This window comes from Rhipicephalus microplus, chromosome 6, assembly GCF_043290135.1.
Source record: "Rhipicephalus microplus isolate Deutch F79 chromosome 6, USDA_Rmic, whole genome shotgun sequence".
NCBI lineage: Eukaryota > Metazoa > Arthropoda > Arachnida > Ixodida > Ixodidae > Rhipicephalus > Rhipicephalus microplus.
This window is the reverse complement of record NC_134705.1, coordinates 130,724,344-130,796,432: the sequence shown is the minus strand read 5'-3', so window position 1 is coordinate 130,796,432 and position 72,089 is coordinate 130,724,344. Positions and strand designations below refer to the sequence as shown.

Below are 72,089 nucleotides of genomic sequence, written 5' to 3'. Positions count from 1 at the left end.
ATGCCTTTCAACACTTGTTTGCGCCCCAGAAAAACTTGCTCTCTTCTTGTCGCTTAAACCTTTTCATCGCTCACAGCGTAGTCCTCAATTTAAGATAACCTCTCTATGAGCGTCCAGCCTTTTGCTGCGCAGGTATGAAGCAGAACAGCTTGCGCTGTCTTTACGGTAGCTTGCGGGAAACACAGATAGCCAGTCAAAGTATTTAACATAGACAAAGCGCCTCGCCTAATAGTGTTGAACTGGCTTGCTTTGTCTGAAGACTGAGATTCCTAAAATACAAAGTAAAAACCTTCATAGAAAAAGCAAAGCAACCGAGAAAGCAGGAATGAAAAAGACATGATAGTGAACGCCTGACTGAAAATGGGTCTAATAAAGACAGCGTATTCGATACAAGACATCGCAATGTATTTGATATTCTGCCGTGGCTAAAACCGCACATCCTAAGGTGTATTTCTTTGAGCTAAAAGCTCGCTACAAGTAACCGCTATGTTTGAGCTTTCTTTGTAAAGAAGAAAACATGCTTAAAGCTACATAGCAACTATGTGTCATAGAATGACTAAGATTAGTTTGTGCGTCTGTTAGAGCCGATGAGTGTTTGCTCTATACTTCGCCTGCTTTGTTTGCGCACTCGTTTGTTTGTTCGTTCGTTCACTTGCTAGCGTGTTTACTGGTTCGTTTGCTTATTTGTTTGATTTTTGTGTGTTTGTTGATTTGCCTGTTTGTTTGCTTTCTGGCGAGATAATTTTTCCAAACACTGTTTGCCTAAGGAAGAAGCAGTAACAGGCATTACTTAGGTATTCAAAAGAAGAAAAATATATTTGGTACGTTGTTGCAAATTACCTCAATGCTCCCCGTTAAATATGAGCCAGGGTGCCACATGCTCGAAATAAAACCGCCCTGAAAGAGCAGCACATACGTCAGGCTGCTGCATTTAGTTTTGTACATACACGACAACAGGCATAGACAATATAGTATTCTTCGTATCACCGCATGCGTAACAAAATTTGCATCTGTAAGATAGGCAGCGTCAGAGCTTTATCCACATAAAACCTTAGCAAAGTACGTGCTCGTTCTCCGCTCTTCTGCATCACGTTTTCCCGGCCAAAATAATGCGGGCGTCGCGTTGCACACAATCTGTCCTCTTACCCGAGCTTACCAAATGCACCGCACGTTGCACTGAACACAAGCGGATAACAACAGCACACTCGCATACATGATGGTAGAATGGGGTGAGTATATACGAGAATGTGCGATATGTTTTACGACTTTTCACGTGCGGTATATGCGAGCTCTGAATATGTCAGACACAATATGTCACAGTCGTCCCGTGCTTTTTTAGTACCGTGTTGTTTTTTTCATCATGCTACTGAAAGAGTCATATCGTTGAGGGCTGCAGTTCATCATGCATGGAATCACGCCGGGAAGTTCCCCGTATAAAACGCCGTTGACCGGACTCTGGCAAAAATATAACGGTACAAATAAAAAAAAACATAAAAATATCACAGATTTACCGCAAAGGCGAAGCAATGAACGGGATAGCAAGAAATTAGAAGGTCATGTTTTAATCGAATAAAGGCGCGCACACAGACACGGACACTAGAACAACGAAATGCGCACAACATAAGCGGCACTCGCAACAAAAGTTCATTTGAAAGAAAGATAGGCACACATCTATCACTTTCCTCTCGCGTCTCCTAATGGGAAACGCCTCTATCAGCTCTTTGGTTGTCTGCTCTGGGTGTTTATAATAAACAATAGAGTCCCAAAAAAGGGGGGCACTTGCTTTTCTTGCAACGGGAATCACACAAGTCTAATTATCACACAAAATTACATTTATCTTTTTGATCTTTATGACTCTTGTTGCTTTTCGTCGGCGTTTCCATGCACTGCTTCGCAGCTGAGAAACAGCAGCAAAACTGCGACTGAAATAAAGAGTTAAGCGCACTGTTGCATGTTACTTGTTATCGCTCTGCTGACTCGACACACCGACGACGTGTGTTGAGATGCCTCTTCTTCGCGACCTCGAATAAATTACCGCCCGCCGCGCATTCATTCACAGACAAGCGACTGCAATGCCACAAAAAGAGTGCGACCTTCACCGCACATCATGCTGCGGAAAACTGCCGGGAATAACAGTTACGAATGTGCTTGCGATGTGTGTGTGTGTGTGTGTGTTTTTAGTCTTTCAGATTCTTTCGGGCGGATCTTTTTAGATTAGCTGCTCGTCAAAAGCATCACACTCGGCAAAAGCGTAGCTACTATAGATACAGTCGCAGGTACCATAGCAACTTAGATATTTGAGTAAAAAACACTTTTATTCGGCCTTAAATGAAGTTTCAGTAATTGGTAAGGTGTTAATGAGTTGAAAACAGGAAGTGTTGTTTTCTGCATTAAATGAAAGGCCTAAGTCCAGCAAGGGCCACCTATAGGTGCCCAGCCAACTCTGCTGTGACTTGGCCTTGCTGCAATCTGGGAGATGTCTTTAATGGAGAACAATTCTTCGCTCTATAAATGCATATCCTCAACAAAGGGAGCTGCTTCCTTCATGGGTAATTCTGACGCGTAACGCACGCAGGCATTCAGGTACATATGCGCCATCGAAATCGAATGGGCGCCAAGCAGCGTCTTGCATGTATAGCAGGGAGTGGGTAAGGGCAGTTTGGAAGATGTCACGATAAGGCGGAAGGAAAGCAGAAGAAAAGGCTTTCGGTGAAAGTGGACACTATAGTGGGACAATGCATGGTCGGGCTCAACATCAGTTTTAACTCGCTGGCTCAGGTCAAAGGGAACACAAGCATGAACCCCGACAAATGTTAAGCTGTCTCAAAAAGTGCCTCTGACAGAGTTTTTTTTTTGCATCAGTTGTTTTTTTTTTCATGCAAGTGCAGATTATCACTCTTGGCGCCATTTTGAGCCCAGACAACGTTTTTCAGCCCATATTGAGGGTGACTACAGTATAGCTTAACACATCAACGGGGAAAAGAAGTGAGGGGGAGGTGGAGTGATGGGAGTTTCTGTACGCAGGAAATGAGGACAGAGCAACGTATAGAGAGATAAAGAGATGGGAAAGAAACGAGAACAAAGACGGTGTAGAAAGAGGCAAATAAACTAAGAATAGAGACAAAAAAGAATAACAAATAAGAACATAAAAAAAGAACTCGTACGCTCGTGATGTGGTGGCGCTTTCTTCTCAGCTCCACCGTTTACTAAGGTCACACCAGCGTGGAAGTGTCTCTAACAAAAGTTTCTTTTGTGACTGACGATGTTTTGTCACTGATGTCACTTCGTTTACCCACAAAAAATACAAAAAGCCGGCACTTGTAACACACGTTACAGACGTGATGCACCTAATGCAATGTTCATTTATTAGATTAGGATGTTTCAACAAAATGTTATTTTACGGCGTTCAAGGTGCCTCATGCCACTTAAAACGAAGTTGATAGCTTGGTCGAGAAAAGGAATTTTGAGAGTGATAGAGAGATATTCCATTTAAAAACAACATGCAGTCTTGAACAATGTTATTGTTCGCGAATTCGGAGCTTAATGTTTCGTTTAGACTATAACAAGCTCCACGAGGAAGGTTGTCGATTCGACAAGCAACACGACACGTTTTTCCGCGGCTTTTTATTTCATTCGTCCTTATTCAAACCATAGGGGTGCATGGAGTGAACTTGTTGGTAGTAGGTCCTTTTTTATGCTTAGGTGTATAGTACAGCAAACGACATGAACATCAGAAAGAGACGTACGTTAACACGCAGCACTGACTTGCCACACGACGATTTGCTTTCGTTTGCGAGCTGTATTAGTACCACTCACCGTTACGGACACTGAAACCTAGTGCAAGCCCATGGAGCCCAAAATCGTAAACATGTATAGGTATGTTACAAGTTGGCACTGTTTGTCATCGTACGTTTCCTTCTAGGCCCATGTCCTTTGCTACAGCTACAGTGATGCTTAGAAAATTACTGGTGCGAATCGCTGCACACGTTGCATCGTGTCGCTAGGCAAGGAAGCCTCTATATGACTCGAAAAATAGGCATGATAATTACCCCAGCGCTGCTTCTCTAGATCCGAGCTTTGCATACGTTAATTGCACACCAATTAGCTAGTGTCGCATAGAATCCCTCATGCTCATATTTTTGTATATATTGTTTTTTTTCATCCGTGGTAGTAAACATGTTACCGTGACCACCTTAGGAGGGAGCGCACAATTCCATGTAAGGACTAATGGAGCGTGTCATAGAAGGAGTAGTACGTCTAATTACGTAATTCAGCACAATAAGACACACCCAGCAACGATAGTTCAACAATGTCACGCGAGTAACGTTTCCCAATCGTGAACTATAGTCCTAACTGCTAAAGCCCGTAAGTTTCCTTTGTATATATTCCCCGGTCAGTCGGAATGTTTTGTTCCGGCTTCTAATAGCTTTTATTACCTCGTAGGCCTTCAGATGCGTGTTTTCAAATCGTGCAACAGTCATCGTCACCGGGTGCGGCTGAGAGATAGACCAAAGCAGCGCTGTCGTCGTCTCGCGAAAGACAAACACAAGATAAATGTAGTATTTCTTGGTTTATGAGAGACTGTAGTGCCCACCGCTATAACCGCGAGTTACGCTCTTAATCTCCCGTTACTAATTTAATCGCACGCCCTATAGCAGCCAAAAAAATATACGACAGGCCTGCGCAGAAGGCGCAGCACAGTCACAGCGAAAGCTAGAAAGCGGTCTTTCAGAGCATTTTCCCTAACACTCATTAGGTAACTGCTGCAAGCACACTTGCTTGATGCCCACTACGGCTTTAATATTAAAAATTTTAGGGTAGTGGGCTGGCATTCGCTACGCTATTTTTCGTCAGTCTTCTGAAAAGCGTAGTGGTGGTGGTGGAAAAACTTTATTGTCTGGCAAATTAGTGGCCCGGGCTCAGGTCTCCTATGTCAGGACGTCAAGGCCTTGCCTCTCCGCCGCTTCACGGACCTGCTGGACTGCCCAGAGTTGGTCGGCGAACTTGGAGCTCCGCAAAGCGGCTACCAACCTCGCCGAAAGAACATCGGGCATAAAACGCTTCGCTTTAGCCTCGCATTCCCAGAGCATGTCTGTTAGCGTAGTTGTGTCTGTCTGGCAGACCTTACAGATGTTGGTGCAATAGATCTCGGGGTATATTCGGTGACATATCGGGAGATTAGGGTAAGTGCTCGTTTGCATCTGTCGCCAGGTGACTGCTTGGGATCTGCACAAATTGTCATGAGGCGGAGGATAGCATCGGCGGGCCAAGTAAAACGACTTGGTTAGGTCATTGTATCTCGTAAGTCGATCCCAGTCTACATAATCTTCAAGAAGGCCATCGCCTCCTGCACGGTTTGTTGCGTCGCGTGTGGCGGAGTGCGCTACCTTGTTAAGGTTGGGAAAGGGCGGGCAGACTTCGCCCATGCGGGTGGGGATCCAGATCAAAGTAGCCTGGGAAATCTGGCCGGCATGCACCAGTACGTGAAGGGCTTCAGCCGAAATCCGACCCTTAACGAAATTCCGCACTGCTGAGCGTGAGTCATTGAGCACAGTTTGAGTTTCAGGGTCAGTTATAGCCAGCGCAATGGCCATTTCTTCAGCACTCTCCGGCTGTCGGGTCTTGATACAAGCTGCGTGCGTTGTCGTTTTGTCGGTGTTAATCACAACGATAGCAAACCGCCGCCCGTCCGCATAGCACATGGCGTCAGTGAAACGCATGTTTTTATCGTAGCAATACGTTTTCAGTAGAACTGTAGCCCTGGCTATTCTGTGACCTGGGTTGTAAATCGGGTTCATGTTTCTTGGATTCGGGGCAACGTGTATCTTCTCGCTCTAATTTGCTTTGGTATGTCCACCTTGTCACCGCTGTCAATGATGTGCGATGCCCAACTCGTGTAATATATGTCTTCCCGTGTTGGTGAGAGTTAGTCTTTCGAGGTGTGAGATTCGATGTGCTTTCGCCATTTCCTCCAAAGTGTTATGGATCCCCAGTTAGAGTAAACTCTCAGTGCTGGTAGAATCTGGTAGGCCAAGAGCGACTTTTTATGCCTTGCGGATGATGATATCAATCTTGTTCCGCTAAACTATTGTATCCGATAAACTATTGCTAGGGATTTTGTGCCAGCTGCTCATGCAGTGGCTGACGACGATGTGGAATTATGGCTCAAGTGAGTATGCGCCACAGTTAATAGCTGAACAAAAAATTACCAGATCCTACGTACAGTGGGAATAGATTATATGTGAAGCACGGACCAGAAATGTTGATATGTCACTTTAAAATGAGCAGAACGTTACGAGGTGGAGGTAAATGATGTCGTACATGACTTCCCTGTCATGATTATCATGTTCGGATGTGTCGTTTACCTTCGTAATGTATTGACGTCACGTGATACCAAATTTATATCTAGCTAAAGGGCCGCGAGCATGCTATGGCCATCGTACCTTGTCAGGTTCTTGCACGACACGAGTGTCAGGTTTATCATGCTTGCACCAGTCATATTCATGCTTGCACCAGTCATATTCACCAGGCAATATCGTCATCAATTGATGTCACGTACCACTAAATTTCGTATATGTGGAGCTAGCAAAACGGCCGCGAGTGAAGGACCCAATATACTCCTATGTTGCGTTGACACGCGCGCACGCTGGTCACAGCGACGCTACGTAAGCAAAACGCGAGCACTCTATAGTCTGACGGCAGGCGTGACCAGCGTCCGTCGGTGCGGCCCGACGGCAACCAGCGCGAAATGTGACACGCTGCATTTCGCACCGAGGCGTTACCCAGACAACACTGCGTCTCCCTCTTTTCTTGACGGAGGGACGCCGGACGCGCTGAAACGCGCATGCGTCGAGACAACGCACCGCGGCGCGCCCCTGCGAGTATTTGGCAAAACCGGTGCCTGGCGTGGCAACGCCAGCGTGACGAGACGAAAGGAACGCCGGCGAGCACGCGCACCGCGCCACGTCAAAATGTATTGGGGCTTTGACTGTGGCATGTTGTCATATTCTTACATGACCCGCATCGTATGATTATCATGTTTGCACCAGTAACATGCCTTCTTCAACCATTGGCATCACGTAATACAAAATTTGGCATACGTGAAGCCAGCGAAATGGCCGCGAGCGGATCATCAGTGTGGCATGCAGTCATGTTGTTACATGACACGCATGTCGTGATTATCATGTTGGAATCTGTCATTTACTATGTCATCCGTTTGCGTCACGTAGTACCGAGTACGGTCCATGTGAAGCTATCGAAGCGGCCGTGAGCGCATCACGAGCGTAGAATAAGTAGTCATGTTGTTACGTGACACGCATCTTATGCTTATCGCGTTTGCACCAGTATCATGCCTTCCTCATCCATAATCCCGCCCCGTAATACAAAATTTCGTATAAGTGAATTGTAAATTAAGGGTTCCGAAAATCGGTCTGGTATGCTCATCACGTGGAACCCCTGAAATTATGCGCACAGCTTTTTTTCTGTAATCTATATATTCGGCCTAAGTTCTTTTCCGTTGTGGTGCCCCATACCAAAAATCAGTTACCTAAGGTAAATAAAAAACGCCCAACTTCACGGAAGGCGCAGCGCAGTCACAGCAAAAGCTAGAAGAGCGGCCTTTCAGAGCCTTTTCAAAACACTCATTGGGTAACTACTGCAAGCACACTTGCTTGATACCCACTAGGGCATGAATAATAAACTTCACGATAGTATTTATTTATTTATTTATTTATTTATTTATTTATTTATTTATTTATTTATTTATTTATTTATTTATTTATTTATTTATTTATTGTACCCTATGGGCTTTACAGCATTGCAGAGGGGAGCGGGCACTGACGAACAATGTTAAAGAAAAGAATACATAGACAAGACACTAGAACATTATTAAACACTGGAAAGCAACTATTATGAACTACAACTATGTTATACAGCCAGTAGATTTTACAAAAAAACTAACAACAAAATCAAACGTTTACATTTCCAACACCGAGTATGTTATCGAGCGATTTTTTAAAACTGCAAGGCGAGGTGATGGATGCAACTGATTGTGGGAGGTGGTTCCAATCCTTGCAAGTTTTAGGCAGGAATGAGTGGGAATATGTTGATGTCTTGAAGCGAGGAACAGCAACTTTCTGCGCATGGTCAGTACGAGCTGAAATGTATGACGGTGGGGTTATTAAAAGTGAACGCAGAAGGGAGTTGTTGTAAATTTTGTGGAAGAGTACGAGACGGGATATCTTACGCCGTAGGCCGGCATTCGCTATTCTAGTTTTCGTCATTCATCTGAGAAGCCTGGTATCCGCTAAACAAGTGCGAGGAACTTAGTGCCGATTGTCCATGCAGTGGCTGAGGACGAATGAGGAATTATGCCTGAAGTGGGTGTGTGCCACCGTTAATAGGGGAACAAGAACAAGCTTTTGTAATGGCTTGAAGCATTGGACGGCCCACTAGTTATGCTAATCGCATTGTGCGGCGACTGGTCGTTCTTTCGTTGTTTTAAAACGCTTTACAAGTCGTAATAAAGCGATTGCTTTACCGACATCAACCCGGCTTAAGGCAAGTTTGCCAGCATTTCACAAGCACCAGCGTAGCTCAGTAGTTGAATACTGGACTAGCAACCAGAGGGCCCGGGTTTCGACCCCCACGGTGCCTTTAGTCTAGGTTTTTTTTTTTTCTAATTTCACGCGACCGGGTTGCGGACGCAGGCGGTGGCAGCGGTGGACAACTGGTCGTGACCCTAGTTGTAATCTCATAACAGCTTCCGCTGTAAAATAGATAACTATGGAGTAACCGTTAAATTTTTGCGTATACGTTATAGGACACCCACAGTATGCAAAAGTTTAGTGTGGATAAGATCAGCTTCTTCGTGTTCCGTGGTATGTTTTCATCGAAAGTTACTTCTGGCCTTTTCACCAGAGGCTCAATATTGATAGATTCAGAGCCAATTCTTAAGGCCAAACTGCAGTTTACGGGCTTGGTATGAATGCACCCTGTTCTGCTCTTTCTTCAAGCCCCCATCTCATGTGTGCGCATTGAATTATTTCCAAAATTATTCCCCCTTGTGATTTAAGAACTCCTAGAGCATATGTACCGCAGGAAGGGGGAAGACCCGCAATTCGTCACTGGTTCACTTAAAATGAGAACGCAAAGCTGGCAAACACTAATTACGATTTATAGGCACACAAAACTAATTTAAGAAAGAGACTTGACGGAACCATCGGGATAAGCCCAGTGGCACACACCGGGGCCGCACGTTTGGCCATCGGTGCCTCCAAAAATCTGTACGGAATGCTCAGGCAGTGATTTCTTTTTTTTTTTCCTCTATCACCGACAAGCTCGGGCCCGACAGGCTTGCTTCACTTTAAATGCTTGTGTCCTTCGGAAGTGCAATGCCGGTCTCTGTCTCGAAGCGTTAACGGGACGGACGCCCTTCATCACGTTGTATGAGAGACTAGTAATTAAATCACAGTCTCTGGATCGATGGTTGTACGTCCCGTCCTTCCCTTCGTGGACTAATGTTTTGTTTGCCAATGGCTCTTACTCCGTCTATTACTCCTTCGATTACTGTTTTTACTCCGTTATTTTTTTTTTGTCTACCATTAAGATTTCTCGATGTTACTTTTACGCCTTCTTCTGTTTGTAAATGCTATGGGATTCGTTTTAGACGCTTCGCTATGTCCAAAAAAAAAAAGCAGCTAGTTAGTCTCTGCGTGGCTTATGCAGAAATGAATTGGAGAGAAGTCCTGTTTATCAAATATAATTGCCGAACTAAGCGGCGACACATCATTGCCCGAATATGCGTACACAGCTCTTCATACTAATTAGCCTATGACCAAATAAGCTTTTCAAAATATTGCGGCGGGTGCATCGATACTGCTTTGGCATAAATCAGAATTGTGTGTGCGCCCTAATGCAGTGAGTTCGTGAAAGATTATTGTTTATCATTGTTAATTATTGCCAGTTGTGCATGGACACGTGTTTCTCGTTTTTGTTACTATGCAGCGCTTATTTCTGTGATCATGGTAATTGTGTTTCAAGTGCAGACCATTATTTATTGTTAAGTCACCAAACCGGTGCACTAATCTTTGAATGTGCGCTTAGTTAACGCAGTCATAGCAAAGAACGAATAAAACATGTTTTGTAGGCTTTGTTTTATTGCTTCTATGTGCGCCTATGTTAACTAGGCGCTGATTTGTCGACACCAACTAGCCCACAACGTAACTCTTTTCAACTCTAACGAACGTTTCTGCAACGTGTGGACGTTTCGCGCGAACCTGTATGCAGTGGAATTTTTTCTTTAGCACCGACATTTAAAATGTAGTATTTGGTATGTTATGAAAATACCCGTTCATCTCTAGATTTATGGCGATTGAGATTACTGACAATTTGACAATGAAAATTATCATGTAACGGCAGAATTGTTGCCGGAGACACACATACGCATCATCTTCTACTAAATTCAAATATAAATAAAAGTGGGATTGTGTGACTACAAATGAAGTATTAACATTCATTCTATCAACTTTATGTGTCAATTTTGCTGATTCTGTCTAGCATGTGCATTGCATTCTAAAAGAATATATATATATATATATATATATATATATATATATATATATATATATATATATATATATATATATATATATATATATATATATATATATATATATATATATATATATATATATATATATATATATATATATATATATATATATATATATATATATATATATATATATATATATATATATATATATATATATATATATATATATATATATATATATATATATATATATATATATATATACTTTTCTTTCCTTGAGCTATAAGAAAGGAACAAAAAATACGCAATATCGAACAAAAAATACCCGCCCCATGTCTAACAGTTCCTGTCGTCTTACGCGCCGAAACCTATAAATGATTAAGCCTTTGTTCTGATCTTCTGGGGTCTCAAATTTTGACCATTGTTGGTTGTTTACGCCTAAACCTAAGTACACGGGTGTTGTTGCTTACTTCATCGCCACGAAACACAGCCGCTGTTGACGGCGATATTAGTGACATCTGACCTGTTGACAAAGATTGGTCGGAAGTAGTCCACTTTTATCACTCCACCTGGTCTAGTTCATGGAATGTACTACCACCTCTACAGACAATATATGAACACACTTGTTTAATGAACAATTTAGGTGCTACACGTGTTTATGCTCGAATGGATGACGTGGTCCTTTTGCCAGCCCCTTCCATGACGCACATCGTGCTTCTGTCGAGCAGTCTACCTGTATTACGATGAGTCCAGATTCTGCTGAATGCCACTAAATGTCACAATCCCTTCAGGGGAGCTACTGAAGTCCGACCACAACTCCGAAGGGCGTCAAGATCGGCTGCCTTCGGCGCTCTATCCTTGATGTTTGTAGTTTCCCGTTTGTATGCTCCCAGTACCACTACTTTGCGAAAGAATTATCTCCCTCCCGCATACGAGCAAGATAGCTTTCTCAAAAATACCAGGAGGCACCACTTCATTGCTTTCACCTAGTCATCTCTTCTGAAAAAAGGAGGGCAACTGTTCTGAAACGAAACAAGAGTGTATTGTCCTTGCCTGGACGTTTTCAATGCACTCTTTACTTCTATAGGTAGCTTTTCTTTGTTGTCACTGGCCAAGAGGTTTTCAGTTCACTTCTGTCACTGAAAGAACTTACTATGTGGTTTAGACGTTGGGCGGTATACCCTCAGGTGTTCTCATACTCAATTGAGCACAAACCTGGCGACATTCATCTAGATGCTGATAGATTCTCTCCATGCTGTCGGTCAACCTGACACCGTATGTATTGGACCATTATCTACACGTCTAAATTCTTTCGCATTGGTGACGTATGGCCCTATACAGTGTTGTGGTCACTTATTGACCTTTTTATATATGTGCTTAATACCGGCCATGGTAACTCAGCAGATAAAGCGTCCCGCAGGTGAGCACTAAGACTGGGGTTTCATTCCCGGCCTTAGCAGTCGCAGTTCGGGGGGTGGGGGAGCGAAAGAACAAGGATGTACTCATATTTAGATACACATATAAGAACTCAATGCGGTCAGTATTATTTCGCAGACTCTCACTATGGTGTACCCCATACCAATAGCCTGGTTTTTGGCATGTCCAACTCGCTAACTATAATTAGTTTGCGCCCAACGCACGCAAAACCACATGTTCGTTACCCCTGACGTCCCACCACCCCGTCACAAAATATCTGCTTTTCAGCGTTCAGCATTACGAGCTTTCGTATATCTATTGTCAAGCTACTGCAACTAGGACCTCGCGTCAGGTGGTGGGATGTTAGCATGCAATTCAGAGCTCAGGCCGCAGCCTAATATTCGTCCTTCTGTGTGCTATATATTTGGCTATGAAACTATAGGTTACCATTAGACAACCAGCTTCTTTTCCTGACGGCTGCCTAGCTAATACGCTCGTGATGCCTTCGCTCTTGTCGACCACGCCCGTCCAGATCACCTTGGCCGACCAACCAGAAATATGTTTTTGAGCGGTATCATAAAGACGCTGGAATATCATGAAGCAAATAAACCACAGGAACAGATGGTACCAGAACAGGACAATACTCTGAAAAGCAGCACATAACAATGGTGGCACAGTACCAGCATCGTCTTGAGCACTTTTCGCCGGTTTGTACCCTTCCATTTGGTTGCGTTGTTTTCTTGTTGAGCGTGTAACAATTCACCCAAGCCTTATTTCTCAGTATTTTTTTTCTTTTTTTACGGATTGCTCAGAAAAACTTTGGTATATTTGTCCTTTGTGTGTAATGAGCCATGTCGTGGGCCCAACTTACCAGATCGTTACCGATAGGCCTAGAGTTGTACCACCACACTCAATCTCTACCATCATCTTTTTCTCGAGCATGTTAACCACCTCCGAAATGGTGCTTCAACCTGCGAATGCAATGCGATGAGGTTTATTAAAACACCAAAACAACTTTCATCGACTTCACGAAGACAATGAAGAAGAAGGTGAGGTCCTGCGGACGAACTCTGCTTTATTTCGTCAGCATCGAGACTTTGGTATAAAAGTGTAAATGCTTCTTGTTAGTGGTCACGTCATCCGTTTCTTTACGTAACAACATTAAATCAATCTGTCAATGTCGCTCACGCTTGAAGAGGTTGTAACGTCTAGCTTCCGTACTTTGTCTCCTGCAATTTTACAGTTGTGAATAAGTTTCGTAGTTGAACAAATATTTCCAGACGGCAGCTTCTCCCGTGATAAACAGTTGGAGTCCTCACTTCGTTCAGCAGACAAAAACATGAAACATTTAGTGGGTTTTGCATAGCAGAAGCGTTCTTTAAAATTATTACAAGTAGGAAGATGTAATGCATCTAAGAATATTGGCGCCATACGGGACGGCTTTATGCTCTCCCATAGCCTAGGTGCTCTAAAAAGTTAACTTTTTCTGAACACACTGCTATCAAAATCAGACACGAGGCGTGGTCTTTGACGTGGTGCCTATCACGAGCACAGAAACAACACATGCCTTCTAGCACTAATGTTCATTCCTTCGATGATGACGATGTATACTGCAGCCTTTTAAAAAAAACTGGCATGGCTACTGACAAAGCAACACATTTCGTTTAGGCGCATTTCGGTTCTGCGAATAAGCAGCAAAACATGACGTGGCTCATCAACATTTATGGCAGCTACTAGGCACACTTTACGCGCAGTAGTCTGATTCAGCCGGCCGTGGTTCCGTGCTGACCCTCGCCGCTCCGCGTAAGGAGAGAGCGCGAGCATATTGTCTTCGCCGATGACCTTGGCTCACGAGTACTTTCCGTCGCATGAGTTGATATGGCGCTTCTGTATGGGGTACCAGGTATTCGCGTGGCACTCATTGTGAAACTCGCGCGCGAGAGGACATCTTTCCAAAAGCTTTGTGTGCATAGGATTTTGTAGTTTATAAACGCGTTGCCCTGTGCATGTGAGCCCTGCCAGTGCATTTGTTTTGCTGATTCGCGCTTCGCGATTCAGTGCTCGTATACCTCGACGCTGCTTGTGACTCCTTGTACGCGGCAGCGGCCTTGTTGCTGGCTGTGCCTCGAAGTGAGCAAGTGTTGTTTCGTCCCGAATTTCAAGTCGTCGGACTTGTACGAGGCATGTATGTGTCGCTTTTCAAGTCTCCGCGCGAACCACAGCGTGGGGTTAAGGGGTGACGAGCGATTCCGAGAGCTGACAGCCTTGCTGTGGGTGCGCGAAGCATTTCACGGAAGAAGCGTTCTCTGCCACACACAGGCGCGTAGCCCCGTGGGTATACGGCCCTAGCTGCATATCATGCAGAATACAAGGAAAACGGTGCTGTTGCACGCATCAAAGAAACCTACACTCACTTCGGATGCCGTACCTGTCGTTTTACCAGGCTGCACAAAATACCTGACCGTGCAGCACCAAATCATGAAAGCTCTTCGAGAACGGCAGGCACTACTGCCGATTTCTGGGAAGCAAGCGGCGGGCACCAAAAGGTTCAACTGCATCTGAAGTGGCTGACACGACCAATGAAAGTACGCCAAATCTATTGCGCGTGGACACGGTGACTGCACAGCATGGCGATAATGAATCAACAAGCACACATGCAAAATGCAGTGCTTCGACTTCAGCAGCTGTAGGCTTCCTCCGCGTGATGAGGAGGATTTTCCTCAATACGACACTGATAGTGTGGGCTCATGTGCTAGACCTCCTCGGTCCCTCATCGCACCGGAAAAGCGATTTCTTCTTTTAAATTCAGATGCAACCGTTTTGAGATGCCTCATCTCTGGCTATTTAAACCAACAAACATTAAGTCTTGTAGAAAAACCAAACAGAAGTTATTATGCATGCTAGTTATTGTATGCAGCCTTGTTTGTTTTACGTTAACTACATTCACGTAATTATAATTAGCATGCCATACTTGATGTCGCCAAGTCAGACCTTCTCGTTTTTGGATGTCTCTATCACTTCATCGTCGCCGTCTTGCAACATTGCGGGCGCAATTCCGGCCATGGTACGGGCGACACAAGACCACTTATTTGGGCGAAGGCCTTGATATCCTTACGTGCTTCATAAAACGCAAATTATGAAGCACGGGATTCCACGTCTGCAGCGTGAGGGTCAAACTGCACAAAATATACGGCTTTAAGTAGTGCGCTTACTCTCACTGTATAATAAGCACTGCATCAAGTTGAAGTCAGTGCGATTTAAACGATAGCGCCAGGTATGGCCGTCGGCACTGGCCTGACAGTCCCGACATGGGTTTGGCACAGGTTAACGCAGGGTCGATCCCCGAGACCAATTAAGTTCTTCCCGCCATACGATGCTGCTTACACTATCAAAGGCCGAAATAGGGTCATCTGCATGCCGCTAACAGCAACGCTGGTAAGGGTAGCGTGCCTTTTGAAGTTCTTATTCGAACGCGTTTAAGTTTCGTGATACATTGGTTCAATGTTTTCTGACAAAGTTTTTCGTTCATTTTGCTACGTAATCACAACGCCACAGCGATATCAGTGCACGCAAACACACACGCACACACACGCAGGCACATATGCACAATTCAGTCGTTCATTTTGCTACGTAATCACAACGCCACAGCGATATCAGTGCACGCAAACACACACGCACACACACGCAGGCACATATGCACAATTCAGGCACATATGCGCAAACTAACGCGCCCCGCCGCTGTGGTCTAGTGGCTAAGGTACTCGGCTGCTGACCCGCAGGCCGCGGGATTGAATCTCGGCTGCGGCGGCTCCATTTCCGATGGAGGCGGAAATGTTCTAGGCCCGTGTGCTCACATTTGGGTGCACGTTAAAGAAACCCAGGTGGTCGAAATTTCCGGAGCCCTCCACTACGGCGTCTCTCATGATAATATGGTGGTTTTGGTACTTTAAACCCCACATATCAATAAATCAATTAATATCAAGTTAACGCACGCAGACTATTGTTTTTCTAATAGCTAGCATTCCTTCGCCCTCGGGATGCTATCCTTATTGCAAACACCAGAAATTTTCTCTCACAGAGTGGGCTGCTTTTTTTTTGTTCTGAACCAAAGATGACGACGCCGATGCCGCGGACACCAGAATTTCAGCGAAATGAGCTCTTCAATTCTGTCACGTCAAATGCCACTGCTCTCCGGGCCAATGTTTGCTGCTGTCGGAGCGTTTATATCACCAAAACACTGTTAGCGAATAAGGTGCATATACGATTAGAAAATCAGTTTTGTTATAGCAGAGTCATAGTGTATAAATTTATATCATCCATGTACATGTGTATATCGAGTGTAATAAACAAGTGAGTCTCTGTAGCAATAACCTTCTACATGCGGATCGGAGTCGCTCTCCAGTGAGGGTCTTGACCCACTCTGCGTGAGCGCCATCTGTCGCATGAAATGTAAATAGCCCAGGCGCGGTGGTGGGCGCAGTGTCATCACCTGACTTATTATTACACTGTGGGCGTGACCTGCTTGGCACCACTCTAACATCTGCGGTGAGGGAAACGCATTGCAGCGCGTTCGTACGTGCGGCGTTACACTCATGATTCAAAGAGCTGCTTCGCATATAGTATCCATAATGACGCGCGATTTCCTAGAAAGATCCTTTTTGTACTGAAGTAGACTGAAGGTGGTACGCATTCATGCAGAGGTAAATTGCTGCATGTTAAACAGAATGGATTTGCAAGCTTGTTCAGTGCTACTATAGAGGTCTGACAGAAAACATGAGGCCTAGTTAGAAATACAGAACATTAGACCTGGCAAGGAGGAACATCGCTTCTGGTTTACGGCTATGTATGACTTTGTTTCGCAAAAAACACTATCTATGGACCGCTATTGCTCCTCAGCATAAATCACGCTTGTCAATTGGACGAGTTTATCTTATTGTCTCGTCAGCTCACTTCGTGCCACTCTCGGCCAATCGTCGCCTGTCGAAATCGCGAAAAATTTGCCGTAGTCCAAAGTAGCTAAAGCCCGATACATTTCTTTGTTTTGTCATTTTGATCTCATCTGTGTACGAAGGATTTAGCTCATGATAGAGCCCAATCTTTGAATCTACCTTTACATATTATTCTGTCAATGGGTTCCTTAGGTGTTTTTCCAATTCTCAATCATTTCCGTGTGGCTTTGTTGTCAGCTAGGAGGTGGTTAGCGTCGTTTGAGCGGCGTCTTCCCCAGTATGATAGCAATTCCGACTTCAATTTCCGTAGTTTAGCGCGTTTACATATCCTAAATAGCACAGTAGTAAGTCTGCGGGAGAGACACGTGACCTGTGCAGTAACGTCACGTGGGACGTCCTTCGTGAAGCAGAATGTTTCTGACCGTGGCAATGGTGGCAAACAAGTGAGATCTGCCGAGTGGGATGGCGTGGGTAACACGTCCACCCCCCCCCCCCCTCGGCTGTCGACAATGCCTGGTGCTTAAGCAGTGCCAGGAAGAGGATTTCTTTTTCAAGAGCATTTTGACGCATACAGCGTTATGCCGCCATACGTGACGTTTGTGCTCTGGTCTAATCACTGGCCTTAATGTCAAGGTGGCTGGAAGTTTCACTGCTATGCTGTTTAAAATACGAAGACTCGCTTTAATTCTTTAGTTTTCTTATCAACCATACCAGAAAAAATCCGTTCGTCACTTTCTCGTTCTTTTCTCATATATATCCATGCCATTTCTACGAATGTCTCCTCTTCCATCTACCGGAAACACTTCAGCAAAATTGTTGTAAACAACTTTTATTGCTACAGCATACAAGTGAACATAGTGCTTGCTGGTGTGACAAAATTTGAGAGCAACTCTTCCAGACAACCAGTTATCACTTGTTAATAGCACAGAGCATGGTTGGTTCCCCGAATATTCCAAGTATACAATACGAACTACTTGGTCCTATATTTATGAGAAACTCTTTCAAGCTCCACCCTTAGAACGTAAACAGCCCCCATGAAACGTGTACATGATGAATGAGACAATAGTGCTCCTTTTGTCTTGCTCTTATCTCCCGGCCGGTGTTATTTGTGGCTTCTATATCTTTGTCGATTACCAGCCAGCCCAATGAGCCAATTGTAATGCTCGGTCATTTAGTCAAAAATCTTTCGATAAATATCTGAGGAGCTCAAACGATTCCATCGTAATGCGTAAAAGTGGATTACCGTTTGTTTTATACTGCAATATCTAAATTATACTGCAAGTCTTCATAAACTTCATTAGTGCATTGGACAGCTAGAATTGGTGAGCTCTCGCGTAAGTGATTTTTTACACTGAAGTCGGAAGTGACCAATTTGCACCTTCATGTGAGAAGAACCAATAAGAAGCCGTAACGTACGCTGATTGAGGCTACAAAATTATTATGAACTTCATAATTCGAGCGTTCGAACGCATGTGCTTTGTTCAGAATTGTGGTTCCTTTTGTCAGACGCACAATACCATTTCCTGTTACCTCTGTAATTCTTTCATTTACAGTAGCCACGGGGCTCGACATCCTTCAACTCTGTCATCAGGGTCTGAGATTCGCTTCAGTGTCCGAAATTGAAACGCTGTCCTTTTTAATGTATATTATTTATTTATTTATTTATTTATTTATTTATTTATTTATTTATTCAATACTGCCAGCCACCCTTTGGCAGCCAGGGCAGGAGTGGTACAGTGCAGAGTTTAAACACAAAGTTTACACGCGACCAGTAACACGGTCCGCGGTACACAGGGAAGCAATAATACAGTAAGCTTACAGATTGTCACGACACACAAGCGCACGCAATCAGTAACACGGCCCACGATTCGCAAAGCAGCAGTAATTCTCGTTCAAATAGCTACATGAATATACAATAAAACCGTAGATTTGCACCCGTAGATAATTTTTTTACAGAAGTATCGACCAACAGGAAATGCCGCTGAAGCCAATGTTTCGACAAGTCGCTTGTCTTCCCCAGGGTAAAAAACTTTCTTGCTCGTTTTATCGTGCGTTATCGAGGTTGGAAGTGAGGATATAAGGCATGAAAAAACATACTCCTGGGACAGGTGCTTGCTGCACCGACGAGCACAGGTCGTCTGATTCAAGCATTGCTTTCAACAGTATTATCTGCTGAGAAGTTTACATTCCTTCAAACGTGCATCTTTCTCTTGACATCCGTCTCTTTTGAACTTTGTTAATTATTGTGCGGTATTGGAATAATTACAAAAAACATGCACTGCGTAACATGAATTAGGTGTAAACTTGACGTCTCGACCCCCATACTGTAGCTTTTCTAATGCAATAAGGAAAAAAAATCACAATTCAGCACAACGGTCACGCTTACGTACTGCTGAACCATCAAGTTTATAAGAATTATGTCGCCTCTATTGGCATGAATTCTCACTTGTTGAATTTTTCATCAAGGAACAGTTTTATATTACTTTGGAACGTTAAACCCCCCATATCAATGAATCAGTCGGTTTTATATTACTTTCGAAATCAATGCAAAAACATCACTTACGCGAAAGCCCACAGATTACAGCTGTCAGTTACTCCTAGTAAACTTTATGAAGCCTTACGGTATACTTTTTATATTAAAGTTTATGACAGACAGTCCTCAAGTTGTACGCGTTGGGAGGGAATCATTCAAGCTCCTGTCAGATACTCATCAAAATAATCGTTCTCTAAACGACCTAGGATTACTATTGAAATGACATAGTAAAGCTTATGGGTGCTTTGTTTACACAACTGCACAACGTCCAACACACAAGTATTTTTCACGGATGTTAAAGATTTGAGAATCTCAGCATACATGCTAAGTTGAAAAGTCGAGCAATTTGTTGGGATTCAAGTGCAGTATTCTAACATGCACACTGAAAAGCCTCTGAATCATGGGTTACGTAATAAAACTTTGTTTGGCGATAGTTATTTGTACGATGAACTTTGTTGGGCAGGCATTGTAAATATTTTGAGTAACCCAGTTGAGTATGCGGATCTTTTTCATTTCACAGAATTTCGACTAGTAACATGTGTATGCTTTAAAAAACAGCCTTATAAAAGTACTGCTTAAGAAAGTCACATATCAAATAAATTGCTCCAATAAAGAATTGTTTATGCAATCAAGAGGAAATATTTTGGATCATTCTATCATTTTTGCTAACTTTTGCGTAGTTAAGTCTGGCAACTAGTTCACGTTTTTATGAGTTATATATCCATTAGTGAAATACGATATGCTTCGCCCACGAGACGCAAGACGGAGTTCTTTATTGAAGTTCATCAAGCTTTCTCTAGCGAGTGCGATCATATTCTCTTGCTGCTAGTAAATAATATTTTTTTTCCGTTTCACTAAATCATATTTGCACACTGCGCCTGCCGTGTTCTTACACTCGCTGCCCTCTGAAGGTGGTTTATTCGAAAGCTAACTTTCTGAAAACAGCAATCCTTCATTCGAACGAATTCATTTGAACACTCACATTTTGAATCTTTAATTGGAATGATTTTATTGTGAAAGCGTGCGTTTATTTAGCGTACTTGCCTTCGTAAACTCATCTTGTAGATATGATCTGACCCTGGTGGCTTGGTTTTCCCATCCTGTCTACATACTCTCGCTGCATGAAATAATAGGCAATGCCACACTTACACAGTTTTAAATACCTTCTTGATGATTAGGTTGTACAGAGGACACGCCTCCTTGATAGCACTCCTGGCATTTTAATTTTTTTGTACAGATGTACCCGAATATAAAAATGAAGAATGATATATATACGAGAAACTGATGTATGCAAAAGGGCGTGCTCTAGTCATTCCCCTGCCACAGCCTCATCACTGGCTACAAGAGTGTATGGAGTCAAGACATCGCGCCCTCGACAAGTGAAGAATGATCGCTTCATCCATTCAAGCTCGTGACAATTCGTGCCAACGGTGACAGCAGTGATGCGGACCTTCCCGTCTTGGTCGATTTTGGCAGTGACGGAAGTGTCTTGCAAGCGTCGGATCCAGTCTTGTAGTTGGCGCATACGGTGTCAAGTAGGTCGCCTGCATTGGAAGAAGGCACAAACAAGTGAGGTGGTCACGCTATGACGACACGTCCTCCCTTTCACTCGATTTTTCAATTTTTAGGAATGCAATGTGAGAACAAGGTCACCCAGAGACACTATCAGAACACGACTGTTTCATCCGTATCAGATTGTAGTTCACACTAGTGTCGTGGGACAGCTTAATGATGATGATGATCAAAACTTTATTATTCCCAAAAGAGGGGACCGGCCGAGAGGTCGGTTACGTTGCTTAGAGGAGGTCAGCGGGGATCACTTGGGACACCGTGGCCTCCAATGCGCGTGAGATTACCCGGCGTTGCTGTGTCGAGTCAGTGATATGCAGAAGGGACTCCCATGTATCTTTTGTGTGAGAAGCGTCAGCGTACTGTGGGCACATCCATGCCGTGTCCATGATGGTGGCCGATTGTGAGCAGTATTTACAGTGTGGTGTCACGAGTTGCGGGTATACCTTGCTATGGCAGCTTGAAATCAGTTTTTACGGCATTTAATGAAAAGAAGCATGTCGATCAGAGCAAAGTCGGACGTTCACGACATACTCTCTTCTGTGAAAGAGAGCGCGAAGCAATTCAATGAAACGGTCTTCCACTCTAAGCAGCATGCTAAGAGTGGAAGAGACGTGACATCAGTGGTTTTCCTAAAAAGAATCATTCCTAGAAAATGTGGCACTGGGCCTGCGGCCACATCCAGGCACGGGCCTCACTCGGTGAGAACGTGAGGACTTTCGAGAGGGTCCACGCATCAATTCAGCAACAGACACAGCATGGCCAAGAAAACTAATTATTTTAGAATATGGACATATTTTAGAATACGAAAAGGACAGAAAAGAGGAGGAAAACAAGCCTAAAGAAAAAGAGAAAGAAAGATATAGAAAGAGAGGGAAGAAAGAGAAAGATAGAAGGACAGAGAAAAAATAGGCATAAAAAGAAAAACAGAGAGCAATAGAGAGGACCATAGAACAAAAAAAGAGAGCAAACATAGCAATGTATAGTAGGATGGCAAGTAGTCGGAAAAGAAGAGGTGATAGAGCGAAAGCTCAGCTAAGCCCGTACCCGCTGGATGTCCACCAGCTCCTCTATAAACCCAGCCTTGCACAACTTGGTGCAAACTGCGCCTACTTCTTGGCATTTTCGCAAAATAAGAAGTAAAGGCGATTTATACTGCTCAAAGAGTACCGTAGTTTATTCACTGCATTGCAGTAGCATGTTGCCATACGACTACAAGGTCATAAAAAGGCTGCGAGTGATTTCTTAACCGAACAATACGTGATGTTTTAGACTAGTGCGTTGTTAAAAAGCAGGTCATTGACTGAATTCAAAACAAAATAAAGTAACATTCACCTGACAAGACGATATACCATCGAACCCTGGACATGTCCAAGACCTTTTGATGGCTCGTGTGTTCCTTGTAATCGCTTTCAGTTTGTTGTACTAGGGTCCAGACAACAGATATGCAGGTTTTTCATCACGACACGGATCGTTCAATTCGCAGTTTTTTTGTGATCTTCATGAAATATACTGCTATTTTGAGCACATTTATCTTCTCTAAAATTTGTCATAGTCTTATCCTGAGATCGCCCAGATGTTGCGCAGTTTTTTCGGTACTATATACTGGACAACTACATGATCATCTTTTATACGTTTGATAGAGTGAAGTCACTAAAATATCTAACGGTGTCATTTTCTCCTAGTTATCTAGAACAATTTTGACGTATTTCGTCACAGCCTGAATGAAGGTGTCATTGCAGTAGTCATGAATTGAAGAGGTATAGCTTCTTTGGTGTCTGTCGCACATCGGATGATTTTTTTTGGCTCCCCTGACTTTGTCCCATACGATCTTTATGCTTGTGTACTCTTTTTCTATCAACCGGTATGCTGGCACTAAAGTTCGATAATAAAGCCACTCAGAACCTACTTGCTATTCCGGTCTGGCGCATTTACAAGGTACGACAGTTACGATCAAGTTCACTGTCCCACGCTTGAGGCCACAGCCAGCGAACGAGGGGGATTCCTCTGAGCGTCGATTTTGAAGATAAACCAAACACTCGTTGAAGCAGAACGCGAATGTTCAGTGCGAGAAACACACCGAGCGAGGAGGCCCCGAAGAAAGTCACTCTCTGACACAGAAAGTGACCCTGACGACCGAGATTGTACAAAGGAGCGAGATATTCACGAACACGTAAGCCACCAAGCACGTAGTGAAAGCGGACCACCCGCCGCATATCTCGTGCGTGCCTCGGCATAGTGCCGTCGAAAGGACGACGCCTTCTCGGAAAAATCCGATTGTTGATTTCGCATTAGTTTCATTTCCGGCGACTGTATCAAACACTGGAAGTGTAACGTTTCCGATAAGTCACCGATCTTAGTAGTCCGTGTGGCCTGCGCCGTTGAGGTCAGTGAGTGACGAACTGTAATGAACCCCGGAACAGTTTACTGTGATTCAACCTTTACATCAGATATGAAATTGCCTCCCACACAAGCGACGTGATGGCTGGTAAAGTATGCATGTCGTCATCACGACGCGGTCATTTCGCATCTACCGGGACGCGAGGAAACCGGTTGAAAGCAAAAGCGAGCGAAATGAATGACCCCGGCCAACGTCACACCCCTTGGAGATAACGGTCGTTGGTGTCACCCACGGCTACGTCATTTGGGCTCACTGAGAGCGCAGGTTCTACAAGCAGGTGAAACAATAATGAAGACACAGGGGTATGTTATTGGCTTTTCGTTCTCTTCCTGTGCTTTATTTTTCCCTGAATAATTGACTAAATATCTATGAATGCATCTTGGCGTCACACATAAGCCTATGCGTCATGCTTACGTGTCCGGTATGCTGTGAAAGGACGCAGTAACTTTGTCGTGCAGGGACAAGAGCAGTTCTTTTCATCTGATGAACGGGACTTATCCTTCAAATGTTTGGAAGGGTACCGCAAGGATATGTGCAAAAGCACCCTCTTCTCAATGACAACAAACATCGATGTACCGCTGCGTCAAAGCGACATACTATTCACTCGGTAAGCCTATGAGTTTGCCTAACACGGCAAGAGGGCGAAAGCCGTCTTTCTCTGTTCAGTCGGTTTCTCTTCTACATCCCCGACCACCCCCGAATGCTTTATGCCCCTAACTTACCACACTACCTGTGGCATCGGGGGCATTTCAAACTTTCCGCACCTCGCATGGTTATGTGCTGTCTCCTTGATCGGCCCATCTTTCCGCAAGTGACGATGTCATCGGGTGACGTCATGAGATGGCGTCACGATGACTTCATTACAACTCCAAAATTTTCTCGGCCTGTGATGTCGTGTTAATATTACGATGTGGCATCATCCGTCAGACTGGGTCACCTGAGCTCTTGGCAACACGGTGTCAGACCCTGTTGGTCCTTCACAAGCCCTTGCTAAATCTTACGTGACCATGCGGTATAGCGAGGTCTCAGGCAAGTCTCGTAAACGGGAGTGCCAACGTAACCACTTGAAACTTCTGCCCTAATGATTCTACGTTAGTAATTAGCGCAGACTCAATGGTACAGGGACGCTTCTGCCAAAGTATTCTTCAGTGCGTGCATTAAGAAATAATGACATAGGGCAACGAAGGAAATGTTCCGCCTCCTTTTCTCGTGGCAGCGAGTGTTTAGAGTCGCTGCCAAGTAGCCACGCTGCCTCGTTGTCGACGGATGTTTGCAGCTGGAGTGGTGTTCTTGCTTTCAAGACAGCGACACTCGCGGAGCAGTCGGATTTTATGCGAGGATAGGGCATGGGGTCAAGTTAAGTGCAACCCTTTGCACAAGCACTAACACATTGCTCCTGTCGGCTTCATGTCAAGGCGTGTTGAATGTATTCGTCGATTGCAAATGAAGTTGGTTACTTTTTTAGCATTGTCATAAATTTCTTCGTATATGCCATGTATAAAGGGCACTATAACTTTTTTAGTTTATTGGAAAGGAAAAAATCGTAAGCAAATTTGATATAATGAATTCGAGCTCGCAGATAAAGATGGGAAAAATCAGAGCTTTAGGACCCGACTGTAACCTCTGTATATGTTTGGGTAATGGTTGTGGGAGAGTGCTGGCAGGCGCTGAACTTCGTGTTGACAACACCCGAAATCTCCCCACATTTGTGGTTAAGGTTGAGTAAGATTGTGGAATTCAATCTTAGCAGGAGCTGCAAATGTCGAGGCCATTCGCTTAGCTTTGTTGAGTACCATGAATCATAGAAATGGCATAATGGAATAAAACGTAGGTAAATGCACCGATTCAGCCAACGCAACCCCACATGCCTTCCGCAGTCCATCCCACAACTTTCAAACCTTTAAATACTGCATCAATACGCCTAAATGAGCTTAATCCACTGGCAGAATGACCGCTTTTGCTGCACCGTAACGTCACGAAAACCAATTGATTGATTGATTGATTGATTGATTGATTGATTGATTGATTGATTGATTGATTGATTGATTGATTGATTGATTGATTGATTGATTGATTGATTGATTGATTGATTGATATGTGGGGTTTAACGTCCCAAAACCACTATATGATTATGAGAGACGCCGTAGTGGAGGGCTCCGGAAATTTAGACCACCTGGGGTTCTTTAACGTGCACCCATATCTGAGCACACGGGCCTACAACATTTCCGCCTCCATCGGAAATGCAGCCGCCGCAGCCGGGATTCGAACCCGCGCCTTGCGGGTCAGCAGCCGAGTACCTTAGCCACTATACCACCGCGGCGGGGCGTCACGAAAATCAATCTATTTCAATTTCCTGTTCTCTGCTTCACCGGATGGCATAATTTCGTCAGTAAAAACCTTCCGTTTCTCACATCATCGAGATTATTGAGTGGTCAGGGTCGATGACATGAGCCAAGTTCTTATGCAAAACAGGTTTCTAGTAAACCTGGCAAGCCACGAGCGAGCCCAGTTGAGTGCATTGCCTTCAACTGCACACTCGGCTAATGACTAATGAGAATAAAGACTTCAAGAAGCAAAACAAAAGCGCACGTCTTGGGGAGCATGACCTCGTTATCGCACAACAACGTAGCAAGCAAAAACAGCGTCCAGATTGACATTCATCACCGCTTTGCAGCGCCGTGCGTGGGCCTCTTCGTCCCACGCGCAAGGCCAACGACCGAGCGCACGGCTGTGACTGGGCCAAGGCAACTAGTACAACTAAGAGATCATTGCTATTCACTGGAGCTGGCTGCTCGACTTACTATGTAACGGTCTCAGGCCTCGGCTGATCGCTCGACCTGGTGGAACCGTTTAACGAGTTTGTAGGTCGACGTATGCAGTGGACTCTGAACCAATTCGTAGTGTCCCATGCGGCCGCTTTCCTGTCCGTGGCATTGGCACGTGTCCCATGGACAACCTCGCCCGTAGACAGCGTCTCTTCCAGCCGCTCCCGGCAGTGAAAATCTGCTGGGTCCTCAAGGGCAGTAAGCGGGAGCCTTCGTCACGCAGTACAGGTTACAGTGCGGAATCTGTCTCCCAGAGACAGGACACCGTGGCTAAAGCCTAATTAGGTCGCGAGGGGAGGAAGTTCGTACACGTGCCATGCGTTTTTGTGCTCTACTTTTTTCCACAAGGTGAAAGTGGATCCAACGCACAGATTAACTTTCCTATAACCACCCGGCACCAATGTTGATTACAGAACGAGCACTCGTTCGAGCAATCGATGAACTTGGAAAAAAGCGAGGCACTCTACCGAGATTGTTGAACAGCCGTCAAATTTTTGTTATTGGACTATGGCAGAAAGCGCATGACGCCGCATTAAGAAAGGTATCCACTCCGAGTCAACGCAGCGACGGCCTCCAACCGGCAAGTAAATGCCTACAACTCGGCAATGACTTCCTGCTGTGACCAGGTGCTCAAATACACGTAGCCTCAGGGACCGCCGCGAAGAGATCGCTCAGCTCGAAGCGACATGCCTTGGGCACGTGGCGTGGCCGTGAGGGCCAACATTCCTCGTTTCCGGAAGGGGGGACTACGGGAAGGTCGTTGAAAGGAAGTACCAGCTGAAAGGCGGTAATCGCGACACTTGAATTGTTGATACGTCGAGATTCTGTACAAGCGCGCCATCGCGCCTTGAGTCGGAGGTATTTGACCGCGCAATCGAGACGCACATCAGTTTGGAACGAACGAAAATTCGTCACCTGTTGGGGAACAAAGACGGGGAAGCACATGCACCTTCATGCACAAATTTCAACCCTAGCAGGGAAATTGCGAATCTTAATGTCCGTTGCGCTTATTTGATGAGCGTGCACTTCTCAAGCGAACGTTGCCGATGCGAAGTTAAGTGTTTGTTACGCACATGTTTTTAATGTACACCGTTCTGAGATCGACATCAACTTACGAAAGCAAATGACAGCGTCATTCCTGCACGCAACTGCTCACCACGTCTCAGTGGCTTTTAAGAATGATTGCTTCGTAATGAACTGCCTTTTTCGGTCTTGGTGCGATAGGCTACCCAGCTATGCTGAGGATGAATAGCTTCGAGCGGATGATTGTATGAAAAAACAGTAATCGCCAATACGAATGAAGATGCAAGAGGCACAACGTCATTCTAGTAGTTTCGTAATTGCTCACGTTTCGAATTTATGCTAGTGCTAAATTCGAGGTCGCCACATACGCGTAATAATACACAATGACACCAAACTAAATGTAGCTTTCAAACGCGTTCAGGACATTGGCGAAAATGAGAGGAAATGTATTGCTTTAAAACGTTGTTCCAATTTGTTAGTCATTACTATGCTATCTATTATTTTATCACTTTTAACAAACAGATGGAGATTGGCTTACAGGAAAGACAAATTTCTAATGACCGTTTTGCACAAGCAACACCTCAACAAACATCGATCTGTCGAGAAGAAAGAAAGAAAAAAAAAGAAAGTAAGAAAGAGAGAAACGAAGAAACAAAGGAAGAAAAATGAAAGAAAGAAAAAAAAGAAAGAAAGGAAGGAAGGAAGAAAGAGAGAGAGAAAGAAAGAAAGAAAGGAAGGAAGGAAGGAAGGAAGGAAGGAAGGAAGGAAGGAAGGAAGGAAGGAAGGAAGGAAGGAAGAAAGAAAGAAAGAAAGAAAGAAAGAAAGAAAGAAAGAAGAAAATAAAGAGAGAAAGAAAGAAAGAAAGAAAGAAAGAAAGAAAGGAAGAAAGAAAGAAAGAAAGAAAGAAAAAATCTCGCAGTATGCCTGCTAGCTTGCGAGCACTATTCCACTATGTGCGTCGTTTATTAGGCAACCGCGTGACATGAGCGCTCAACATATTTAAAAACGACAATAATAATCACAGTACAGATGTTAAATTTACGTACCCGCATATCCTGTGATGATTTTGTCAACGTACGCCTTGGTTGAACTGTCGCAGGCTCCATTCACAGATTCGGTCATGCAAGTCCTGTACGTGTTGAATGAGCTGCAAAGAAACAAGTCAAAACAGGCCTCAATGAACTGAAGGCAATGTTTCCTTGTAGTACGGACTTCGTTAGTGTGGCTTCGGCAACACATCAACGTTCGACAGCTCAAGAAACGCCCTCACTGAAGTCGATCGAACAAACAAAGCACAACATACTCAGACATACAGGACTATGGGATGAAAATCCTTCCGGGCATTCATTTGCAGCTTACGTTGCGTTTCTGTTTGCTGTTCGGCTTGGATGACGCACCAGCAACAATCCACAATTTCGATGCTGCAAACATTACCTGCACCTGAATGGCGCTTTCTAATAAACCACCGCAGAAGCATGGCGGCCAACTTGTTCCACTGTTAAGTAAGACGGCGTGGTTTCTATTCCCTGTCCCGGAAGCCACGTTTGAATGAAAGAACGTTCTTGTTGACTTTCCAACAAAACCACGCCATATTTCATGAAGCTTCTCTTATGTATACTTGGGTGCGTGTTAAAGTACCCCAGGTTCCCTTAATTTACCCGGAGTTCCTCCTACGCCTTGCTGTATGTCTTTATTGTGGTTTCACATCTAAAACAACCACATTAGTTCCTTCATCTGATTCTACCTTACTGCTATCCACGAAGGAGTCAGATTGACAGAGACAAACAGGAACACTACCAGCAGGACAGCGCCAGGCGGCTCTTCTGTGGCGCGTCGACGCTCTGGTCCAGGACGAGCGTGAGGTCTCTCATGCACTGGTGAAGGCGTGCGCCGTTGGTGTTGAGGCATGGTGCGTGCTTCAGGTATTCTGCGAGAAGCATTGAGACGTCGCTCACTGCACTCCTGTGTTTCGCAAGAATCGCAAATGCTATAGAAACAGACACTCGCGGAAACACTGCTCGTAAAGCATTCACTGGAAAATCGGCGATTTGTGCTACACGGTGAGTTTAGCGTAACAGCCTAATTAGCAATGATGTTTCTTTATAGAGGAAGCGTCTTCCAACAATAGTATCTCTAGCACCGTCATTTGGCGAACTTTTGTCTTGAGAGAAATGCTTGCGCAAGTCTTGACGTACACATACAGGACCAGGCGCGTTCTATCAATATTGTGTGCAATAGAGTTATGATGAAACCGCCTATACTACAGCGACTGTGACTATGCTTTCAAAAATAATGCATGTATTTTCTGCAGCATGCACGTTGACATTGAACATCATATAAAAATCAATATGAATGACAATATCGCTATCGGTTTGCAAAGTTAGCGCTAAACTTAAGCTTACCGATTTTATTGCGCAGTTGCGGTCATTGCCATTTGTATGTGCATCAGGTGTTTTCTCAATACTGAGAGACAATAATTCCATTTATATCAAAAGCGCAAAGCTGGTGTATAAATACTCTGTGAGGTTATTTACGCACGACTCTCGTTATTGAGTGAGTTTAGTCTGTTTCCACGCTTTCATGTTCCTATTTCATACACGAATTTGCCCGCCAGCCTTACAAAATCGGACAGCTGACGCTCACAGATGTAATGGTGTACTATGAAAGATAACGTGCCATTTCGTACGTGCCTAATGGAACCTGGTGACGCCAAGTTATTCTTATGCGTGCTAGTTTTTGGTTTCTTTGTTTTTTGTAACGACACGCACCAAGTAGGTTCCCGTTGGGTGCGCTCAACCAATTGCTGCACGCAACTAAAACAAAATTTCATATTTGGAATGACACGCTCGACCAGGAAGGTCGAAAGTACGTTGTTTGTAATTGTCTTTCATTTCACGGACAATGCTGACGTTGAAAACACTACCCTCGCTAGGGTGAGTATAGAGCAAAAGGTTAAAATTGGTGGGTGAACTTATTAATTACGTTTTGATTGTAGCAAAGCTCGTTCGTCATCGCCTAATAACATTGTTTCCCAGGCGTTATCTTTCGCGCGGTTTTTTGTTTCCGGGATCTCAAGAAAGAGCAGAATGACAAATATGGATTACGTCATCACCCTTTATGCGCCTAAATAGCAGCATCAGTAATTGTGTTTTGAATGACGGAAACTGACGCACTACGCCTTCAGTATTAAAGTGACGTGCGTATTTTCAATCGTCTTAAGCGCAGTCCATCTTTTTTTCCCGCCGTAGAATCAGTGTCAGTTCCGAGCTTCGAAACGAAGGTGTTTTGTGCTGAAGCCTGAGAACACTCCAATTTTTACATATTTCGCAGTGTTTCATCTATGTTTACATCTTCTAAAACTTCAGTTGGGGCACTATATGCATGCACATCGTAGTTAGGTTACTTACTATACTTCGCTGGCCCTTTTCAGCGACTCTAGAAAAACAAACCACGTGATTCGTGAAGGAAAAACTTCATTCATTGTTTTTAGGTGCTCATTGTCACTTTTTATCTACATCTTACACGCAAAACACAGAGATATGGTTTTTTTTTTTCAAATTTGAGTCAAGTTAAAAACCAGTCATGCTTCTAAAAAAGGAAAGGAAGATATTCAAGACGATTGCCAACATAACTCAGTAAATTTGGCTCGTCCTATAAATAAAGATCTTGTCTTTATATTAGAATTCCAATCCTGTAAAACGCTCCTTCTACGCTCAAAGCGTCGCTTGCTGGAGAATACTCGGATGAATGCCCTAAAATATCATGCACTTCTTTAGTTGCAGTCAACGCTTGAACAGCAGGCCACGGTGTCTGTTCCGTCCGCCATTTCAGCTGTACCACCCTCGCAAAAGGGCTACGAGTTCAATGCGGTATCGTCCACTACGTCCTCAAGCAAACTGTCACCTATGGCGCGCCGCTTACCACAACGCACTCTCTGTCACACTCTGTGCGCCCTGAGACCCACCCTGTCCGCTGGGGCTGCTGGTGTTGCACTTGGCGTTGACCTCGTTTCGAATGCCGTCCAGCAGGAGCATGACCATGCCTCGAGGAAACCGGGCGAGGCACTTGGTCGAGTACGAGCGTGCACACTTCTCCGACGCTTTCTCTTTCCTGCATCGAGAAACGAACGCTTACTGGCCGCGCTCCCAAAATTGGTCTTTGAATAATCTCATGTGGCATATGGCATCGACGTCGCCTTATTTTTTAAGTTTTTTTGTAATACTATCAACCCTTATAGAGGGTCGTAACAGACAGGACATACATAAAGAATATACCATGTTCATAAAGTTTCTTAATACCTTGACAACTCACAATGAAAACTGGTATTCTCTTAATTAACAACTCAACATTCAAATAACAATTCAAAAACAATTCGGAATTCACAGTCACTTTTCAAAATATTTTATATGAACATGAAGTCGCTTACGTCACTTGGCACTGAAAAAAAATTAATTTAGCAATCACGTAAATGCGCTACTACAGCAAATTTGAAGTCAGTGACATCTTTTAAAACAACAATTTTGTTCGGCAATTGCTTCCACATTTCTATGACATCTGAAACAAAAAAAAAGAATATCGAAATGTGTCAGTATTTGTACTGTATGGTTTTATGACGCAATCGTGGTTAGTTCAGGGATTTTTTTTTTTTTTTGACTGGAGTATGTAAATATTTGAGCTTATCTATCTTCAGTTGATCGTGCATTATTCGGAACAATACTTTCAGCCTATATTTATTTCTACGAAGCTCAAGAGGATCTAGGTTGCATCTCCGTATCATCCGTGTGACTGATTTCATCATTCGGTACGTTGAACAAATAAAGCGCGCCGCTAGTCTGTATTCTTTCTAGCTGCTTCTATAAGAGTAACTTGATGGGGACTCCAAACACTTCTTCGTGCATACAGCGCGACTGAGCCTATCTGCCAATGCTCTAAGAGGACTAAAAAAAGATTGAACTTCAGAAATAGGTTCTTCCGAGGTCAAAACGGTATACTATCGATAGCAAGATGCTTTCGGTGGACATTGGGATGCAGAAAGAAGCGAGGAAAATTGAGCGTCGCATCATTGTTGGCTTGCAATATCTCTCCCACCACTCATTGCATACGGCGATGAACATCCTCTTGCACACATTGCGAACGTTTCTGTCTCAGACGGAAAAAAAAGATACTTAACTTCTCTTTCTATTCGTTCTTACCCCTAAAAGAGAGAGAGTCCCGTACGGAAATCAGCGAACCGGAATATCAGCAACGAGCATTGCAAGCGGCACCTTCCTGAAAAAGGGCTCCTTGCGCAAACAGCTCGAAGCAGCCGATATAAAACTCCGGAAGAGTCAACACGGCGTTTCACAAGAATACCAGTCTTGGGGGCTTCTTTATTTAGGTCGCGTAGATTTTCCAGATATTGTAAGCCTTATGCCTTTGCCCGCGAAATGCAAGATTCCATACGCTGTAGGACCGCGTGAGTACGCCTTTCGTTGGCGAAGTTTCTGTAGCGGCGCACCCAGACTTCGCTATCTCGAAGCCCGCGAGGCAGCTGCTGCACTATTATAGAAACTTCTGCCAGCGCAGGGGAAGAGACCATCGAACACGTCCTGTGCAGCTGCGCTTGCTACGACACACAGCGATGCCAGCTCCGGATGGTTCTGAATCGACTTGACCCCGGACCATTTTGTGTGCAGAAGATACTAGGACCTTGGGCATCTGCCTCAGTTGCGCAGAAAGCAACTAAAGCACTGCTACTTTACCTTAAGTCCACAAACCTGAGCGACCGCCTGTAAACTGTGTGTGCTCCCCGAGTGTGCTCGTGATTGTGTGTACCTTCTCATCTTTCTGCAACCTCTTTTCTCCCCTTTATCCCTTCCCCAGTGCAGGGTAGCAAACCGGATGTGCGTCTGGTTAACCTCCCTGCCTTTCCTTGCATCTTTGTCTCTCTCTCTCTCTCTCTCTGCCAGCGCAGTGGTTTCACTAAACACTTCCTACTACTTCACGCAATGGTGTTCCGTCGTCCCAACAGTTCTCACATGCGACTCAGACATCTACAGTACGGAGAGCCGATACTTAAGTTTAGCATGGGCGAATTAGAAAGAAACTTTCGTCGGAAAACATCTCAGTAAATGGTGCACTCACTGCAAGCCTCAGCTCCTCGCGAGCGCGACGACGCAGGGGAGAGAGACGGTTCTGAATATTTCATCGACGGTAACCTAAATAAATAGGCACGTTTCTTGCACTTCTGATTTCGTGAAAAGCACTTGCATTGGGTTAACAAATGCTTCATAATGTGCCTTCTTCGCTCTACCACGTATTTCGTGACGTCCATTTCATTATTTTAGGACATAGTATTTCATCTTGTGCATATTCAAAGGGCACGTAGAAATCTATGGTTGGCAACACAAATACTAAAGCACAATAAGGAAGGAAGGACAAGAACAAGAAAAGGCAGGGAGGGTAACTAGGCACATGCCCTGTTCGCTACCCTACGCTGGGGGAATGGTAGAGGGGATCATAAATGTGAGGCAAAAAAAAAGAGAAGACAAAGAGATGAAAAATAATTGTCGATAAATGGGCTAACACGTATGCAGCGTTGGCACTATACCAAAGTTAAAGACGTTCACATAGGCCCGTAGATGTTCTCTAAACAGGAGGAGCTGCCTCAGATAGGACGACCAACGTTTCCATAGGTGAACCTGTCTCTATCAAAGGCACCTCATCACTCTTAGCGTGAACAGTTTGTAATTCACATCACGAGACGTCGATGACTAACTAACTGCAATAGCTCGTAAGCGCTTCTTTGTTAATATGGCAAAGCCTTGGTTTCCTTTGATTACTATTTCCATTGGTCATTTTTTTCATCGTCATTATTGCCCAGTGTGTCCGGCTATGTACAGATGAAACGCGAACACGAAAATTGAAAAGCTGAATAGTTTTTGTGTGCAACGGCGTGTGAAAGATGATTTTAGCCTCAAAATAAGCACAAGAGAAACATGCTTGCTTGACCCGGGTTGGTGAATGAAAAAACAAAAACGACGTTTTTTTTTTTTTTTCTGAACGCATTCATATTCGCATTGTCTGTGACACCGCATTCTATTTTCTTCGAGTGACAGAAACTTGAGGCTTTTGGTAAGGCATCACTTCAAACTGGCCACTATGTTACGATCGTAAGAATTCGTCGTAAACGGAGACAGGGCGTACGAAGACAGAGACAAGAAGAGACACTAGACGTCTCTGTTGTCTTGTTGCTTTTTCTTGGGTGGTGTTTTCATGTCTCGAATTCCTCTACGAGGCAGGTGTATGTGGTTGAGAGGCGCGACAATTTGTTCAGAACAAATAAACGACGATTTAGAGTACGATGTACACTTTACGGGATCGCAATACGCTGTCCCAGTACGCAATTCTTGAGAAACAAGAACGCTGTGGCAGTCCGCGAGTCGATGGGTGAGCAAAAGCTAATATGAACAAGCAATACTATCATATGCTACCAGAAAAGGTACACCCGCTTGAACTAGTTTCTCTTCAGATATTGTCAGCATGCAGCTAGGAGTGAGATCTGCCGTTGTATGATTCGCTACCCGTAATATTCTTTAGGGGTCTCTTTTAACCGAACTCACCTAACGCGAAATTTCAACCACGCATTTCTCAAATCTGGATACAGGGGAAACAAAAACTACTCTAGAAGACACGTCGATATATTCAAGCTCACGATAAACATAGTACCTGCAATTTCAAAAGCTCGAATCTGAAGTGATTTGAAAATAAGTAACCACTTATCTTGGGTTACGCAGAAATTTTGGTTTGTATGTCTTTCCGTTGGTCTGTGCGATGACCGATTCACTTGTAGGTCCTTGCTCAAGGTCCACATATATTGATCTGGTGACTGTGTTAATGCTTGTCACCATTGTCGATCAAAAAGCAAATATTACGCATATTCGAAGCGCATCAATACGTAAGTGTAAGGCAGTCTGTCATTTTATTTATAAAATTTGCAGGTACGCAGTTCTAAAGACCTAAGTGTTTGTTACGCGGCGCTCACAATTCCACGCTGTGAACAAAAAAGCGGGGCTAGTTCCTACGCATCGCTAAAAAATTCAGGGGCTTTAGCTAAAACGACCCGGTGCTGCCACCCACCAATGACTCTGCGTTCTAAAAAAAAAACTTTCGTTTCATCACATTACTGGATGTGAGAGCGCCATAGGGAGCCGGCACCTGCTCCAGTACTGTATCAAATTGTTGCCATATTGTGCCATATGTCACGAAGCGCTTTCAGCCGGAAGACTGTCGTCTTTCGACGTCCTTTGCAGCGAATCGTGGAGTTACGCGGCCAATTATTTTCTGGCGTAAAGTCAGCACATAGCTAATACTATCATGATTCGTCGGCGGCAGAGATATCGTCGGAGATGCTTACGGGCAGGACGTGAGGAGCTGCTCCTTGTTGGTGGGGATGACGGGTCCTCCGGCGAAGAGGATCAGGTCGGTGCCGCACTTCTCGAAGCTCTCGTTGGTACATCCTGGCGGTTGCTTCGTTGTGGGGCCTCCCATCGCGCCGCTGGACAGTCCTGAGAAAAAAAAGAAAGGTTTTCAGCTAGGAATACGTTTTGAAATGTAGGATGCTGTCTATGAGGAAAGAATAACGACACCCTTTGAAAAAAATGCGTATTACCAACGCGCTCTTTTCTTTTAGAGAGCTTCTCCGCCGAAGTGCTTTTAGCTAGGCTGGTTTTTATCAAAAAAAAAGCTTTCAAGAATGCACTTTTCTTATATCTTTATTATTTGTTCTACAATGTAAATGCAAGGTCAAAGCGGTATCAGCGTCTGTACAAAAGCAGCAAGAGCTGGCCGGGTGTACAGGCAGCGTCGCAGCAACAACCAGTCAGTCTTAGCTCGTGTCTCGCGCCAACGTGTCGATGTCGCTTTAGTAGTGGGCATTCCTCTTCACTACACTTCATCCCCCGTCGGAAAAGGAGCCATCCTGGCGACTCACGGTGAACAGGATACGAGCGGATCGTAATAAGGCTTCAACCGCTGTACCTGAACAGTTTCACGACCCCGAAAGCGCTGGTCTGTGGATGGCGTAACGGGTTCGACAATGTAGTTAACAGGTGAAGTCTGCGAGACAATGCGGTAGGGTCCCTGGTATTTTGAAACAAGCTTCGAGGAAAGGCCTCTAGGCACAGCGGGAACCCAAAGCCAGACAATAGTGTCCGGAACAAAGTTAGGGTACGGCTGGTTATTGTCACGTAGAGATTTTTGTTTCCATTGGTAGACAGTTGTAAATGACTGGGCGAGCTTACGGCATTCCTCGGCACGGCGGGCAGCTTCAGAGATAGGCGTAGACTCGGAGGAATCTGGGTGGTAGGGTAGAATGGTATCTAGTGTGGTGTAAGAGTCTCGGCCATATAACAGTAAAAATGGCGAAAAGCCCATAGTTGCCTGTGGAGCAATGTTATATGCGTACTTCACAAACGGGAGAATGAGGTCCCGATCGGAGTGGTCTGAGGCAACACACTTTGATATCATGTCCCCTAGAGTACGGTTGAATCTTTCCGTCAAGCCATTCGTCTGCGGATGGTAGGCGGTGGTAGTCCGGTGAATGATACGGCATTCGGCTGGGAGTGCGTTGACGACTTCAGAGAGGAATACACGTCCTCTATCGCTGAGAAGTTCACGCGGTGCGCCATGACGGAGAATGAAGTTCCGCAGGAGAAAAGAGGATACGTCGCGTGCTGTGCCAGCAGGCAAAGTGGCTGTTTCTGCGTATCGCGTCAAATAGTCGACAGCGACAACAATCCAACGGTTTCCGGAAGCCGTGAATGAAAGAGGCCCATACAGATTGATCCCAATGCGGTCAAAAGGCCTCGCTGGGCAAGGGATTGGCTGAATCGGACCAGAGGTATGATGAGACAGAGCTTTCCGTCGTTGTCACTGTGGGCATGACTGAATGTACTTGCGCAAAAAGGTATACATGCCTCGCCAATAAAACCGGGAGGAAATCTGAGCGAATGTTTTGAAGATGCCCGCATGTGCGCACTAAGGGTCAGCGTGGAAAGCTGAACATATTGCAGCACGAAGATGGCGTGGAATGACGAGTAACCACTTTCGGCCGTCGGGCTTGTAGTTCCTGCAATAAAGGAGGCTATCGCGGACCTCAAAGTGAGCCGCTTAATGGCGCAACGTTCGAGAAGATGGAGAAGTAGACGGGTCCGAAAGGAATCGCAGAAGAGTGCTGATCCAGTCATCCTTACGTTGCTCAGACGCCATATCGCAGCTTCCTGGGAACGCAACCATTTCGTCCACGGAAGATAGACATTCAGAGCTTTCGGAGGACACAGGTGAACGTGATAGGGCGTCGGCATCAGTGTGACGTCGACCAGACCTGTAGACAACACGCATGTCGAACTCTTGCAACCGCAAAGCCCAGCGAGCTAAACGGCTGGAGGGGTCTTTCAATGTGGATAACCAGCAAAGCGCATGGTGATCGGTGACTACGTCGAAGGTGTGACCATATAGGTATGGTCCAAATTTACCTAGATCCCATATAATTGCCAGACACTCCTTCTCTGTCACAGAATAGTTCTTTTCCGCTTTGGCGAGGGTACGGCTTGCGTATGCGACTACGTACTCCTCAAATCCCGATTTGCGCTGCGCGAGCAGTGCGCCGAGTCCAACAACGCTGGCATCGGTGTGTACCTCAGTCGGAGCAGTCGGGTCAAAGCGACGCAAGATTGGCGGCGAGGTTAACAGGCGGCGCAACTTTTCGAAAGCATCGTCACAAGCGGGTGACCAAGTGTAACTTTTCGAGTCACTGCGCAGAAGTTCAGTCAAGGGGGCGCTGATCATCGCAAAATTCCGAATAAAGCGGTGGAAATAGGAGCAGAGGCCAAGAAAGTTGCGCAGATCCTTCAGAGACGCAGGTTTACGAAACTCTGCAGCTGCCCGAAGCTTGCTGGTGTCAGGAAGAATACCGTCTTTAGAGACAACATGACCGAGTATGGTGAGCTGATTTGCGCCGAAGCGGCACTTCTTCAGGTTGAGCTGAAGGCCGGCGTCAGTTAGGCACTGCAGTACTTCATCTAGCCTGCGGAGATGCGTTGGAAAATCTGGTGAAAATATAACTACGTCCTCCAAGTAGCGCAAGCATGTTTTCCACTTCAGACCACGCAAAAGAATATCCATCATCCGCTCAAATGCTGCGGGCGCGTTGCAAAGACCAAAAGGCATGACACAGAATTCGTAAAGGCCATCAGGTGTGACAAACGCCGCCTTAGGCTGATCTTCAGGTGCCAGAGGGACTTGCCTGTAGCCACTCCGTAGGTCAATAAAAGAGAAGTACTCCGCACCTTGGAGGCAGTCAAGGGCATCGTCAATTCTCGGTAAGGGATAAACGTCTTTTCGAGTTACTTTGTTAAGACGACGGTAGTCAACACAGAAGCGAATTGACCCGTCCTTCTTCTTAACGAGAACGACTGGAGATGTCCAAGAGCTATTCGAAGGCTGGATAACGCCACGCTTGAGCATGTCAGCTACTTGGTCATCGATAACCTGGCGCTCGGCTGCGGACACGCGATAGGGTCTTTGACGCAATGGCGCATTGGTACCCGTATTGATGCGGTGACACACAGTGGACGTGCGGCCGAGGGGAGTATGCTGGCAGTCAAAGGAAGAACGGAACTTCTCCAGCAGTCGTAGAAGCTGAGCACGTTGCGAAATGGTTAACGTGTCGGCGAGGGAGCTGCTGAGTACGTCAGGCCTAGTAGTCTGCGGCGAAGAGGCACAAGTTATTCCGGCGACTTCGTGTTTGGCGAAAGGACCAGTCGACATGCCAAAAATTGCAGAAGGGTCAAGACTGTAAACCCACCCGACGCACTCACCCCGAAGTAGTGTTACAGGACATGAGAACAGGTTCGAGATTAGCAGTCTGCTGACGCCGTCATGAAGTTCTAGAAGGGCATAAGGTAGCGGCGAACACTTGCGGCGAACGAAAAGGGCAGATGGCGTGAAAAGGGCACTCGACTCGGCGAGCGAGTTGCAAGATACTATGGTAAGGGCGAAAGATTGCGGCGGTATGATGACGTCTTCAGCAACAAATAGTTTGTCCCCGGTTTCAAGAGCATCATTTACCGGCGCGTCGTCAAACACTTCAAATTCTACCTCAGCGCGAGAGCAGTCGATGACGGCCTTGTTAGCGGAGAGAAAGTCCCAACCCGAAATGAGGTCATGGGAGCAGGAATCCAAAACTAGTAATTCAGCGACATAGATGAGGCCATCAATCGCGATGCGAGCAGTACAGGCAGCGGCTGGCGTGACGTGCTCTGCACTGGCTGTACGAAGTGATATACTTGCTACTGGCGTCATAACCTTTTTGAGCAAGCGGCAGAGTCTGGCACTGATCACTGAAACTGCGGCACCAGTGTCGACAAGAGCGGGTGCAGCGACGCCGTCCACATATACGTCAAACATTCGTTGGGGAAGAGAGAGGCCTTGGTCTTTTCGCGGGCGACGCAGTTCCTGCCTCTGGAACTGCGGCAATCAGTTTTCCCGCTCCGGCGATAAAGGACGACGACGCATCGGGGATGGCTAGCGGCGTCGAGGTGATGGCGAGCGACGGTTAACAGGAGGGCGGTGGTCGGCGTATGATGACATGTGGTCAGGAGGCTGAGATCCTGTGAACAAAGGGCGCGGTGGCACATAAGGGGCAGGTTCGAAGCTCTGGTGGTAGACAGGGACGCGTCGACGGCAGTATCGAGGCCACAGGCAAAGCATATGGGCCGATTGTAGACTGTACGCCATTCTCCACTACTCCGGGGGACCTTAGCTGAGCGAACCGAGCAGTAGTAGGTCGCGGTGGCACGGCTGATGGCAGTGACATAAAAGTCTGAAGACGTGGTCGAGCGGCCACTTCAGCATAGCTTAGAGGTGCATTTACCTCGGCACAGGCAACGGGGGTCGGCAACGGTGAAGCGCTCCGTGCAGATGGCAGAGCCGCGCAAACTTGCTCCTGGATGGCCTGGCGAAGGTTTGCTGGAAGGGCTGACTGTGGTTGGCCGACTGTCGATAGCAGCGATAGCTCACGAGCGACTTCAGCACGAACAAACTCCTTGATCTGCGATAGCAGGGACTCATGGTCAGATGTGGTGGTTAGGCTTGAGAGTGTGTCATCCACGACCTTAGGGCGTCGCGTGAGAAGACGCTGTCGTCGGAGCTCGTCGAAACTCTGACACAACCCGATGAGCTCAGAGACGGTGACAGGGTTCTTCGAGAGCAGCATTTGAAAGGCGTCGTCGGAAATGCCTTTCATGATGTGTCGTACCTTGTCAGTTTCCGCCTTCGTCGGGTCGACACGCCGGCAGAGGTCGAGGATGTCCTCAATGTAGCTAGTGAATGTCTCGCCAGTTTGTTGGGACCGGTTTCGTAGACGTTGTTCTGCGCGAAGTTTGCGCACACCAGGGCGTCCAAAAACATCTGCGATGCAGGATTTGAAGGTCGTCCAGGTGGGGATATCCGCCTCATGTTTTCTGTACCACAGCTTGGCAACATCCGTTAAATAAAACATCACGGTACCAAGCTTTGTGGGATCGTCCCATTTGTTTGTAGCGCTGGCTCGTTCATAAGATTCCAGCCGATCCTCAACGTCTTTCTCCTCGGTGCCGCTGAAGATGTCGGGCTCTCGCAAGAGCTGGGCACCAGGACAGGTCCGGCGTGGCGAAGCCGGTGGGGGTGCGAAGACAGCGTCGTCAGGCATCACGGATGGCAGCTTTCGGCTACGCAGTTCCATGACTGGGGAAGACCGCAGCACTCTCCACCAAAATATAATGTAAACGCAAGGTCAAAAGCGGTATCAGCGTCTGTACAAAAGCAGCAAGAGCTGGCCGGGTGTACAGGCAGCGTCGCAGCAACAACCAGGCAGTTTTAGCTCGTGTCTCGCGCCAACGTGTCGTTGTCGCTTCAGTAGTGGGCATTCCTCTTCACTACAGTTCAAGCATTGCATCTGCTGCCGACAACAATGTAGAAGAGAACTGAGTATCGTTTAAAAATAAATTCGTTCACTTATAGAGTGCTATGTTCCTTCGCGAAATGCTAGAGTGGCATTTTGCTCACCGTGTTCACCTCAGCGCTTATTCGCTTATGTAATAAAAAAACTGCTTTATCCCAGCGCTTCATCATCTGATACCTCGGAGAGATGGGCGGTTTATCACGGTGCAGCACTGCAATATAAAAGAACTTGTACAGTTGCTAAACAAAGCTTTTTTTAGTGATACGCTTTTTTCTCCTTTGCAGTCCCGTAAGTTTTGGTGTATTGTTAATGGTCCAAAAAATGAGAGCATTGATCTTTGTAAATAGTTGGGTTTGGAAATTGCATGCGACAGGTGCTGTGAAGTTGTATTTAAAGTTGTATTTAAAAGTTGTATCTAAAACGCAAGTTGTATTTAAAACGCATTTTCTGCTCACAACTCTATTCATTTACTAATTCAAGCTAATCCAGGATATTAACGAATGAATACAATAATCATTGAGCAATTAGGCCTTTTTCACTTCATACTTAAAACAAAAGCATCAGCACCTGACATAGATGGAATTACTCCCCAATATCTCGAACCAACGGAATTGATTGCTCTGTCATTTTTTCACAGTTTTTTTTTTTGCAGTCATTGCAACAAGCCCCAGTGCCTAGTAACTGGAAGGCGGAGAAGGTGCATTGTTCCTGTGCCTAAACCAGGTGACTCATCTCATCCTTCTAATTACAGTCCCATTAATTTGGCTAGTATTTCATGTAACCTTCTTGAACATAGCATCTATTCTAACTTAATTCCATTTCTAGAAGAAAATAAATTCTTTCACAACAATCAGCATGATTTTAGAAATCACATCTCTTGCTGAAACCAACTACATCTCTTCACCAATAACTTGTTTTCAGCATCTGACACTGGCTCCATTATGGACTGCATTTTCCTTGATATTCAAAAGCTTTTGACACAACTTCTCACTGTTTACTCCTACTAAAACTAAGCATGCTAAATATTGACTCAAAAATATTACGGTGGATTGAATGCTTCTTGTCCAACAGAACTCAACATAGAACAGCTAAATGTCATAACTCACTCAATTGTTCTGTAGCATCTGCTGTGCCGCCAGGTTCTGACCTCGGACCCTTACTCTTTCTAATTTTTAATAATGACCTTCCATCCTGCATTACATCGACAATCATGCTCTTTGCCGGTGATTGTGTCATCTATCGCATAATAACTAACCCGCATGATTCATCACAACCTCAATCCGATCTTGACAGCATTACCTCCTGGTGTTCACTCTGGTCAATGAAACTGAATACTAACAAGTCTAAAATAACGAGGATCTCTCGAGCAAGTACGGACTGCATGAGCCCCGTTTATTCAATGACTAATTTTCAGTTATCCTATGTCACTACTTACAAATATCTAAGTGCTCACATTGCTAACAATTTACCATGGAATAGCCATATTACTTAAGTGATTAACAGTGCAAACCACACTCTCGGCTTCTTGCACCGTAACGTTTCATTAGCGCCTGTTTCAATTAAACTTCTCCTTTATAAAATACCAGTCAGATCCAAACTCGAGTACACCGCATTTATCTGGGATCCTCATTCTTGTACACTTGTTAACGCACTAGAAGCCATTCAGAATCATTCAGCTCGTTTCATTGTCGCCAACTACTCTCTCGCCAACTTCTAGTGCCACACCATTAAAAACTTCTCTTGACATCCCTACCCTTTCTATCAAAAGGAAGCAGGCCTACCTACGCCTCTTCCACAAAGCTTTTTTCACGAATCCTGAAACAAAACGCACATTGTTCTCGCGTCCTTCTTACCTTTCATCTCGCATCGACCACAACTTCAATGTTCATGTGCCCTTCTGTCATACCAACATCTACTTCTACTCCCATGTGTCCAAGACTGCACCTGAATGGAACCTCCTTCCTACCTACATCGCATGCAACCCTGATCATGCATCAGTCAAGACTGCTATATCTGCCTTGTAACACCACTTGTAACGCCGTAGAGAGTATTCAAATAAATAAATAAATATATATATATATATATATATATATATATATATATATATATATATATATATATATATATATATATATATATATATATATATATATATATATATATATATATATATATATATATATATATAAATAATTACAGCATAATCTCTAAGTTTGTTTGTTTTTTATTTCATGCCAGAACTTCATCATCTGAATTTGAGCACTACGTCACGTATTTTTCTGTTCCTTGTAATTCAGAGTTTTAAATACACAGCAGTTACACCCAATCGAACTACAGTTGAAAACTGAAAATAATGTCTCCTGTGATTCAATTTACGTTTTTGCTTGTCACTGACAATAGAACGAGCCATTCGAACGATTCTCAACATCTCGTTTTCGTATTCTGGCCAAATCACTTCAGCGAGATTTACTAAATGTTGCCACGGACGCTTTCCGATGGAATATCAAAGCAGTGTCACCTGCTGTCCTTTCCTCTTCGTGGCTGTTTTCCCGTACTAGATTTGCACTCACGGCAAATTGTGCATTTGTGCTTATTAATTTTCAGTATTGCTAGCAGTACCTGCAGGCTGCTCTTACGCTGTCGAAATGACAGCAACGAGTCCTGAGTAACTTGATTCTGTTTAGAGTGGGGATAGATACCAGCTTATGATTACGTTCTCTGCAGTTCCTAAGTACATCAAACCAGAACAATAACATATAAAAGTGTCTCAGCACAAGTTACAGTACCTAATTTCACAGAAGTGCTCCATTCCACAGCAAGCAACTAACGGATAATAACAACACAGGCAATGTATTTTGATTGCCGTGAATGCTACGAACAGCTGATGTTGAGGCATACACTTCGAACCGTGTAATGTTTAAAGTGTCAGATAAGATAGGAAACTGCACATTCCTCGTCCGGTTTCCTCGATATAACGAGCAAATTACCAGTACCTTGTCAATAGTGTAGGAAAGCTGCTCAATTGTATGACGGTATCATCCAATGCAAATATACACTTGATACTCCATGCATACGGCGCTCAAGAAAATCGCAGCATATCCATGGAGTGAATGATGATGAGTGGGGAGATGCGTCCGTCAGTACGTCCATTCGTTTTTGCTTCCGTCCATCCCTGCGTTCGTCCTTGTGTCCATTCACACGTGCATTCGTTCGTCCGTGCATCCATCCGTCTCTCTGTCCACGCGTCCGTCCATCCGTGCGCCCGTCTGTCTGTCTGTCTGTCTGTCTGTCTGTCTGTCTGTCTGTCTGTCTGTCTGTCTGTCTGTCTGTCTGTCTGTCTGTCTGTCTGTCTGTCTGTCTGTCCATACGTTTGTCCATCTATCTGTCTGCTTGTCTGTCTGTCCATCCGTCCATCCATCCATCTAGTAAACACTTCAAGTACCACCATCTCGCATCTTTTCATCATATATTCGGATGGATGGATGGATTTATATGACTGTACCCTTTGAATAGGGTGGCGGCTAACGCCACTTAGCTGCAATACTTAGTGAACCAAAAAACTAGGTTTATCTATTTTTCTCCCTTTTATATAGTGAATGTTGAGGACTGCTACTTCGCAATGAAGGAATTCATGTTCACTCATGTCTTGATTTTAGCCGTTGATCAGTAACCTCCTTCTAGTTATTTCTACCTGCCTAAAGTCTATTTTGCCCTACCTGTCCCTAAATCCCAGTGCTTTGAAAAACTCTGCACCATCATCCTGTACTATAGGCTGAAGCCCTTTACAGAACATTATAAGTGCTCAGCAGATTCCTCCTCCTCTCCACACGCACTGCATACTGTGTCTGCCCCTTCTTATTTGGCCTGATAGGTCTTCGTTCGCAATAATCCCGTCGTGGCCTCAAACAGTAGAGAACTACCCCGAGTATTATGATAAATTATTTCCTTGGCAATTTGCTGGTTAAAAGTTTGATAGATCTCTAGTGCGGACTTTTTTAATCAAGCTAGTTCTCCACATGTTGGTTTCTATTTTCTTCACCTTTTTCTTAACCGATAGTTTTTTTGGGTTAAGCCCCCTGTTGTTTTCTAAGTATTTACCCGTGAATTTTCTGGTTCGCTTTCTCCATTTTCCATCGACATTCCTCGTGTACAATACCTCAGAATTTTCCTAGCCCAACGCTCCTCCTCCATTTCACTCAATCGCTTCTCAAATTTTATCTTGCTGCTAGCTTCCCTGCCCTCAAATGATGTCTATCCCATATTACCCTTGTACTCCCCGATTTGGTGTATTCCCGTGAGCTCCTAAAGCAAGCTTACCTATTCCACGCTGCTTACTTCCTAATCTTGCTTGAACTTCTGATCTCATGCACAAGACCGCATTGCCGAACGTAAGACCAGGAACCATGACCACTTTTCATATTACTTCCACAACAGCATACCTATTGTAATTCCATAGTGCCACATTTTTCATCACCACTGCATTCCTGCTACCTTTAGTCGTTACGTATATTTCGTATTCCCTTAGGTACTCGATTCCATTGCTTAGCCATAAGCTCAGATATTTGTATTTATCTGTTATATCTTGCGTGACCTCCTGTATCCTAAGCTCACTACCTTCATTATTATTGAAAATCATGACTGCTGATTTTTTTACTGAATATAAAATCTAACCTATCTCCCTCATTACCGCAGATGTCCATCAATCTCTGCAAATCTTCCTTGTTGCCGGCCATTAGCACTATATCATCTGTGTACATCAAGGCTGGTAGTGCCTGCTGAATGAGTTTTCCTTGTTTGATGAAAGAGAGGCTGAGGCCAAGTCCACTCCCCTCTAATTTTTCCTCTAATCCTTGTAGGCACATCATGAATAACCAGGGTGACAGAGCGCACCGCTGCCTAAGCCCTCATTTTACCTTTGTGGGCTTGCATACCTCTGAGGACTAGGATTCATCATATACAAGTACCGCCATCCAGCGGACTTTCCAAGGACTAAACTAGAGGTGGCGCCTCTGCTCACTCCGGCATTCGCTCACCCCTCGCGAAGTGGTTGCGCCCTCTCTTGCACGGCTCCAGAGACAGCCATGGGTTTTCTAAAGATAATAAGGAATTTATACCTAAGCATTGCAATTACTTCTTTACATTAGTGTTAACTATAGTACTTTAAGCGTTGTTCGCTCCTTTTAACCTGGCTTGGAGCATTGCTAGGCTTCTTACAGCATATATTAAATGTTTCTTGTGAGCATGATCCTGCCACGTGCAATGCATAGAGGGACGGCAAGCCCGGCTCCTGAAGTGCTGCACTCTCAACCATGGCAGTCACTTCGTTCTGTGACAGTGGGTGATCGGAAAAACTGACGAGCGCGCTCCCGTCTCCACTCCCGACGGCGTTCTTCACTAGAGCGCTGGTCACCGGGTATTACCACTGTATGCGGTCGACCCATGCTTGCCACGTAATACCCCGCCCAATTGGCCTACTTGGCAAGATACGTAAGAAACGCCTATCATTTCGCTGTATTTTTTCGCGCTTCATTTACAAACGGATCCTAACCGAGTCCAGCTGTCATGCACTTAACACACCCATATTCATGAATGGCAGACAAGTGCAGACATTGCAAATGTTGAGCCACCTTATAACACGCACTGTGTGGATTTCCAGGCTTAATAAACAATTGCCGGGATACAGGCTTAAATAGTGACAGACTTTGCACGGGCTCGGAGCGTGCATTGCTCAGCTCGGACTTGTCGCGCCAATTTTCGGTAATTCATAAAGCCAAGGAATCCGCCAAGGGTCATCCAGAAAGTCAAGGATCCGCCAAGATTTCACCCAAGCTGAAGCCTAGGTGAAATCCAAGCCACTCCCACTTATATGAAGGGCGCTGACAAATTATTTGACCTCGTGTTAAGTGGTTTGGCCTTCGGGACCATTTGCTTTTCGGCGACGTTCCTTGATGACGTCGTGTCGCCGTCACAACTTTCGGTGGTACTTTACGTCATTACTCGCTTGGGAAAGACCACGTCTGTTTTTTTTTTGTTTTTTTGTTGATGGGCGCCGCCAATTCAAAGGTGAGCCATTTACAGCTCCGCTCCCAGAGGTGGACAACTCGGAGGATTACCCAACCGCAGTGGTCTTGTGGCTAAGGTACTCGGCTGCTGACCCGCAGGTCACGGGATCAAATCCGCGCTGCGGCGTCTGCATTTTCTATGGAGGCGAAAATGCTGTAGTCCAGTGTGCTATGATGTGGGTGCACGTTACGAACCTCAGGTGGTCGAAATTTCTGGAGCCCCACACTGCGGCATTTATCATAATCTTATAGTGGTTTTAGGACGTTAAACCTCACATATGAATCGAGCTCAACAGATCCGTATCCTACGTGGATGCAGAGGTCATTCATGGCGTAGCCAGAGTCGCCGAAAGGGCTATTAGATGGCAAAATGAGGGCCAAACAGAAAACTTAGTTCAGACCATGATTCCAAGCTCTTTGTCACCATTATGCCATGTGCTAGGTACCTTCCCTGGTCGTCCGTCTTCACGAAGTGGAATGGTGCCTCATTTCAGCATATATCCTTCGTTGAACGTAATCCACGATTACGTCGTGTAAAATACCTGAGAGGTATCATTATTTTAACCTATCATTCTTTGAAGATAATCCTCGAATGTGTGGGTAAAAAAGTGTTTAACTATTCATAATACTCTATTCTGGGAGAGAAAGCCGTCCCAGTTTATGCGCATGACTGAATTGTACTACTTTGGTGTTCAGAAAAAATTATTCACAATTTAGAGCACTAGGTACTCTACTGCTGGAGTCCGCTAAAATGTACCTGTAGTAAACGTATTCGATCAAAGAAAACATGAGGCAAAGTACCCCCCCCCCCCCCTGCACGATCACATACGAAAAATACGCACGAGAAAACGTTCGAAAAAGCACACGGACACACACAAATCCTCACGCACCCACATTGTGACACGAAGTGTCGTCCGCTTTGATGGGTGCAATGTCAGCGCCCTCACCAAAAAAAAAAAAAAGTGGTCGCAACTGTCAACTCAGTGGAGACACGCTCACCAATTAATGGCGACGTGACGCAACAGGCCACACCTTCTTTTTTATCTAGCAGCCGGGTCACTACTGTCACACAAGAAGAACTTTTATGTTCATATTCATTCAGAAATACAGATTAAGACATTACCGCAATACTCTTGCACTGCGATATCATCCAGCCCTATTTCGTTTAGCATTACAATGTCGATATCCCTCGGCATCGGGTGCTGAAACGTTTTAATATAGTCGCAGCATCAATATCTCTCACTTTTTGCCGCTTTCTCCTAACGTTTTCACTAACACTTACTGAACATTTCAATTTCCACGGGGGCATTTTTGTTCAGTTTTTAACACTGCACGTATTACACAGAGCCAGATATATGCTTTCGTTCCTACCCCGGTGACGCGGATCATCACCGAGACTATAGCTTGTGTAAATGGCAGGGCACCTTCCGATGGTGCCCAGCACGCATTTCAACCACTGTGAGTTTCAGCGTTCGCTTACGAAAAGTGTTGAACTCAGTCAAAAGTACTAACGTGTCTCACCCTAACCCCCGTGAACACAAACGTTCCTCGACTCGAATTCTGTCCTTGACTTGACCGAGTTAATTCCAGCGCTGCCGCTAGACTGAAAATCACGTAGCGCTTCTCAAGAATCACTGCAGATTATCGCTGCTATGCAGTTACTTTTTTTGCCTTGACATGGTTCTCTCATCGCCTTTCTCCAGTCAAGATGAAGCGTTGAGTGAAGGACCATTCTAGAAAATACGGGGTTAGTCTGTAATGTACAAGTTCATACTTCCAGTCACCAACGTGTCAGTCCCCAAAATATCATGGTGGCTTGGCCAGTATCTTTTGGTGTATCTGCCAGAAATTATTTTAGTCATGATGAGGTATCATATCTGAAATCGCTGCAGCGTACATTTAATAGACGGTCTGATTCGCAAAGTGTGATACACCTGTTTGAGATGCGCGCCGCCACCAACCATATCAGAACAACATGGTGCATCTATTGGTGTCCAGCCGGACATATGATCAGTTCGATTTGGCTATCTTCGTTTCGTGAGTCAACTTGAGGTAGACGTTTTGTGGGTGATTCCTAAGTTAGGAGCACAAATGCGATAACGCGCACGGCACTGTCAAAGCAGCACGTAGGAGGGACGGGGCTGAATTCTATGATATGGCCCGCCACGTAAAACTTTGACACCGACAACTTTGACACCGTACAACAGTGCCTATAACAGTACAACAGTGCCCACCATAAGTCATAATTGTGCTCAGATGAAATTTTAAACTCAAAACTTGATGAAACGCGACCGACCTCAGTGGTGCAACTGCATTAAACTTTTTTTTTTTTTTGCATTGCAACTGAAAAACTGACGAAGCTTTCACCAAGCACTAAGTCAAGCAAGCCTTGAAACAGAGAAGCTGGACGATTCTGAAGATTATTATGTTTGCTTTTACGTTGTCTCTATGCGTTATCTAGGTGATGAGGGCTGCTTTAGGTTGATCCTAGGCTATTGCTAGGCGTAACGGCGAAACCCCATAAGCATGCAAATACCCGCGACACTAACGAGCGATGCTATGGGCGACGAAACAGGACGTTCGCGCGAAGTGTCACATATACGTTTTAGCGTGACCGTTTAGATTTTCAGATTTGGAAACCGTCGCCCGGAAGTGCTGTGCTCAAATCGCAGGAACAGGATGTACATGAGTGACGTACTGCTGTTTCTCTCCATGTGCCGCGAAAGCATGACCTCCTCTCCGCCCGAGCCACGTATACGCCCAACGAAGAAATAACGTAGCGTATACGTCCGTAAATGTACACTGCAAAAAATCGAGTATTTGGGGAGTGTTCCCGCTACAGAACAATAATCGTCGTCTACATCGAGTTCTTTCCTTGCGCTATCACAACAGTTCCACTAGTTCGCGGTCACAAACAGCACGCGCGTAATCATTGATTGATTGATATGTGGGGTTTAACGTCCCAAAACCACCATATGATTATGAGAGACGCCGTAGTGGAGGGCTCCGGAAATTTCGACCACCTGGGGTTCTCTAACGTGCGCCCAAATCTGAGTACACGGGCCTACAACATTTCCGCCTCCATCGGAAATGCAGCCGCCGCAGCCGGGATGCGAACCCGCGACCTGCGGGTCAGCAGCCGAGTACCTTAGCCACTAGACCACCGCGGCGGGGCGCGTGCGTAATCAGTGTGAGATGGCACTCCCGACAGTAAAGTGGCCAGCGCAGGGTTTTCAAAAAAGTAAACGCGAGTAAGTCAGATGACGATCATTGTTGTGTAGCAGAACCACTCCCCCGAATACTTCATTTGTTGAAGTGTAGTGCTACAAGACAATAATAAACCCTTTCTGTTTCATTAGCCAACAACACATTCTGACTAAGCGGCATTTTTGGTACGAGTAAACGACCTCATGCCAGCAACAGTGGAGTTCGCTTGCCAAAGCCGTCGCGTGAATGAGGTTTGCCCGGGCAAGTGACTGTTGGCACGATGGCGATCTACGTCGAGTCGCACGTTGCTATTGCGCGCATTTTCTCAGTTATGAGGTTTGGCCTTTAGCTCGGTGCTACTGCAGAGTTACGTCGAAGTTCAACCAAGTGCTGAAACATCGTAATTAAGTACTATGATGTTATATCTAATTACTACGCCGTCACGTTTAGACGTAGGTTTGAGCGAGGGTCACACCATGTATGAATCAAAGTGTTAGCAATGATTTACGAGAAGTCATCTTTACTGAAAGAGCTTAGTTCCTACTGCGGCGGTCTAGTGGCTAAGGCACTCGGCTGCTGACCCGCAGGTCGCAGGATTTTTTTTCGATCGAGGCGAAAATCCTTGAGGCCTGAGTGCCAATAGATTTAGATGTTCAGCAACTCCAGGTGATTGAAATTTCCGAAGCCCTCCACTATAGCATCTCTCGTAATCCTATTGTGGTTTTGGGACGATAAACCCCAGCAAATATTATTGGTATTATGTTCTATTGTCTCGTCAGTGTCACACGATTCACATCGGGAGCTATCCGCCATTCCTATGCGAAAGGAGTACGCCTTTGTAAAAGCTACTCCTAACCACAGGCGGCACAGTAAAGTTGCATCCTGGCGGGAGAGGTCCGATAGAACTTGGAGCTTTCTCAATGGGTCCAATTTGTGTAGGCGGCGGTTCCTGACACTGGGGTCGCTCAGCCAAGTTCCCGACATGGATGTGAACGTTTTTCGAGCGAACGCAACTTGCTACGCGAAACGTTAGAGACACTAGACAGTAGACCTTTCTCCGAAGAGAAGATCCTTGTTTCATGGCTGTACGCGTCGCAGGCCAGCAAAGCGACGCGAGCACTGCTAAGTTTTCTAAAGACGACCGGACTACGTGACCACTTATAAGCGTGCAATGGACAAGGTCACATCTAGACACACGTTGCCTTTCACTTCTCTCTCTCTTCTCCTTTAATCCCCTCACCCCTTCTCCCAGTGCAGGGTAGCAAACCGGACGTGCGTCTGGTTGACCTCTCTGCTTTTCATTTCTTCCCTTCCTCCTCCTCCTCCTCCTCCTATTGTTATTATTAAAGTTTAATCAACCTAGTCATCGTATTCATCCTAGTCATGATCACAGAAATCCCTTCCGATTTCTGCTTTCATAGACTCATGGGGCTCGTCCCTGCCATGACAAACATCAATCGTGGTTTCGTCTCGAGTCAACAGCATTTCTTGCCGTTCTCTCCTCCTTCGATGTCTAAGCTTGTGTTGCGTTATCAAGCGACTGCAGCTTTTTTCGAATCAGTCTCGGCAGCTTCATAGCAACGACGGCAGTTACCCACAACAGAGTATAAGTCCCTGTGGTCGTAACTAGGACCACGCGAACTTTTTTTCTGAAACAGTGGTAAGTAGGTGTAATCACCTTATTTCTGTGGCAAATACCCGTTTAGGATGAGTGGACTTGTGGTGAACTAACGACTCATATGTCATAATTATGGCAGCTTGCTGAGCTTCGCTATTAAATAGTGATTGACTTCACGAACTTCGAATACAAAACATCACAGCGTATGCATGGAGCAAGTGATCATGAGTGAAGCGAAACGTCCATCTGTCCGTCCGTGCGTGTGTACGTGCGCATAGATCACTTGCATGGAGCAAGTGATCTATGCGTCCATCCATCCGTCTATCCGTCCGTCCATTCGTGCGTCCGCCCGTGCGTCTGTCCGTCTATGTGTCCATCCGTCCATCCGTGCGTCCAACCGTGCGTCCGTTCATGTGTCCGTTCGTGCGTTCATCCATCCGTCCGTCCGTGCGTCAAACAGACAGGCAGACGACGGACGGATGCGGCCAGTGGATGATTCACGGTTTGCTGATAACAGCCTCCGAAGCTTTGCCCCAATCATCATCATTCACTCCGTGGATATGCTGTGAGGTGGTTACTACATACATGCATACATACAGGTGACGACCGACCCACGCCTCAAGGAGCTTCGCCCCTAAAAGGAAATAATGACTTTCCTCAACGTTGACGGAACCGCCCACGGCAACGTCCATCGTTAATTCTCGAACACAATGAACACGTGCTGTAGCGGCTACGGACCAGATGAAAAACTTCATTACACCTATTGAGCAATGAGTGGAGTCCCTAGTCCTGTCCCCATTGGCTTGCGCCCTGGTCCTTGCGCGGACCACTAGGGCCTCTTGGACCCCCCGGTCCGCACTGGACAGGGCCGCCTCCCACCCATCTCTACTGAAATCCTTAAAGACACTTCGGGCTTCGTTCGCTTTCCGCTAAGTGCCCACTTTAGTCAATCTCGCTGCTCATGGACTACTCTGAGGGAACTATGTGCAACCGACCGCGTGGTTTAAGCAACAGACCCTTTCACCGTTTAGAATCTGAGATCCTGGACACCTTTCTATTTTTTGCGCAGACGCAGCCAAGCAGCTCTGGCAGGGAACAAAAGCTTTTGCAAGTACCCCGCACACTTTGAACACTTTTCTTTCTGGGACTAGTCATACGTTTTTCTATATTCGCTTCTAATCCACGCACAAAATTAAAAGAATCCCTCATGCAACTTTAGGAGCCTTTTTAGGGGCGAAGCTCCTCGGGCCATGGGTCCTGCGTCCGTGAGTTGTCGTCGTAGTAGTAGGTAGCCACCTCTCGTTTAGTTCTTAGAATGTCCGCTGGATGGCGGTACTCCTGTATGATGAATATATTGCGAAAAGATGCGAGACGGTGGCACTTGGAGTGTTCACTAGATGGACGGACGGACGGCCAAACGCGCGGACGGACGCAGAGACTGACGGACACACGGACAAATGCATGGACGGACGGACGCACATACGGATGGACGGACGCACAAAGGGATGGACGGACGAATGCACAGATGGACGCACGTGTGGACGCACGGACGCACGGAAGCAAGAACGAACGGACGAACGGAAGCGTGGACGTAGAGATGCACGCTTCGCCCCACTTATTCAGTCCGTGGATATGCTGTGATGTTGTTATCCTGAAAGCAGAAAAAAGTTTTTCATCACTCTAGAAGAATCATAAAAAAACAAGATTCGTGCTCTTGTTCTAGAGCGTGATAACTGACATTACTGGAAGTTTCTGAGGAAGCAACACGTACTGCTGCTATTGCAATTTTGAAAATAAGCACACGTGTTTAGAGAAAACTGGTGAACGATTTGAGTACTTGATACTCTACTAAGGGAGAGAAATAGACCGTCTCTTGGGCGAACGAGTGTGTTTAGAAAAAGTGGTTAATGATTGAGAGTACTAATTACATCCGTAATTGGGCATGACTGATACCCGAGTGTAAGGGGGGGGTAGAAAAAGTGGGTAACGATTAAGAGTACCAGGTACTCTACTATGGGAGAGCTCACCGCTAGACAGTGTGTGGGGGGGGGGGAGGTAGAGAAAGTGGGTAACTGTTTAGAGTATAGGATACTCTGCTATGGTGGGGGGGGTAGAAAAAGTGGGTAACGATTTCCCCACGTACAGTTCGACTACATGTACAAGTACTAGAAATGGAAGTGGAGCACACACTGAGAAGGATATTTCTAATACGCCGATGACATTCAAAAGAGACGCGTTCTCTGACGGCCACGTTTGTGTTGCCGGTTTCGCCAATAAACTTTGAATGTCATGGCGCTATTCCTTTAAAACAACGCGACTGATACTATGCCAATGCGAACATCTTCTAAAGGAATGTGTAGATCTTATTTTTGATTTAACCCAACTTTTAAAACAACAGAACATGCTCTCTTTATTATACATGCTAAATTTCAGTCGAGAGTTGATACCTGCTGCTCGCTTCAATGCTTGGCGTCCTGCTGCCGCGTGCGATAAACTGGCGGGAACCGAGTTATGGTCGTGGAGCAGGATGAATTTTAATATTTAGAAGCTTTTCTGTTTAGCCTCTATGAGTTCGTACGTGGTGGTGGTGGAATAATTGGTGAAGCACACCGCCCTCATGGCGTAGTTCACTGGAGCACGCATACAGGACTCCCGAAGGTGCGCTGCTAAGATGCCTATGCCTAAGCGACGTTTTGTGTGTGTGTGTGTGTGTGTGTGTGTGTGTGTGTGTGTGTGTGTGTGTGTGTGTGTGTGTGTGTGTGTGTGTGTGTGTGTGTGTGTGTGTGTGTGTGTGTGTGTGTGTGTGTAATTGCTACTCTGTCGATAACTAGTTTCTTTTACGGCAATATGATGCTTTATCGAGAGCCGAGATATTACAGTTGTTTTTGGTTTATGTATTATCTATCGTTGTCACTGTTGTAAGGGCGCATGTGCGGGTTCTCATGCATAAGTCGGGTTTTTCGGAAAAGCGAGGCTTTAACCACTGAGAGAACCCGGCGCACGGTTGGGTCTTTCGAAAAGAAATCAGCAGCTGCAGTACAGCAAGCGTGTTCGCGTCTTTTTATGTGCTAGTGTTTTGCGGATTTCAGTGCGCTGCTTCTCGTCAAATGATGACTCACCTAATAGCCTATCAGTACATATTAGGCAAGTTCATATACGCGTAGTTCTTCAATTAAACCAAATAAAAAAAATTCCATTGGAAACCCGTATATGCCCGTGGGCGAAAATGCGGAGTATAGCAACTTTACTGGGCACCCGGAAGTGACTAAAGACTTCGATGGTAGAGTGGCTTTGGGAGCACCGTCACCCCCTCCCCCTCTTCCCCACACTTCCGCATTTCTAAGGTCGCTGCAGTCATCGCTGTCAAGGCGCAAGTTCCCGCGGCAAGAGTTGGGAGTGCTTCAACGGAAGGTCGAATAGGCCGCAGTAGCATTTCCAAATTTTAAACCGTAAACGCAAACACACTAGAACTTGAACAAAGCAGCAAAGACATGAAAACCGGATACAAAAAACATTCGCACGGTACCTGTGATCCTGACAGAAAGACTAAGGGCTCGTAGTATCATTACCGCTTTTTTCAGGTGAGTGAACTCACAATCGAGAAACACAATGTATGGCGTGCCAACAGATTTGTCGGCATTTTCGCAGATAGTGGAAGCTCCGCTATCTCTCTTATGCGAGAATCATCGTGTCTAACAAAGGCGGTCGTGCAACCGCATGTGGCACAGTGGGTAGCCATATGGGAAGCGCTCGCATTCTAAAGTGTTCTGTGTCTTTGGTCTTATTGCGCTGTTTCAAAATGAACCCAGGCCAACTCCCCCAAACCCACCCCTTTGCTGCAAAATATTTCTTATGCGCGCGAGGCTGTAGGTGAGAAGGATTCTTCGTACACCAGCTTCACCGGTCGGCAAATACAAGCTTGGCTTGCATTTTCTTTCCAGGCCCTGGCCTTGAACCAGGGTGCCTTCTATGACGAAAACGAGTGCCTCGACCACTAGGCCACGAGCCTGTAACGTATGCTGTCGGGCTAGTTAGTGTGTAACTGTGCAGAACATCGTTGGCGCAAACTTAAAAGACGTCGAAAGAAGAGACTCGGAAAAGTGCGCTTTTCCGAGTCTCTTCTTTTGACGTCTTTTAAGTTTGCACCAACATTGTTTTCCACGAGCCTGTGTTTTCTCAACATTAAGTGAACCAAACCATGCGAATGCTTTCTACCCACGACGTCAAAAAAAAGGATAAACAAGATTCAGAAACTTACAATTTTCATGGGTGCTTTTTTGAAATATTTTGTTCGGGAAGCCATGAACGACTGCCTGGGCTACTCATAAAGCCAATATCGGGGATGGCTATTTGCTGCAAACTTTTTACTCCAAAAAGTTGTTTTCTTAAATCTTGCTTCCTGGCTACGAGACGATGCTTTAGTGGGGATGTTGTACAGGCTGACAAACGCTGGTAAGAACACGAAGGACGCGTTGCCAATTCAGCCCAAAAACAGCATTACGGAGACGGTAAATATTTGCGATAAAATTGACAGCTGATCCGAGAAGCAAATGCTGATGACCACCATTCGCTTCATCATCTGCAGCGCTCGCGTTTTGTTTCCACAGCGTCGCTTCTCCCTGCGTGTCCAATCATGCAGGAAGAGGGACGTGCGCATCGCGTTGAATTCGGACCGACCCCGTCTCAATGGCCACAGATTTTCACTGAACACGCTTTGGACGGAGGGACGGATGGAAGTACGGACTAACAGACGCATAGACAAATGCACTGACGAACGTGTAGATGTATGCGGGCAGAGGGCACACGGACAGTTCACGAAGACGTACGGAGACGGCAACAACGGACATCGTGCGAGCCGTAAGAAGCGTCGTAAGAAGCTTCGCTCCTAAGAACTGGTCTAAATTGGCTTCGCCCACTCTAGTAACTCAATGGAACTGCCGAAGACTCCGGTCACGTACTAAGTGGGCAAACCTCCGGATGTACATTCCAACCTTTACTCGAAGGCCCGCCGTTGTGGCACTTCAGAAGCCAGGAAAGGGCACCACCTTGCAAAATTATACGACGTTCCAACAGGACCCCTCGTCTCGTCTTTGCGTCCACAAAAAACTACACTGCCACCATGGTTGACCTTGACCTCCAACTGAAATACTCATATGTAATGGTGACCCTCTTTCCCATCTATGAATCAGATCCACCGTTACACATTCTTCGCGTATACTGCGCTCCGACACTGCCGAATGTTTCATTCTCGGAGCTTTTTGGCCGCGCGCTAAGAGTTGCGGATAGGGTAGGTAATGTTTTCCGCCAGAATATTGTTACTAGGTGGGCCTTCGTTCGTGTATTTGTGTTCGTTTTTCTGTACCTGTTTTTGTGCGCAAATGTGTACCTGCAGTCGAAATTCTTAGAGACAGTAGGATTGGGCGTGTTGGTATAACATGATAAAGAGTGCTTACCAGCGCCAACGACGGTACAGGAGGGGACAGGAGAAGAGACGAGACAGCACTCTGTCTCGTTTCTTTTCCTGTCCCCTCCTGTACCGTCGTTTGCGCTGGTAAGCACTCTTTATCACGAAATTCTTAGACTTATTATTTCGCCACCCCCGCCTCCCCTTCCACACTCAAAATGTCCACTCCTGAAGAAATTGTGGGAAGAACATCGCTGTGGTGATGTCAGTAATAAATTAGTTTTTTTAATGAGTGATTTATTACCACAGCAAAGCGTTCACACAAACCAAATCAGCAGAGCAGTAGCATAAAACTCATGCCCTACTAGCCCCTGTATTTCAGCATACCGGTTACAGCTGATGGTCACCCGCATGAAATGGTTAATTTGGCTGGCCGCTTTCCAACGCCCATGTGCTACTACGAAAAGATTTGTGTAGCTGCCTCTATACCACTCTTTGAAACAATGAGGAAAAGATGCCACTTCTAGGAAACCCTTGCATTTCCTCCATTGTCGCAAGATCGCGTGCTTGTATCACCCGAAAGGATTGTCTTTTCTTCCTTATATGTGCCAAACGAAGACGCGGAGGAGGAAGAGGAAAGGCAGGAAGGTTGACAAGACGAGCGTTCGGTTCGCTATCCTACGCTGAGGGCAGGGGATTAGATAAAAAGATGGAGAGATAGAACGAAAGTAACTGAAAAGGGGGCACGCGAGCTTACTGCGGCGATCGACAGTAGTGGACGCAGGGCTTCAGGCATAACACGCTCCGCTGTATATCGTCGGGTCATGGTGCTTACGAAAAGCTTGCAAGCCCTGGATGTAGAACATCTAGTACCTGTTGTGCAGACTCATCGTGTGGTGACTTCCGCCTGCCGACGAACACTCGAAGTGTGTATAACAGAAATCGATGAACTATCAGGATTATTTTGTCTTCTTTTGAGAACTTGTAAATCAAAGACTCGGGTTTCACTCTTGCCGAGGTGCGCTGTGAATCCGCATGTCCCTGCGACTTCGGCAATGGAGTCCAAGTTGCATCAGCTGTGTCCATGGTGTTCTAGTTTGTGCCGGCCGTCACTGATCCCCTGGCTTCAAGCAAGTCTACCGTGACAACTACTCAAAAGACCGCAGTCAGTACGATTACTTTTGTACCTAGAGCTTTGCTACCGATAACTTGAGGCGACTCAATAGACAACCGGTCTCGGTGCTTATCGAGGCGGCGGTACCAAACGAAGGAACAGACTTGAGACTCAACTCACGAAAAAATTTTCTTGATATATAGACGTTGCACATGACGCTACTCTGTCCACACTGAGCAAAATTGCGGAATTTGATGGCATAAAAGTTCGCTCATACATCCCATTGAACAGTGGTACCACTACTAGTGTCATCCAGGCTGTCGACATTTCTGTTTCGAACACACACTTGACCAGTCTTGTGAAACGAGTGGCTGATGCCATCAATATCATACCTAAGTCTCGCATGGGCACATCTCGCTGTATAAAACTAAAATTCAAGGGAGAACCTCTGCCTTTGCGTCTCAAGGTGGGCCACTCTCGGCACCCTGTACGACCGTTTATTCCAAGGCCACTTCAGTGCCACAAATGTTTGAGGTTTGGACACATGGGCGCCGTTTGCCAGAGCACGATAATGCGCTCGCTCAGCGCCGAACCACACGCTACAAACTCCAGCGCCGCCACGGTACTCAACTGCTGCAATTACTTTGGGTCCCACGACGCTTCGTCAAATGACTGCTCCAAGACACAGGAACGAAACGACAGTCTTAAGCAGATGGTGCGAGACCAGTCGTCTTGTCGGAAAGCTGTTGCTGTCGTCAGCATGCGGCACTCCCGACACTGTAATGGTTCAAGGAACTCTGTGACACGTCGTTCACAGGTGACACGACCTCCTTTGCTTCCTAGACCATACGTGTCCGCGCCAAGTTATGAGGACAGCACCGCAACAAAGCATATGGACACTGATAACTGGCCATCATTACCAAAGCTGCAGCCATAGCCAATACTACAGCCAGGACCACAACCACAGTCAAAGCCAGCGTGCAATCCACAGCGAATCGAACGGTCGCAGCAGACTGAGCGAACATTGACCGAGTCAACGACAGCACTAGTTAACCATGTCATGCCTGAGAAAGACCAGGACATCCCTGAGACGCTACGATATCTCAGAGGCTCCATATTTATGCTTTTGAAATAGCTAAATACTCCGTCAGCCCAAACGGCCCTGACACTGCTGGAGGTTCTCAATCCAGTGTTTTCAGCGCTTCACTAGTCCCCACGGATCGTCCATCACCTTCTCCAAGGTGCACTATTTCCCTGTCGTATGTCTCAATGGTGAATTCATGTTGGTCAGAAGAGTTCCCGGCCTCAGTGACTGACTGACTGACTGACTGACTGACTGACTGACTGACTGACTGACTGACTGACTGACTGACTGACTGACTGACTGACTGACTGACTGACTGACTGACTGACTGACTGACTGACTGACTGACTGACTGACTGACTGACTGACTGACTGACTGACTGACTGACTGACTGACTGACTGACTGACTGACTGACTGACTGACTGACTGACTGACTGACTGACTGACTGACTGACTGACTGACTGACTGACTGACTGACTGACTGACTGACTGACTGACTGACTGACTGACTGACTGACTGACTGACTGACTGACTGACTGACTGACTGACTGACTGACTGACTGACTGACTGACTGACTGACTGACTGACTGACTGACTGACTGACTGACTGACTGACTGACTGACTGACTGTACATATTTGTGCTTAAAGTGCTCTCCTTCTCTCTTCTCTTCCTCTATTTAATCCCCATCCCCCTATCCGCAGCGCAGGGTAGCAAACCGGGGAGTAACCTCCCTGCCTTCCCTATTCTTTTTTCTTTCTCTTTACTGAATAAAACTATGTCCGGTTACTATTCCTAATCTAATCTTGTCTTTTTCGGAAACCCCACTGTACCCCGTCTATAATTGTTTCCTTCCTTTATGCTTGAGCGTGGAGCACTCATAGCTAGTGTTTTACTAATACGTGTCATTTTACAAGTGCAGTGATGCACTTGTCCAGTAATGCTTAATTATATTACGCTTGACAACTGACTTTTACATGTTTCCTTGCTTTCTCTAACATTCCTTGCTTTTCTACATGTAATGCCTGAGTGCCGCATCATATTTAGAGGGAGAGTTTGTTTTTTATGCTTCTAGAACTATTCCCTTTTCTCTAGTTTTTGTTCTTCCTCAGAAGATACACCGCAAGTTGTTTAATTCTCTATTTAATTAACTTGATATGAGCAACATGGCTTTTATGGAGACGCTCTATGACAAGTTGGTTGTGGCGCAATCTGTGGGCCAACCGTACAAAATGACGACGCAAAAGTTGTGTATTTTAATCAGTTCTATAAAAACAAAGTGCGTGTAGGCGAAATACAGCAGCAGTTGCTGTCATCAACATCAATGAATCAACCCGCACGCCTAGGCTCTCCGCGGTAGCTTAGTGGTTCAGGCGTGATGCTTCTCATCTTGTGTATCATGATCAGCGGCCACGGCGGCCACCTTTAATAGGTAGAAATCCAATAAACCGAATGCAAACAAAGGTTTGGGCTCACATTACAGAAGAACGTCAGGTGGTCAAAAAGAACGCGAAGTCTCTCACTACGGCGTGTTTTTTAAACTCGTTGTGCTTTCGGCACTCAAGAACCCCAAATTTGAATTATTATTTATGAATTTCACGCTTACTGGTCATCATTGCTTTGTTTGAAAGTCGGATATTTCAACTAAAACATTACGCCAATTTTTCTTTGCTACTAATTTATGTTGCTTCTTACTTACTACGTTACTTTCTCTGAGGTCATACGCAGAACGTATTTTTCAATCGTATCAAGGCCATGAAAACAATTCGAAAGAGCACACCGCTGTTACTTCGTTTCTCTATGTCACTTGTTTTTTTTTTTTCCTCACCTATTTTCTTCGCAATCGTGTGTAGTTCCACAAGAGGGGAAAACAGAAATATGAGCGATGCTTGCAGCAAACCTGAGGTGCCTTTGGAAAATTGACTCCACTATACCAAAGTTATTTCGTGGTACCATTACCGGCTAGCACGTAGTCTAGGAGATGAGCAATAAGGAACACGTTCTATATAGAATTTTCCGGATGAAAAAACTCTCTGGTGCGTGGCTCGCAGACACCATGACAACAGGCACAATAGTTTACTCTGGAGTCAACTATTCGCGTTTTAAGAGGTACCTGGGACTTACAGCTTTATAACCATAGGCTTCTTTCGTAGCCTTGCTCCACATAACTTTGTTCATTATTACTGACCATGGTTGTTTACTGTTTTTACTGTTTTGTTTGGTTGATGCATCATGCACATGGCGCATACTTATTTTCGACCACTCTGAAAGAGCCCGGAGTATGTGGTGGCCAGACTCAAACTACTCAATGTAGCTTTTTTTTTTTTGCCTGGCAATTCTCGCGAACTTGTTAGAAAATAAACTGAATTCAATTCAATAAGAAAGTCGACAAAAGCACCAGAGATTTGCAACTGAAGCCCTGGAGTACCTAGCTCTGCAATTCGTCAATTGGGTCACAACAGCACCCGCACTCTTCAAAAGCTGTAAACGCTCTCCGGCGAAGCAATCGGGAACAAACACTTCGGTAAAACGAGTACATGATAAGCGGCGAAAATTGCTATGAGTTACCGGGGCGAAATCGAACGCACCACCTTATACCAGTCGCGATTGCCATAGGTCGGACACACCACCAATTTACTTCCGTGAACTACTTCCGGTTCACGGGTCGCCCACGTGCCCGCTGACAGTCATTAAGGACAAAGCCTGGAAGCGCTTGAATGGTGCGCTTGCTTTCCGACTCTTGCGCCATTTTTTCATGAGCATATAATTGATTGATATGTGGGGTTTAACGTCCCAAAACCACTGTATGATTATGAGAGACGCCGTAGTGGAGGGCTCCGGAAATTTAGACCACCTGGGGTTCTTTAACGTGCACCCAAATCTGAGCACACGGGCCTACAACATTTCCGCCTCCATCGGAAATGCAGCCGCCGCAGCCGGGATTCAAACCCGCGCCCTGCGGGTCAGCAGCCGAGTACCTTAGCCACTAGACCACCGCGGCGGGGCTGTCATGAGCATATCCCTTACGAAATTCTGACAAACAATGTGGTTGCACAGATCGGCAATGGTCTTTATTTCAGGTCGCGGGATCGAATCCCGGCTGCGGCGGCTGCATTTTCGATGGAGGCGGAAATGTTGTAGGCCCGTGTGCTCAGATCTGGGTGCACGTTAAAGAACTCCAGGTGGTCGAAATTTCCAGAGCCCTCTACTACGGCGTCTATCATAATCATATGGTGGTTTTGGGACGTTAAACCTCACATATCAATCATCAATCAATCTAGTCTTTAACTGCTGGTACCGCGAAAGGTCGCTAAACTTCATACATGTCCTCTTCGTATATACTTGCCGTGGCAACACAGTGGCTACAATTATGTTCTTCTGGTTGCAAAGAAGCGGTTTTGATTCATGCATATATTATAATATGACCATTCTTCTTTAACGCGCAATATGGCATCGCACGGTTTATAGAAATTTATTGCGCATCACGTTGTCCACCATTCGATGACGTGTAATGCAAGAGCCCCGGTGAATAAGAACCCCGCGGTTGGAAAGTCCATTAATTCTGGCCCTCCGCGATTAAAGAATGAAAGTATCTTACGTGGGAGTTTGCTATTAAATACCACAAAATTTTGCTTCGGTGACCTAGGGAGTGATCGGTTCTTCTGTCCTCTTGAGTGCTTGTCGTAACGCCGCGAAAACGAGATAATTTCGTCTGTCCCCGTCAACGCTTTAGACTTGGCAACTGACCAGAACGTGCGATTGGATCCTTGTGGAAATGAAAAGACGACTAATTAAAGCGACAGATTCAAGCACCCTTTTCACGCGCCGAATAAGAGTTGTACTTTTAGATCGCGTTTAAGAGTCACAGAAATCGGCATGTGATCTTGAAGCTGGATTATGGAGTCGTTCAGTTTGGTGTACGCACATAAAATAGTCAGAGACTTTCATTCCTGGCATAGTGAACGCGCAAAAAGTAAGATATATGTAGTATTTTCCATCTCCACTCTACTCTATTCTGACGTTAAAGCCCGCATATCAATTAGTCATATGAATAAGCCTATTCTGCGTTCCAGGTAAAAAATGTCGCACCCTAAAAATCGGCGTTGCCTCTGCTGTGAATAGTGGTACATATCTAACCGCGGCGCATGCCTGCAGAGTGCGCGCATACGACGCAGACCGCCGGGCACGAAGCGACGAAGTGCTCTGGCACTCACATCCCTCCTGCTTGTAGCATATGACACGAGTACACGACTCCATAATAGCCAGAGATCAAAAATTTTGTTTATGAACGTTTGACGCGTTTCTTCCGTGTCACCATTGTGTGATTAGACGGTCTTGCCTCTAAACTATCCAATTCGCTTAACAAAACACGTACCATGAGAATTGGTTGCCTGTCCATTGAATCCTAAATGCCCTGACGTGGGCTCAGGATATCTTATTGGTTTAAACGCTTCTGCTTCGGAACGCGAGGTTTGTCGCCAGTGTTTGTATTGTGGGCAAAGTTTACGTTTTTTCGCCGTACCGGAACGAAGGCGAAACCGAAGGTGACTGAGTGTCCAGACATAATGACCTAATAATTGCGACGACATTGCAAGAGAAACGACTGACACGCGGTATCAACTAATTTTCGAGAAGTTAACTACACTTAACCACACCGTTAAGCCATGGTGTTTAAAAACGCGATCGTAGAGCTTGTTCACCGAGTCCATCCGTTTAGGACAGGGGCCTCAAACACGTGGCCCGTGGACCTTTCGTTTGCGGCCCACGGTTTCACTTGTAACAGTGGTGCTTGTTTTTTTTTCAACTTCGTAATTAGCATTCGGCCCATTATCTCGCTCACTACATTTAATAGCGTTTGGTTCGGGCAAGCAACAGAAACAGGAGTGGTCTCAACCACTCCGTTTCGTGAGGCACCCACTGCGATCAATTCGAGTTCAAACATTACTTTAAAACGAAAACTAAATTTACTTATTCAGCGTGCTGATTTTAGTTATTGTAGGAATCATTATCAACGTGTGTTTAGTATCGATTGTTATTAAACAAACCGGCAGACATTAAGCTATGAGGGTGTGCCATGTTGGAGTTTGTTGTCATAATATAATTCTACGTTTTGAGCAATACTTCACGCTGGGTCTAGCACTGGCCACGTCAACTAGGGGCTGGCAATGGTTTTCAAAGAATATCGATGTCTTGGAATCTTACTAGAGTCACGACTTCGAAAATGACTATTCTAATAACCACGTGATAGCGTTTACGACAAGCAGAGAACCGCCACAGTGTTCCTGCAACTTTTTTTTTTACATCCCAAAAAGAAAAACGCATGTGCTTTCCTTTTATTTTGTTCTCTCTCTCTCTCTATACCCTCTTTTTCTCCCCTACTTCCCACCCAAGTGCAAGGTAGCGAACCGGATGCTAATGCCTGGTTAACCTCTCGGGCCTTCCTCTTCATCTGTTTCTCCCTTTGCTGACACCAAACGGGCAACTGTGAGATAGTGAATACGTCTACGCTAATGTAATAAAATTTCTGCTAAGTCATTCACAAACTAAGCTAGAGTACGGGCACAAAAGTATTGCGCAGTTAAAAAAGAGTCGTGTACGTGTCTATCTTGACAAAAATCAGAATGAACGGGACTTCAACGACTGTCAGAAAGAAAGGCTTAAGGGGTAACGCTCCTTATGCTGTGGGTCGTACATCCCGTGTCGTCGTAGTCGTCATAGTAGCCAGTTGCACTGCATTGCATGTCAATAAAAACGGTGTCACAGCGTATCCACAGAATGAATGATGATGAGTGGCGCGAAGCGCCTCTCAGTCCGTCTGTGCTTCCGTGCGTTCGTTCATGCATCTGTCCATCCGTCCGTCCTTGCCTCTATTTCGGGTAGTCTGGTCTCGTACTGCTGAACGATGTTGAGCTTCCGGGCGTCGTGAACGAGGCGCTGACGTATGCCAATTCCTCGTTGGTCTTACGCACGCGCACTCGTATTACAACGAGAGCGGGTTGAAGAGAGCTTCGCCCCACTCGTCATCATTCACCTCGTGGATAGGCTGTAATTTTCATTCTGTTCACGAGGTGGCACTTTTGCGACACAAAAAGCATATGAGGGAAACAAGATTGCGAGTTAGTGCACTGACGTACGACCAATTTCATGTTTCCGGTTCAACATACAAAACTGGCGGAAATTTCAGACACGGCTGCCCTACTCAGGCATGTAGCGCCATCTATTAGAAGGCTTGCGTATCAGTTTCAGATCCGCGCGCGCGTTTATGTGAATTGCATGAGATGCGGTAAAAGATACGACGTGCGGCATTTACATCGTGGCGTCCGCCTGCTTAGCGACAGTTAAGCCGCACAGGCGGCAAGCGCGGCTGAGGCTCAGTGAAGTGGTTTGCGGCTTAAGGGGAACGATCATTCACACATATAGCCCAGACCGGGCGCCCAGCGACCATTACCTCTTCTTAATGCTGCAGTTAGTCGTGCAGCCTACGAAGCAAAACGTGTGCTCTTAATATTGAAGGCTGCGGATAGGTTGAACTCAGTATTTTGAAAGGCATAAATGTCTCAGGAGGTGTAAATCATGAATAGTAAGAAAGTGAGGAATTCCTCGCCGTGGTGGTCTAGTGGTGAAAGTACTCGGCTGCTCACCCGCAGGTCGCGGGCTCAAATCCCCGCTGCGGCGGCTGCATTTTCGATGGAGAGCGAAAATGTTGTAGGCCCGTTTCGTCGAATTTGGGAAGACCGAAGCCCACCTCGGTCTTCATTCAACAGCCCACTGTAAGAAGTGTTGCTGCGCACCGTTGTTTAGCAATAGATCTGTATTGTTGTGACATAAGAATTAAAGAATGCGCGAACCCGTTGAGGCCGCGCACATTCACAAGGAATCTGAGTCTTGCCTCAGTGTTCTCTTTGTTGCCTTACATGATAAAGAGCTGCTATCTTGGTCCTGTACGAATGGCGTGCTATGGCTGATGCGGCCTGGGTCTTCGTTTATTTGGTCCCTCTTCTCTTTTTTTTTTTCCTCCTCCTTTGCCCCCTCGTACTTTTTGTCTTGTCCTTTATATTGCCTCGTTCTTGCAATAGCGCTTCAGCTGATAGTCTGCATTTGCCTGTCCTTTTCTCTCCTTTTGTCTTTCCGGACTTTTTTGCGCAGTTTCACTATGGAACATTACCAACTAGCCCAACTTACCACTCTTCGGTAGAGAAGCAGTCAAATAAATAAATTACTTGGCTGTTCAACTGTTCCATTCTGTGCTCTAGCGAATAGAGTCGTTCAATCTTATCGCCGCTCACAATGAAGTCATAGTTTGAAATAGTATGACGGTGGTGAATTTCACTTACACTTGTGCCCCCTCCTTTGCTGCTCTAATTTTTCGCGAATGAATATTGCGGCCAGGTTTACCTTACTGTAATAAAAATGACATGCTCAATATAGTGACCAACTGACCAAAGTTACGACAAGCAGCAGGAACGGTCATTTCAACTAACTCATGACCAACCATTTTACTAATGAGTCATCAGAAGTCGCGTATCACTTGACGGCATGTGTAACAGCCACACCCTTTTGTCGTTGTTGTTAACCAAAAAGACCTAAGATTCAATGAAGCCTGGATACGTTTGATCTCTGACTGTTGCGTATCTGACTCTCACTTCAAACCATTCGGCAATTTTATGAGTTATAAGCGGTGGCGGAGCGGAAAGTTTGCAGAACTGGATAAATGTTCAAAAAGATATATACGACTGCCGAAATTTGACCACACTATGCTCTTTCATTTTCATCTTGCGGAAAGCAAGATAATCAATATTTTGGAGGCGTCCATTTACCATCAACATTTTCTGACAGCACAATAAAAAAATCATCGAAGAGGGCTATTTTGAAATTTCGCACTATTCGTTCGACTTCCTCATATTAAAGCTTTGGAGTGTGGTACCAAGACAGTTAAAAAACCTCTTACGTTTGACAGCCGTGCCACTTAAGACTGAATCTAACGTTCGTTAACGCTTAGTTGTTTTATTTTTTTTACTTTATCAATAAAAGTAAAAAATCAAATCCTTGGGAGAAGAAAGAAATCTAAGGAACTGCTACGTTAATACATTGGATACGTTGATTGATATTCCCTCTTACATATAAGTTACACTTCGGCAGACACATACCAGTCAAGAGTGTAACGTGACTGTGTGTGAGTGACTTTTTTTTCTCTTTTTTTTTCGAAGGAGAATCTTGCCCTTCTATGGAGGCAGAGCTGTTAAGTGGCTGTTAGCATCTGCGTACTGGCGGCTTTCAAAAACCGATGCAACAACTCAGCCTGTACAAGCCTGAGCTGGCCTCCTCTAATGGCAAATAAATAAATATGTATTGATGAAACCAAAATAGCAGCAATAGCCCTTCGTAATCTAGTTTAGGCCAGCCAACTTACCGCTTTCAGATGGTCAGTCAGTCAGGTGCGTCCTTATCAAGACACGAACACTTCGCATCTTCGCATCAGCTCTTCGCAAAACTGTCAGTTTGCAGAATCACCTGCCATTTTCTGGATATCGACCAGCGTTTGTTAGCAACGTACGATGTTCAGACAAGAAGCTCCCGTTTTCTGCGCCAGCTTCTTCGCAACGTAGCCAACCCAGCCTATTGATGCTTTTTACCCAAGATCACTCTCTGTAGTCGAGAGCGCTCGTAAGCGAGTCAATAAACGAAAACTGTGTCACGCAGTGCTGAAACCACCCATAAGAACCATCCGTGCCCCTTGAAGAAATCGTAGTGAGGCCTGAGCTCTCTTGTGTGCTCGCAGATATGCACGATATGTTGAAGCTCTAATCGAACGTCGACGTTCCCACTGAGCAAAACCAGCATGCATCCAATTCTGCTCCCCGCTCCCTCACCACTTCTCTTCTAACCTCTTTTCGAACCACTACCGATCACCGCTATGTCAACGAAGCCGTACTCCTTTCGGGTCAACTTCCTGATGTCCTCCTGGGGACGTATACTGAAGACAGTTATAGCAATGAAGAAAAAGGAAGCTTCCTATTCTGACTTCAGACATGAACCGCCCTAGTACCCTGGCTTAATTGTCATGGCTCGTGGACTAAATGACCGGTAAACTACTTACGACGGCAAATACAAGCGAGGTTTGGTGCACCAGTCTGTCTCCGCGTGAGTTTGCTTGTGTGCTATACCTGTATTTCACAAATGGCCATACCCTAGCAGCGATATATCTTGTGCACTTCCGTCTGTCATATTTAACTCACACTAATTCAGTCTGTGCAAGAACTTCAACAGGCTAAGTGACCTGGACGACGCGAGCACGTCGTACTATGGATACAGCATTTCGTTCACTTTGTCCGCCTCGATGGGTCAGTAGCTAGGGTGCTCAGCTGCTGACCCGAAGGCGGCGGTTGAATTCTGATACAGGCGCAATGGCAGATGCCCCATGTACTCTGTGATGCCAGTGCGCGTTCAAGAGCATCAGATGGTAAATGTTTCCGGAGCCCTCCTCTATGGCGTCCCTCATAATCATATCATGGTTTTTGCACCTAAAGCCTCACATATTACTATTACTATTTCATACTATTACGATAGTAATTAATAATAATATTAGCATTTCGCTGTTTTCATATGCCAGTGAAAAATAGGATCACCGTTCCTCATCACGTCAATGTCATGGACTGCAAACGAAATTTTAATGATATACATGCTATGCGAATACACGCTTCAATGAGAGCACTGGCTAGGCCGACAGCTTCAACGCAGGCTTCTCTGAACCCTGGACCTGTTCAAGAGTCATGGAGACACAAAGTACGATACATAAAGCTCAGGCTACATGAAGCACCTCTCAGCGCAAGATATACCCACATTATTGGCGGCATATCCTACTGATGCTAAAAGTGTAGACGTTTTCTCAGCCATGTGTGGGACTAATGGGCAAGTTACATTGGCCCATACTTTGATTCCGCTATCTGCACAATTCTTCTGCGGGTTAGATTTGTTACCTTTAGTAATTATTTGAACAGGCCCAAACATATGTAGCTCTGAATAGTGCGTACATCATTCGACTTACTCTCGCTATAAATAGGATGGCCTTAAGCGCGACGTTTGACTTAGCAGCGATCCCTGACGGTAATGAGAGATTCCAACATCCAGCAATGATATCCTAAACTTCCGTAAATGCAAAGCACATAGTTTGTTCATTGCGCAATAACTCACCAGCGATAAGAAGACACGTCACGGTCAGCATCTTGGTGCGCAGATGTCTCGGTAGTTGAAGATGACACTCAGTGAAGGCCACTGAACGGGCGTTGAATCGACGCTATATACTCGCTGCCCGTCTACGACGGTATACTCGGCCAATATCCAGCACCGATACACCTGCGTTATACAGGGCCAGTCCAAGAGCACTCCCGAAACAAGACCACACTGGATTGCCGAAAAGAGAAAGGGTAAGCCCGGCGACCAGCGCGGCTTTTTATAACCTACAAGGAACACAAACGACACAAATCGCAGGAGTGGTACCAACGAGGAGGAAGATTGGGCGAGAGCGATTCTTTTCGAGAGGGCAGCATCTGCTCAGGCAGTCTATACGAGGGTAGAAGAAGAAGAAACACACAATCGGGGCCACCAACCTCACCTGTCGCTGCACCCTCTTGGTTGGGCAGGACAGAAACAAGAGTTGAAACAGCGCGAATGCTTCTTTCCACGCCCAAAGGATCTGGGCGCTGCTCCTGGTTTCTGCTTATACCTCAGAGCGAGCAATCTCCACTCTGCCTTTCTCAGCACTATGTTTATATCGTTTCATTCTCCGCTAAAGGACAGCCTGGACAAGATGTGTACAACAAGAGAATCAAAAGCGGCACCCTCTCCCCTCCCAGCTTCTTCTCCGCTGCAGAGCGGGCTAGCGGTTCTTTCAAAAGTCGGCGAGTCGCTTCCTCGTGCGAGGAAATGAGACGGGGCTTCTCCGAAGCCCACCGGACGGGTCGGTGAAAGTGGAACAGCGTCTGCGGCGACGGCTGACTGCGAGATTTCGCGGGGCGTCGTCGTCTTGGGAGATGGGTGGGCCAGGCGGGCGGTTTGCCCACCCTCCGACGAGGCCAAGCGTCGTCCCACAGAACGATGCTCTGTGCGCGTAAGAACGAGTGTACACGAGACGTCGATGGCCTGGGCACGAGGTCAACGTGCAAATGAACAAAAAAGAGGGAGAGAGACGTGCTACCGTCAACGACCAGTTTTGCCTTCTCGCGTATTCTGTGGTAGCATCATTCGGCGCAGCAATAAGCCTTGTCGCATTAATGTTGTCAGTAAGGAAGATTGGCTGAAAGGACGTGGGGATGTCTGTCCTTGGGCGACATGGTAGTAACCTTTGAAAGGAAGCTGCTAAAGCCACCCTGAATCAGCCGTGTGCAGTGTGAGATAAAAAAAAACGAAATATCCGTTATCCTTTTTGGTGAGTCCTTAATTTCCACGCTGAAAAGTCTCTTCAAAGCTACACATTAGCTGATTTAAAGAGTTGCGTTTCTTACAACTTTTACAACGTTTGCCAACAAATAGTTGATTTATATCTTTAAAGTACATGTGGGGCGAGTCAGGATTACCGGGAAATAAGTTTTCATTTTCTTATGGCGCTGGTCAAACCCGTTTGCCTATGGCTATTTTTGCTGCTGGCATACCCTCACATCGATGTCATCAGCCAGTTGTCACACAAAAATAGCTGCCTTTGACCTAACCACTAGATTTCCGAATACATTTGCTCATAAGAGAACGCAGCGCAATTTAACGATCACTGAAATAACCTTTTACGTCAGAAGGCTCGTTTCCTGGTCAGCTCGGCAATAAATATTCACAAAGGCAGCGCAAAATAACGGAGACGAATGAAATGGAAACAAAGCACAAATACTAAGCACTATGTCTTTGGTTCCCTTTCTTTTGAGCTGCTTCGCGCTGCCTTTATTAGGATAATTGCTATTGACTTGAGTTTTGTATAGTGGGTACACTAGTTATAAATTATTACGTAGGTTGTGCACTCTGCATATTCAAGGTACACTGTGCGTTAAACGCGGGGCTTACTTCAGTGACACGTGTACCGTTTTATTCACATCGATACCGTTCCCGGGGTGCTTGTCATGAAGCTACAAGGGGATCACAAAGGGCAACTTTCTGAGACACCGCAAAAATACTGCTTAATGTAGCAATAATCATGCTACCTTCATAAAATCTTGGACGACTCTGGAACTTCCCCTTCAAAAAATAAAAAAAAAACACGATAGCGTAATAGAGTTCCCTGAGCGTTGCCTGCTCAATCAATATACTGGTTCCAAGTTGCACACAGCCGTGCCGCGAAGAATCGAACGTCTGTGTGCGTAACG

General features: G+C 45.5%; 1 protein-coding gene across 1 annotated transcript; it reads right to left on the bottom strand.

Annotated features, from left to right (window-relative positions):
* Positions 1-20,740: 20,740 nt before the first annotated feature.
* LOC119168461 (uncharacterized) lies at positions 20,741-70,154 on the bottom strand. The gene is made up of 6 exons (XM_075866589.1): positions 69,937-70,154; positions 35,667-35,817; positions 31,236-31,381; positions 29,069-29,198; positions 28,318-28,418; positions 20,741-20,997 (listed from the first exon to the last, which is right to left on the bottom strand). Exons 1-6 carry the CDS (start codon positions 69,965-69,967, stop codon positions 20,849-20,851), a joined length of 708 nt encoding a protein of 235 aa, XP_075722704.1. The 5' UTR covers positions 69,968-70,154; the 3' UTR covers positions 20,741-20,848.
* Between the last annotated feature and the right edge of the window lie 1,935 nt (positions 70,155-72,089).

Excerpts from the sequence above, each read along its gene's own strand:
- LOC119168461 (XM_075866589.1), bottom strand. The coding sequence starts at position 69,967 with ATGCTGACCGTGACGTGTCTTCTTATCGCTG. Across the intron at positions 35,818-69,936 it reads GACGTGTCTTCTTATCGCTG|GACTGTCCAGCGGCGCGATG; the intron begins GTGAGTTATTGC and ends TTTTTTTCTCAG. Across the intron at positions 20,998-28,317 it reads AATCATCACAGGATATGCGG|GCGACCTACTTGACACCGTA; the intron begins GTACGTAAATTT and ends CTTCCAATGCAG.